General features: G+C 33.7%; 2 protein-coding genes across 7 annotated transcripts; both read right to left on the bottom strand.

Annotated features, from left to right (window-relative positions):
* Window positions 1-37,821: 37,821 nt before the first annotated feature.
* Window positions 37,822-46,589, bottom strand: LOC18442703 (TLD-domain containing nucleolar protein). 6 transcript variants are annotated; one of them, XR_016040484.1, is made up of 7 exons: window positions 46,354-46,589; window positions 42,147-42,773; window positions 40,553-40,764; window positions 39,243-39,475; window positions 38,957-39,156; window positions 38,672-38,808; window positions 37,822-38,215 (listed from the first exon to the last, which is right to left on the bottom strand). XR_016040484.1 is itself a non-coding variant. In XM_088846401.1 (7 exons), the coding sequence occupies exons 1-7, from the start codon at window positions 46,504-46,506 to the stop codon at window positions 38,117-38,119; spliced, it is 1,650 nt and encodes a 549-aa protein (XP_088702527.1). In that variant the 5' UTR covers window positions 46,507-46,589; the 3' UTR covers window positions 37,822-38,116. The 6 variants fall into 6 exon arrangements, 1 of the variants encoding a protein (XP_088702527.1); XR_016040485.1 differs by having other exon boundaries at window positions 38,672-38,784; XR_016040487.1 differs by having other exon boundaries at window positions 39,259-39,475.
* A 9,061-nt stretch (window positions 46,590-55,650) lies between these two features.
* Window positions 55,651-60,254, bottom strand: PIN1AT (peptidylprolyl cis/trans isomerase, NIMA-interacting 1). The gene is made up of 2 exons (XM_006852917.4): window positions 60,008-60,254; window positions 55,651-55,938 (listed from the first exon to the last, which is right to left on the bottom strand). The coding sequence occupies exons 1-2, from the start codon at window positions 60,234-60,236 to the stop codon at window positions 55,814-55,816; spliced, it is 354 nt and encodes a 117-aa protein (XP_006852979.2). The 5' UTR covers window positions 60,237-60,254; the 3' UTR covers window positions 55,651-55,813.
* Window positions 60,255-72,089: the final 11,835 nt, after the last annotated feature.

Below are 72,089 nucleotides of genomic sequence, written 5' to 3'. Positions count from 1 at the left end.
TTCTCTTTTCTCATTAGGGTCAGATATTTTTTCTATTAAATCTAAGATAAGATTGTCTTCTTTTGTTAATGTATGAATATCAGAGGATGTAATAGGGCATCTACATATTTCATCTTCTGTATCTGAACTATTATCTGACCAATAAAAATCATCATTATGTATTGTTCCTATGAAAGAAGTATCACTGCTTGAAGAAGTAGTATCAGTATCTGAGCTATCAGTCGAATCATATATTTGGATAATATCATAGATTTTATTTCTGATAGACTCATCCAACGTAATAGAGTCTAATTTTTGTTTGACTTTGCATTGACTTTTATAATGGCCTACTTTGCCACATTTATAACAAACAGGTAATTTCTTCTTATTTTGAGATGATTTAGAAGCAAAACGTTTTGTTAATTTCTTATATTTTTTCTGCTTGGTTGGAAAAGACTTATATGTTTTGTCTGGTTTATTTCGATGTTTTTTCTTTTTATATACTTTATGGATTTTATGCAGTTTTGTTTTATCTATATGACCTTGGTCCATATGATAGCCAAATTGTTGGCAAAAATCTCCTAATTCTTTTTTGCCACTTAGATTCTGTTTATCAAGTTGTTTTTTGAGTTTCAAATCTGTACATAGGGCTAGGCCTTCAGCACAGATTTCTAAGGATAATTCTCCTAGTGTATATTGGAAATAATTTATTACACCACTATTCTTATTTTTTAGACGTTCTTTGACCTTTTCAGCAAATAGGTAAGGTAGTCCGGCTACGAACTTTTCTTTCTAGTGGTCAAGATGACTATCTTCCCGTATAAGTAGTCGGGAGAAAAAGACGTCTTTATACCATTTATAGTGTAATACTATAGGACATAAAAGGTCAGCAGTTCTGGCTGCAAGTATCGAAGTATTTCCTATAAAATGAAGAGCAATTGTATATATTAAAGAGTTGACAGCATCACTTTCAGAATATACCATATCCTGGTTATGTTCATTTTTTGCTGTTCATTGTCGAGTATTAGTTAATATTTGTTGTTTTGTTTGTTCATTAAGATAGGAATCCCACCATCCTCTAAGCCATCCGGTGAATCCTGAAACTATGGCTTTAGCTATTTCTTGGTCATGACTACCAGCAGTTTTACATGCCGATGCATACATAGTCATGTGTTTCATTGTATCTAATATTCTATGATCAGAAATTCCATCTATATTCCAATCTATAATTGTTCGACCTGTGTATGTAGAAGTATGACTTGTTAGGTCTTCTTCTAATTGGATATCAACTGGGGTTGGTCTTTTATAATATGGTCGAGCATTTATGGGTTGCCAGTTTTTACTATAATTGATACGATTTATATTATCAGGAGTAAGTTGTATTTCAGAAAATGCTTCTTGCATATTTTGTATTGTATTGGCAATGGGTGGTTCTACAACTTTATTGGTTTGGACAAGTATCTCTTCTTGTAGAGTCATAGTATCATGTTCAGGAATTTTCTCTTTTCCTTTATCATTTGTTGACAAAATGATTGTTGGTTTAGGATCTTTTATTTCTAGTTTAGATAATTTCGAAATTAATTGGCCCATAAGGGTTGTATTATCATTGCCGATATGAAATTTGTCTTTATTTAATTCAGGAGGTGGTTTGAAAAAGAATTTTTTTTTCTCTTTGTGAGTGGGAGGTTGTAATAGATTTTCTAATCTATTTAGTTGTCCTAGTGTATGAAGACAAAGGTTTGTATAATTATTTTGTTCGATTATGTGTGGAAGTCATTCCACTCGGGCTATATTTGCATTATTGAGTTTATATGGTGTGGCTACTGTTTCACATAATACTATTTGGGTTGATGAAGATTCTACAGTTCTTTCTGGAGTTTTTGCAGTTGGTACTGTAGTAGCAACTCCTTGGAATTTCAGGCTTTGCTCATGAGGATGTATAGATTTGATAGTAGTCCCTTCTGTGGTATTAAATACTGTATATTGAGTTTCTAACGTATTTATTTCAAAGTTAGGAATAGGAATATTGTGCTGGTTTAAGGTGTCCCTTAACCAGTCAAAAAAGCATTTCCCTTTATTTCCTTTTTGTCTCCATTTATTAAATTGTGAGTGAAATAATTCTACTAGTCTAGGTTTAAATTCTTTCACGTACTATTCTCTAATATTTTTATTTTCTAGAGATAAAAAATCTTTGATAATATCATCTCGGGTGAATGTTTCTTCAATCTGTAATACTTGAACGAATTCTGCCTCAGCAGGTTCTTCTTCAGCTTTTCTATATTGGGGTATAATGATATTATCAGATGTTCGCAGAAGTCCATCAATCTGTGGTTTTGGTGTTGATGGAATACTTATTAATGGAGGAATTCTAGTATAAGTAGTAATGGATTTTCTTGGGGGTTCTGGATTTCGAAAAGAATGATTACTTGAAGTTTCTGAGATGGATGCATTATCCATAATTCTGTTATTTGTAGTAAATTGTATTTCAATGTTTCCGTCTGTATATTCAATAATCTTGACTGGAATATTTTGAATAGGATTTTGTGATGGTTGGTTTTCATTATGAATAGCCCATGTTTGGGGTAGAACAATATCTGACCATGATATTGTTTTTGGTATAATTGCATTAGATTTTTCCATATTAGTTTGAAAAAATATTGTTTGTCCCCTAGTATCCATTTGGAGTACATTTGGACATAGAGTAGTCATTACTTTATAATATATCCGATATACAATAGCAATATTTTGCGAACCTGTTACCATATCAAATCCTTGTGTCTTAAGGTTTAAGGATAAACATTTAGTATATTTGGATCTGTTAGTGATACAGAATAATTTGGAAAACAGTTGAAATATATTGGTCCACTACATAAACTAGATTCGACCATTCCTAATAGAGAATCTGAAAATCTATTATGCCTAGTATCTCGTAGACAAACTAGGATGGAGTTATTTAATCCTAAGCGAGTTAAAGGTTTAACTGCTATTTGTATTAATCCTATATGTAAATATTTATAATTTCTATTTTTATGAACTTATAATATTTTTTGAGATAATAACTGAGAATCTTCTTGGTTACTAGTAACAGAGAGAGTTTCTTCTACTGTTTTTATGGCATATCCGATTTTGAGGTCGAATGTACCTTTTTTGTAAATATCTGATATTGGAACCTTTGGTATGTTCCAATTCTGTATTTGGTTTTCAATATCATTAATAATGATTTCTTCTTTGTTTTTAATCATTAGAGTTCTATTAGTTTTACTAGTTGTGGTATCTGTCAGATTCTTAATAAATTTCTCCATTATTAGGTTGCGGATAATGACAACTCAGGACGACCAAAAGTCCAGCTTTTTCCCTAAGCGGCTCTTCCTCGGCCTTAGCGGTACTTTGCATAAGACTTTTTCGTCTCGTGCCTTAACTCTCGGACCAACTTTCTCTAATGGATTAATTTATTAAGTTTCTTAAGATAGCAGAACTTGTAACACTATGAGATCTCTAAAACAGGGTTGGCTCTGATACCATTTTACGCCTAAGATCTACCCTATGACTTTTGCTAGAATTACTGTACGTATTTCTAGAAGTTACAGAAGATATTGAAAAATTACAGAGTTAGCAGTTACTAATTTTTGTAAGATAGTGACATAATATAAAAACACGAAGATAATAATGAAAATAGGAAGCACATAAATATCAAATATAATCCATGAAGTATGAGTATACTCTTGGATTTTGAATGTAAATACAAATTTAAATTGCATCACTATTTATTACAGAACTGATTACAAAATGACTTACTAGTTACAGATACAAAGACTTGCAAACTTTCGCCATTCGTAAGGATAATAAGAAGATAAATCAGAAAGATGACAATCACACATGTATAATAAACAAAGTCAGAGGGACGTTACCGACTTTGACTGATGTACAAAAGGTTGAAGATAGAGAAAGCTTAATTGAGAAAGAAAGCTAAGAAGAGAAGAGAACTGAGAAGAGAAGAACTTTGATTGCTGCTGCTGCTGCTGGTCTTTCCTTGAAAAATGCTCTGCCTTCTTTGCTTGAATGAAGAGGTATTTATAAAGGGCTCTGTCTCAGACGAGTGGCTGAAATCAGTAGCTTGCTGATGAAGGAAAGTGTGGGATTGGTGGAAGGAAACTGTGGTCGAAAATGGATAGCTTGCTGGAGAAGGATTCTTCAGGATAAGAAGATAGTACGAAGAGGGGACATGTCATGTCGATGAGGGAGACGTGGCGAGCTCTGGTATGCTGGTGGCTGATGAAGTGATGGAGGAATCTTGCATAGTGGAGATTCGTGTGATCGTCGGTAGGTAAGTATCGTTTGTGCGGGAGAAGAAGGAAAGAGAGCCGTTGATATGCGCTGATGTGACCCCAAATTGGTCACGTCGGTGAGGAGCATCTTTGCAAAGAGGCGATGTTGCTTTATGATTTGTCCTTTATGCAACGTGGATTTGTCTTCATATGAAAAGGGAATCTTTCCTGTGCAATGTCGTGTCTCTATTTTGTCTTATTTGGAAAAGGGAATATTTTATCTTTCTCTATGCTGTAGCAGTCATATCGGTGCTGAAGAAGGGAATCGAACCATTGGGTCGGGTCATTCAGTCTGTAGGCCTCTAGCTGAAATCATCCAATAGGGGATTTCCTGATTGGACAGTTTCTTCTGAAGTTGCTGGCATAGTTGTATCGGGAGCAAAAACATGGAGTAGTGTTTGCTCTATTTCGTCAAAAGTAGCATTGGGATGTGATTGTTTCAGCTTTTTGAGGTAAGCTGAAAATGTAGGAAGACTGACTGTATTATTTGACACTGGATTGAAGGTTGCAGGTTGTGGAGGCATCCGTTTCAAAGGTAGTGTGGCAGGATTGGTAATGAAAATGTCCCACCATTTGACTTTCAAGGTTTTGCCTAATTGGGGAATATACTCATAGTTGTTAGCATTATTTTCAGAAATGGAGTATTCCTATTTGAGAATCCAAGGGATTTGATATATTGCCATGAAGTAGAGATGGTAATCATCTAAGTTAGTGCAAGTATTATGTTGAGCAAATTTTGTTTGTAGACTCTGAAATGCATCAGGCAATATTTGGGTTTGAGATCCCCATAACAAAAACCAATGGCGAAACCAACTAGGGAATCTTTCTAGGACAGGGAGTTTGAATTGGATATACCAGGAATGAGTATTATTTGGATTTTGGTAGGCAAATACTTTATGCCATGCTTCAATGTATTCAGAATATTTATAAGATTTATATTGGAATTCTGGATTTAATAACCTTTTTCCCTGGAGGGGATTACATCCCCAATCCTCGTAAGAAAGCAATTTTTTGATTTGGAATTTCGAGTATGCGTATAATTTAGTAGTACCTTGGTAGAAGTGAACAATAGAAGCTGAACCAGTTTCCATGAGAATGGCTTCATACTATTCACGGGTTTTAATGCCATAAGATGGATTCAAGTGATTTGCAAGGTAGAGGGGAGCTATTTTATATGGGTCGAGTTGTGCATGAGCATCAGAAATGGTTATATCTGGTAAAAAAGCAGTATCTATGTAAACGGATTTGGCAGAGGTTGAGGTTTGTTTATGTGGGTATGATGCCGGGGAAAACGCCGGACTTGGAGTAGATATTGGACTCTGTGGAGGAGTCTGTATTAAGTATTCTGGTACGTTCGAGGATCGAAGGGGTGACATGGGTGTTAGGTTAAGAGAGGAATGGGTGGGCATAAGTGGCCCATACCTATTACTTGGGACTAAGTCCATTGGATGTTTTCCTTTGGTCTCTGGAGATTGAGGATTCATATTGATATTTGTATTGATATTCTTATTTGAGAGAAAGAGTTGCAAACCGTAGGAGGAAAAACCGTAAGATGAGATGGTATCGTCCTTAGGTTGTAGTATATGGTCTCCCCTGCAAAAATTCACGGGTTAAGAAATCAGGCAGAGAATTAGAAGAACCGTGAAGATGTTCAATAGAGAAATCAAAAGCAGATAGAATAGCTTGCCATCGGGCAAATATTTGCTTTGACACAAGATTTTGGACATCCTTTTGCAGAATGTCTTTGGCTGCCTTACAATCAGTGCGAATTATAAAATGTTGATTAAGAATATCAGTTTGAAATTTGCAGACACACTGAATAATGGCTAGCAATTCTTTTTTGACAGTAGAGTAAGTCATAGGGTAGATCTTAGGCGTAAAATGGTATCAGAGCCAACCCTGTTTTAGAGATCTCATAGTGTTACAAGTTCTGCTATCTTAAGAAACTTAATAAATTAATCCATTAGAGAAAGTTGGTCCGAGAGTTAAGGCACGAGACGAAAAAGTCTTATGCAAAGTACCGCCAAGGCCGAGGAAGAGCCGCTTAGGGAAAACGCTGGACTTTTGGTGGTCCTGAGTTGTCATTATCCGCAACCTAATAATGGAGAAATTTATTAAGAATCTGACAGATACCACAACTAGTAAAACTAATAGAACTCTAAGGATTAAAAACAAAGAAGAAATCATTATTAATGATATTGAAAACCAAATACAGAATTGGAACATACCAAAAGTTCCAATATCAAATATTTACAAAAAAGGTGCATTCGACCTCAAAATCGGATATGCCATAAAAACAGTAGAAGAAACTCTCTCTGTTACTAGTAACCAAGAAGATTTTCAGTTATTATCTCAAAAAATATTACAAGTTCATAAAAATAGAAATTATAAATATTTACATATAGGACTAATACAAATAGCAGTTAAACCTTTAACTCGCTTAGGATTAAATAATTCTATCTTAGTCTGTCTACGAGATACTAGGCATAATAGATTTTCAGATTCCCTATTAGGAATGGTCGAATCTAGTTTATGTAGTGGACCAATATATTTCAATTGTTTTTCAAATTATTCTGTGTCACTAACAGATCCAAATATACTAAATGTTTTATCCTTAAACCTTAAAACACAAGGATTTGATATGGTAACAGGTTCACAAAATATTGCTATTGTCTATCGGATATATTATAAAGTAATGACTACTCTATGTCCAAATGTACTCCAAATGGATACTAAGGGACAAACAATATTTTTTCAAACTAATATCGAAAAATCAAATACAATTATACCAAAAACAATATCATGGTCAGATATTGTTCTACCCCAAACATGGGCTATTCATAATGAAAACCAACCATCACAAAATCCTATTCAAAATATTCCAGACAAGATTATTGAATATACAAACGGAAACATTGAAATACAAATTACTACAAATAACAGAATTATGGATAATGCATCCATTTCAGAAACTTCAAGTAATCATTCTTTTCGAGATCCAGAACCCCTAAGAAAATCCATTACTACTTATACTAGAATTCCTCCTATAATAAGTATTCCATCAACACCAAAACCACAGATTGATGGACTTCTGCGAACATCTGATAATATCATTATACCCCAATATAGAAAAGCTGAAGAAGAACCTGCTGAGGCAGAATTCGTTCAAGTATTACAGATTGAAGAAACATTCACCCGAGATGATATTATCAAAGATTTTTTATCTTCAGAAAATAAAAATATTAGAGAATGGTATGCGAAAGAATTTAAACCTAGACTAGTAGAATCATTTCACTCACAATTTAATAAATGGAGACAAAAAGGAAATAAAGGGAAATGCTTTTTTGACTGGTTAAGGGACACCTTAAACCAGCACAATATTCCTATTCCTAACTTTGAAATAAATACGTTAGAAACTCAATATACAGTATTTAATACCACAGAAGGGACTACTATCAAATCTATACATCCTCCTGAGCAAAGCCTGAAAATCCAAGGAGTTGCTACTACAGTACCAACTGCAAAAACTCCAGAACAAACTGTAGAATCTTCATCAACCCAAATAGTTGTATATGAAACAGTAGCCACACCATATAAACTCAATAATGCAAATATAGCCCGAGTGTAATTACTTCCACACATAATCGAACAAAATAATTATACAAACCTTTGTCTTCATACACTAGGACAACAAACAAATAGATTAGAAAATCTATTACAACCTCCCACTCACAAAGAGAAAATTCCTGAACATGATACTATGACTCTACAAGAAGAGATACTTGTCCAAACCAATGAAGTTGTAGAACCACCCATTGCCAATACAATACAAAATATGCAAGAAGCATTTTCTGAAATACAACTTACTCCTGATAATATAAATCGTATCAATTATAGTAAAAACTGGCAACCCATAAATGCCCGACCATATTATAAAAGACCAACCCCAGTTGATATCCAATTAGAAGAAGACCTAACAAGTCATACTTCTACATACGCAGGTCGAACAATTATAGATTGGAATATAGATGGAATTTCTGATCATAGAATATTAGATACAATGAAACACATGACTATATATGCATCGGCATGTAAAATGGCTGGTAGTCATGACCAAGAAATAGCTAAAGCCATAGTTTCAGGATTCATCGGATGGCTTAAAGGATGGTGGGATTCCTATCTTAATGAACAAACAAAACAACAAATATTAACTAATACTCGACAATGGATAGCAAAAAATGAACATAACCAGGATATGGTATATTCTGAAAGTGATGCTGTCAACTCTTTAATATATACAATTGCTCTTCATTTTATAGGAAATACTTCGATACTTGCAGCCAGAACTGCTGATCTTTTATCTAATCTACGATGTCCTACACTATCACACTATAAATGGTATAAAGACGTCTTTTTCTCCCGACTACTTATACGGGAAGATAGCCATCTTGACCACTAGAAAGAAAAGTTCGTAGCCGGACTACCTTACCTATTTGTTGAAAAGGTCAAAGAACGTCTAAAAAATAAGATTAGTGGGGTAATAAATTATTCCCAATATACACTAGGAGAATTATCCTCAGAAATTTGTGCTGAAGGCCTAGCCCTATGTACAGATCTGAAACTCAAAAACAACTTGATAAACAGAATCTAAGTGGCAAAAAAGAAATAGGAGATTTTTGCCAACAATTTGGCTATCATATGGACCAAGGTCATATAGATAAAACAAAACCGCATAAAATCCATAAAGTATATAAAAAGAAAAAACATCGAAATAAATCAGACAAAACATATAAGTCTTTTCCAACCAAGCAGAAAAAATATAAGAAATTTACAAAACGTTTTGCTTCTAAGTCATCCCAAAATAAGAAGAAATTACCTGTTTGTTATAAATGTGGCAAAGTAGGCCATTATAAAAGTCAATGCAAAGTCAAACAAAAATTAGACTCTATTACATTGGATGAGTCTATCAGAAATAAAATCTATGATATTATCCAAATATATGATTCGCCTGATAGCTCAGATACTGATACTACTTCTTCAAGCAGTGATACTTCTTTCATAGGAACAATACATAATGATGATTTTTATTGGTCAGATAATAGTTCAGATACAGAAGATGAAATATGTAGATGCCCTATTACATCCTCTGATATTCATACATTAACAAAAGAAGACAATCTTATCTTAGATTTAATAGAAAAAATATCTGACTCTAATGAGAAAAGAGAAATAATTACCCAATTTATCAATTTAACTAAAACAAAAATAAAACATACACCATTGGTTAAACCTCCTGATAATTATAATTTTTCTGATATCATGAAAAGAATCAGTCACCATGAAGCCACCCAAAAAGAACCTACTATTGCTGACCTCAAAGCCGAAGTCAATACAGTAAAACTAGAATTATCTCAATTAAAAACAAGGATTCAAATCCTTGAACTTCATGATAATACTTCCGAACTACATGCTGAAGAAGACATAGTAGAATTTAATCATTTACTCAAATCATATCATCCCAATGATTATTTAGAACAAATGGATCATGGCGAATCATCAAAAAGACATTCAGTAAATGTTTTAAATAGAGTAATAACACAAAAATGGTTTGTATTAATAACCATAGTAATAAATGATGAATATGAATTTCAATCCTTAGCATTAATAGATTCAGGTGCTGATCTGAATTGCCTTAATGAGGGATTAGTCCCTACAAAATATTTTGATAAAACCAATCAAATCTTCAATACTGCTGATGGTAGTAGACTATTCATCAAATACAAATTGTCAAATGCCAAAATTTGTACAGAAGGACATTGTTTTCCAACTCCATTCATAGTGGTCAAAGGACTCAGTCAAGCTGTGATCCTTGGCGTACCTTTTCTTACTTTGTTATACCCAGTTACAATTTCTCATACAGGTATTGAAACAAATACTCATGGTACTCCTATTAGATTTGAATTTCTTGATAAACCAAAAATTAATGAAATTAATACTGTTAAACAGAATATGAAATACAAAGAAAATTTCTTAGGATCTTTACAACTTGAAATCAAACATAAACTTATCAGCGAAAAGCTCCAAACTCATGAGATAATACAAAAAATACAACAACTCAAACATTTTATTGAAAAAGAGATATGCAATGAATTACCCAATGCTTTTTGGCATAGAAAACAACATATTGTTGGGTTACCATATGAACCAAGTTTTAGTGAAACAAAAATAGCAACAAAAGCTAGACCAATTCAGATGAATACAGAATTATTGCAAACATGTCAACTAGAAATAAACGATTTACTCCAAAAGAAATTAATACGTCCTAGTTCATCTCCTTGGAGTTGTTCCACTTTTTATGTAAATAAAAATGCTGAGCAGGAACGAGGAGTTCCTCGGTTAGTCATTAATTATAAACCTCTTAATAAAGTCTCAAAATGGATTCGATATCCCATTCCAAATAAAAAGGACTTACTTGATAGATTATTACATGCTGTAATCTTCTCCAAATTCGATTTAAAATCTGGATTTTGGCAAATCCAAATAAAAGAAGAAGATAAATATAAAACAGCTTTCAATGTCCCCTTCGGACAATATGAATGGAACGTTATGCCTTTCGGTCTTAAAAATGCTCCATCTTAATTTCAAAAAATAATGAATGATATCTTTAATCCCTTTTATAAATTTATGATTGTTTATATTGATGATGTTTTAGTCTTTTCTGAATCAATAGAACAACATTTTAAACATCTTCGTACTTTTATTCACACAGTAAAAACAGCTGGATTAGTTGTTTCTGCTAAAAAGATAAATCTGTTCCAAACAAAAATAAGATTCCTATGACATAATATCAATCAGGGAACAATCATTCCAATTGATAGATCAGTACTCTTTGCTGATAAATTTCCTGACAAAATCTTAGATAAATTTGAATTGCAACGATTTTTAGGGTGTCTCAATTATATAAGTGATTTTTACCAAAATCTAGCTTTAGATGCTAAACCTTTATATGATCGGTTAAAAAAGAATCCTCCACCCTGGACTAATATTCATACTTTAGCTGTACAGAAACTTAAACTCAAAGCCAAAGAACTTCCATGTTTAAATTTATCTGATCCAACAGCTTCTAAAATCATTGAATGCGATGCTTCTAAAATAGGATTAGGAAGTATATTAAAACAATCAATTGATTCTAAAGAACAATTAATACGTTTTACTTCTAAAGCTTGGAATCCTACCCAAAAGATACCCTATGACTTTTGCTAGCATTACTGTACGTATTTCTAGAAGTTACAGAAGATATTGAAAAATTACAGAGTTAGCAGTTATTAATTTTTGTAAGATAGTGACATAATATAAAAACACGAAGATAATAATGAAAATAGGAAGCACAGAAATTTCAAATTTAATCCACAAAGTATGAGTACACTCTTGGATTTTGAATGTAAATACAAATTTAAATTGCATCACTATTTATTACAAAACTGATTACAAAATGACTTACTGGTTACAGATACAAAGACTTGCAAACTTTCACCATTCGTAAAGAAAATAAGAAGATAAATCAGAAAGATGACAATCACACATGTATAATAAACAAAGTCAGAGGGACGCTACCGACTTTGACTGATGTACAAAAGGTTGAAGATAGAGAAAGCTTAATTGAGAAAGAAAGCTAAGAAGAGAAGAGAACTGAGAAGAGAAGAGAACTATTGAGAACTATTAAGAAGAGAAGAGAACTGAGAAGAGAAGAGAACTATTGAGAACTATTTGAGAAGAACTTTGGTTGCTGCTGCTGCTGCTGGTCTTTCCTTGAAAAATGCTCTGCCTTCTTTGCTTGAATGAAGAGGTATTTATAGAGGGCTCTGTCTCAGACGAGTGGCTGAAATCAATAGCTTGCTGATGAAGGAAAGTGTGGGATTGGTGGAAGGAAGTTGTGGTCGAAAATGGATAGCTTGCTGGAGAAGGATTCTTTAGGATAAGAAGATAGTACGAAGAGGGGACATGTCATGTCGATGAGGGAGACGTGGCGAGCTCTGGTATGCTGGTGGCTGATGAAGTGATGGAGGAATCTTGCATAGTGGATATTCGTGCGATCGTCGGTAGGTAAGTATCGTTTGTGCGGGAGAAGAAGGAAAGAGAGCAGTTGATATGCGCTGATGTGACCCCAAATTGGTCACGTCGGTGAGGAGCATCTTTGCAAAGGGGCGATGTTGCTTTATGATTTGTCCTTTATGCAACGTGGATTTGTCTTCATATGAAAAGGGAATCTTTCCTGTGCAATGTCGTGTCTCTATTTTGTCTTATTTGGAAAAGGGAATATTTTATCTTTCTTTATGCTGTAGCAGTCATATCGGTGCTGAAGAAGGGAATCGAACCATTGGGTCGGGTCATTCAGTCTGTAGGCCTCTGGCTGAAATCATCCAATAGGGGATTTCCTGATTGGACAGTTTCTTCTGAAGTTGCTGGCATAGTTGTATCGGGAGCAAAAACATGGAGTAGTGTTTGCTCTATTTCGTCAAAAGTAGCATTGGGATGTGATTGTTTCAGCTTTTTGAGGTAAGCTGAAAATGTAGGAAGACTGACTGTATTATTTGACACTGGATTGAAGGTTGCAGGTTGTGGAGGCATCCGTTTCAAAGGTCGTGTGGCAGGATTGGTACTGAAAATGTCCCACCATTTGACTTTCAAGGTTTTGCCTAATTGGGGAATATACTCATAGTTGTTAGTATTATTTTCAGAAATGGAGTATTCCCATTTGAGAATTCAAGGGATTTGATATATTGCCATGAAGTAAAGATGCTAATCATCTAGGTTAGTGCAAGTATTATGTTGAGCAAATTTTGTTCGTAGACTCTGAAATGCATTAGGCAATATTTGGGTTTGAGATCCCCATAACAAAAACCAATGGCGAAACCAACTAGGGAATCTTTCTAGGACAGGGAGTTTGAATTGGATATACCAGGAATGAGTATTATTTGGATTTTGGTAGGCAAATACTTTATGCCATGCTTCAATGTATTCAGAATATTTATAAGATTTATATTGGAATTCTGGATTTAATAACCTTTTTCCCTGGAGGGGATTACATCCCCAATCCTCGTAAGAAAGCAATTTTTTGATTTGGAATTTCGAGTATGCGTATAATTTAGTAGTACCTTGGTAGAAGTGAACAATAGAAGCTGAACCAGTTTCCATGAGAATGGCTTCATACCATTCACGGGTTTTAATGCCATAAGATGGATCCAAGTGATTTGCAAGGTAGAGGGGAGCTATTTTTTATGGGTCGAGTTGTGCATGAGCATCAGAAATGGTTATATCTGGTAAAAAAGCAGTATCTATGTAAACGGATTTGGCAGAGGTTGAGGTTTGTTTATGTGGGTATGATGCCGGGGAAAACGCCGGACTTGGAGTAGATATTGGACTCTGTGGAGGAGTCTGTATTAAGTATTCTGGTACGTTCGAAGATCGAAGGGGTGACATGGGTGTTAGGTTAAGAGAGGATTGGGTGGGTATAAGAGGCCCATACCTATTACTTGGGACTAAATCCATTGGATGTTTTCCTTTGGTATCTGGAGATTGAGGATTCATATTGATATTTGTATTGATATTCTTATTTGAGAGAAAGAGTTGCAAACTGTATTGATATTGATATTTGTATTGATATTCTTATTTGAGAGATAGAGTTTTTTACTTGATTTTTGTCTTTTTTCTAGCTTTCTATGTTTATGAGGTTTATTCTGGGAAAGATTAAAACTATATCCTAATTGTTCGCAACAGTCTCCTAGTTTCGTTTCGCCAGTCATTTTTTGTTTATCAAGTTGTTTTTTCAATTTTAAATAAGTGCAGAGAGATAACCCTTCTGCACATATTTCGGCTGATAATTCTCCTAAAGTAAAGAGAGAATAGGGAATAATACCCCATGTTTTGTTTTGAGGCGATTACAAACTTTTTCAGCAAATAAATAGGGAAGGCCAGAGATGAATTTTTCTTTCCAATGATCGGCACTACTATCTTCACGTATTAAGAGACGAGAAAAGAAAACATCTTTATACGATTTATAGTGGGAAAGAGTTGGACAACGAAGATTATTTAACAGATCTTCGAATCTGGCTTCTAGTAGGGCAGTACTTCCTACAAAGTGAAGAGTGATTGTATATATTAAAGTATTAACTGCATGACTTTCTGATTGTAAGATATCTTGATTAGCTTCATTTTTAATATAAGAATGTTTGGTGGTAGTTAAGATTTGTTGTTTTGATATATCATTAAGGTGGAAATCCCACCATCCTCTGAGCCAACTAGTAAAACCACAAATAATAGCTTTAGCTACATCTTGATCGTGAGCCCCAAAGACTTTGCATGCAGTGGCATACATAGTCATGTGTTTCATTGTTTCTAGAATTTGGTGGTCAGACATTCCATCTATATTCCAGTTAACAATTGTTTGTCCGGAATATGAAAGAGTGTGGAATACAAGATCTTCTTCAAACTGTATATCAACGGGAGTAGGTCTTGTATGGTACATTCTAGATAGGGATACTGGTCTCCATTTTTTACCGTAATCTATCCTATTGATATTAGTTTCTTGGGATGATTGTGTAAAAGCATCTTTAATATTTGTAATATTATTTGGTATTTCTGGTATTTCATGTAACATCATGGCTGATGGTTCTGTTATTTTTATTGCTGTTTTTTTTAGTTCAAGTTGTGCTAATTTATTAATTAATTGTTGCATTAAGTCAGAGGGTTCTTCTTTTATTTGAAATCTTTCTCTGTTAATTTGAGGAGGAGGTTTGAATAATATTGCTTTTTTCTTTTCCTTTAGTTTTTCTTGTGGTTGTCGTATACTATTTTCTATTCTTGTTGTTTGTTTTCCTATAGTCTGTAAGTATAAATTTGTACAATTATTTTGTTCAACCAAATGGGGTAATAATTTTATTTTAAGATAATTTTCTCCAGGAAGTGTTTTATATGGAGTAGCTAGATTTTCTAATTCCTGTTTTTTATCTATTATCTTTATACTTTCTTCGGGGGGATGAATATTGCGAATATGTTTTTGTTGACTCGTAATATAGGTTTCATATTGATTTTCAAGGGTATGTAGTTTGAATTCAGGGATTTTTATTCCTTTTAATAATTATGTTGTTTTAAGCCATTCAAAAAATCCTAAAGTTATTTTTTCTTTTTTCAAAAATTTATTATATCGTTTATGAGTTAAGTTAATTAATTCTTTTGAGAAAGTGGTTAAATACCAATCTCAAAAAATTTTCTTAGTTTCACTTACATAGTCTTGTTTTATATAATCTCTAATTACTTTATTTTCTTTTCGTAATATTAATAATTAAAAATCAGTATCTGGTGATTCATTGTAGATTGGTTGGTATACTGGTTTAAGTATATTTTCCTGAGTTCTTACTAGTCCTTGTATTTCAGGTTCTAAGGACGAAGAGGTTTCTGGTCTGGTGATGCTAGAAACAGATTTTCGTGAGGCTAAGAAGGTTGATGGTAAAGATTGTCTTGGTGAAGGAAGATAAGTATCATCCGTACTAATTACAGAAGAAGATCGTTTATTAAATTGTATTTCTATTTCGCCATCTATATGTTCAATGATTTGATTTTGAATATTATTTCTTGGAGTTTTTACTGAATGATTAGATGTTTGAATCTTTCATTCTTGTGGGAGTTTTATTTGAGACCATTGTATTGTTTTAGGAATTATAATATTTGATCTTTCAGAATTTGTTTGAAAGAAAGTCGTTTGTCCTTTAGTATCTATTTGTATAACATTCGAACATAAAGTAGTCATTACTTTATAATATATTTGAAAAATTATAGCTATATTTTGAGATCCTTGTAACATATCAAAACTTTGTGTGTATTTAAAGTTAACACTTTAAGTAAGTTAGGGTCTTGTAAAGAGATGGCATAATTTGGAAAACAATTAAAATAAATTGGTCCATTACATAGACTTGACTCAATTATCCCTAAAAGTGAATCAGAAAAATTATTGTGCCGTTCATCTCGTAGGCATAATAGGATAGAAGTATTTAATTCTAGTCTAGTTAACGGTTTTACCGCTACTTGTATTAACCTTATATGAAGATATTGATGTTCTTTATTTTTATGAGATTGTAATATTTTATTTGTTAATAATTATAGATTTTCTTGTTCCTCTTGAACAGGTAAACTTTGTTCTACTGTTTTAATAGCGTAGCCTATTTTTAAATTAAAATTTCCTTTTTTATAAACATCTGAAATTGGGACTTTTGGTATATTCCAATTTTGGATGTGGTGGTCAACATTGTCTATAACTACTTCTTCTTTATTTTTTACCCTTAGCGTATTTTTTGAGGATGATAGTGTTTTAGTAGATAAGGTTTTAATAAAATTTTCCATTTATCGGTACGGATAATGACTCTAGTCAACCTCTTACGTCTGAACGACCTGGACGGCTCTTCTTGGCCTAAATGGTCTTGAGGACTGGGCGACAATGAGTCTTAACTCTCAAACTACCGTATAAATAGCTAATTTTATTACAATCTTATCATCTAAAAGACTATCGGCCACAAAAAGTAGGCTAATTGTAATAGTTCAACGAAGTAGTACTGGCTCTGATACCAATAACACGCCAAGATCTAAATTCCACTTTTATCTTAACAATAACACGCCAAGATCTAAATTCCACTTTTAACTTAATAACATTGAAAATACCGTAGTATAGTCTAGTAATGACCGCAAAACTGTAGTATAGTCTAGTAGTGAACGTAAAATTGTAGTATAATATAAAAAGCAGCACAGAATGATGATAAGAGAAATTACAGAGATGTCTACCATAATCCAAGTAGTATGGATACTATTTCGAATCTTTATGCTAAAAGTTAATTTAAACTGCATATAAAGAAGCTTTATTTTACATAGTTCAAATAGGTACAGAAACAAAGGCAATAACAAATCACTTAAATGCAGTAACTTGAAAAGAGTGCCCATTCGTCCGGATAGAACGAAGGTACTTTATGTAAATTACAATTACACATCTGTGTACATCGTATAAACAAAAGAAGTATGAAAAGATCTTACGTACAATCATACATCTGTGTACATCGTATAAACAAAAGGAGTATGAAAAGATCTTACTCAATAAGGGCTTGCCTCAAGGAAGAGAAGTCGACAGAGCTTTCAGAAAGATGTGTTGAGCAAGTAGGGAAGAGAGAGTGCAGAGAAGAGATCGCAGAGATGGAGATTTCGACCTGCCTTCGAATGAAGGTTTTGATGGGCTTTTATATAGGAGCGGAGCAGCTAAGGTGGAAGATTCGATGAGGCTCAAAGAGACAGGGAGGTGACATAAAGTCGAGATAAACGCGGAGAGGCTGAGGTGGAAGATTCGCGAAGATAAAAAAAAAGGATAAAAAGAAGGGACGTGTCGAGAAAAAGAAGAGAAGACGTAAAAGAAAAGCTAGACTTGATATAAAGTAAAAAGTAAAGGTATCTTGCGCAATGTCTTTGTCGGTTAAAGGTATTTTGGACAGTGTCAGTGGCATCTTCAATAGTATTTCTTTTGTCATTTTCTTGTACGGCAGCATCTTCTTTTGAGGTGGCAGGAGCATCTTGCTTTTGAAAATCTTTGTACATGAATCTTTGTACTGGTTTTCTTCGTACAGGAAATCCTTGTACTAGTTTCTTTACAGAATCTTAGTGGCTTTATGCCGGCCTTTGGTTTATTCGGGCCGTTGGTTGAACTCATCTTCTATTGGTTCGGGCTGAGAGGTAGCATCTTAAGCTTGTTCTTCAATTATTCTTAACAGTTGGGTTTCAAGTTCTTCTTTCGTAGCTCTTGGGTTTTGCTTACGCATTTGTCTAATATATTCGGCGAATTTATTTGGGTCAAATTCAGGAGTATTATTAGTCTGATATTCGGTATGGGAAGGAAGTATCCGTTTCAGTCTAATTGAGTTTGGATCTATACTGAAAACATCCCACCATTTAATTGATATTCGTTTTCCCAATCGAGGGATATACTCATAATTATTGCTGGTATATTCAGAAATGCCATATTCCCACTTGAGAATCCAAGGTATTTGGTGTATTGCCATAAAATATAAATGATAATCTATATCTGTATATATACTATTTTATTCAACGAATTTAGCCTAAGCATTTTTAAATGCATCAGGTAATATTTGGGTTCCTGAACCCCATATTAAGAACCAATATCTAACTAACTCGGGAATCTTTCAAGAATAGGCATCTTAAATTGTATATACCATGTATGAGAATTATTCCTATTTTGATAGGCAAATATTTTGTGCCAAGCATCTACATATTCTGTATATCTATAAGATTTGTATTGAAATTCTTGTGCTTGCAGCTTTTTTCCTTGCGTTGGGGTACATCCCCAATCTTCATACGATAATATTTTCTTTATCTGTATCTTAGAGTACGAAATAACTTTTGTAGTAGGATTAAAGAAATGAACAAGGGATATAGAGCCTGTTTCCATGAGAACGGTTTCATACCATTCTCGGGTTTTGTTTCCATTAGAGGGATTATGATGATTTTGGAGATACAACGGTGCCAGCTTAGTTGGGTCTATTTGGATATGCTTATCGATAATAGTAATATCTATTAAAAAGGTTGTTTCTTCAAAAACTGCCTTTTGTGAGGTAGAACTGGTTGGTTTATTTTGGTTAAGTACAGTAGTAAATATTGGACTTGGAATTTGGGTAGACTGTTCAGGATAATTAAGAGATCTGGTTGGTGATAAAGGTGAGTGCATAGATATAGGTGAACCGGGTGTTACTATAGGGACAAGATCCATTAAAGTCTTTAGATTCTTTCCTGGTTATTGATTAGTATTAATATTCATATTGAACAATTGTATTGCTAATGAGGCTTCTTCAAACTCAAACGTTGGTGGTGGTAAATCTGGACCCCCCTGCAAAAATTCACGAGGAAATCAGGGAGAGCGTTAGCAGAACCGTGAAGATGTTCAATAGAAAAATCAAAGGCAGATAAAATAGCTTGCCAACGAGCAAAAATTTGTTTGGAAACAAGATTTTGAACATCTTTTTGCAAGATATCTTTAACAGATTTACAGTCTGTTCTAATAAGAAAAGAAGCATTAAGAATATCGCTTTGAAATTTATTCACACAATGAACGATATCTAAAATTTCTTTTTTAATAGTCGAATAATTTTGTTGTGTAGAATTCCATGCTTTAAATGTGTATCGTACTAATTGTTCTTTGTTGTCAATTCGTTGTTTAAGAATTCCTCCTAAACCAAGTTTTGAAGTATCACATTCAATAATCTTAAATGCAGTAGGGTCAGCTAAAACTAAACAAGGTATTTCTTTTGATTTGCTTTTCAGGATTCGAATAGCATTAGTATGTTGATCTGTCCATTTTGAAAGATTCTTTTTTAGTCGATCAAATAATGGTTTGGCAATAATAGCAAAGTTTTGAATAAAGTCTGCTATATAATTTAAACAACCTAAAAAGCGCAGTAATTTGACTTTTGTTAAGATTACGTTAGGAAATTTATTAGAAAATTCAATAGCTCTATCAATAGGAATGATCGTGCCTTGGAATATATTATGTCCTAAGAATCGAATTTTTGTTTGGCAAAGAGCTAATTTTTTAGCAGAGACTACAAGTCCCGCAGTTTTGACAGCATTAAGGAATATAGTTAAATGTTTAACATGATGTATGTCAATAGAAAAAATAAGAACATCGTCAATGTAGACTATCATAAATTTAAGATAGGGATTAAATACATCATTCATAATTTTCTGGAATTCAGATGGGGCATTTTTTAATCCAAATGGCATAACGTTCCATTCATATTGTCCGAAGGGAACATTAAATGCCGTTTTATATCGATCTTTTTCATTAATCTGTATTTGCCAATATCCCGATTTTAAATCAAATTTTGAAAAAATGCAGGCATTTAGAAGTCTACCTAATAAATCTTTTTTATTTGGAATTGGATATCGAATCCATTTTAAAACTTTGTTTAGTGATTTATAAGTGATGACTAGTCTGGGAACTCCTCGTTCCTTTTCGACATTATTTTCTACGTAGAGGGCGGCACCGCTCCATGGTGACGAGCTAGGCCTAATTAATCCTTTAGCTACGAAGAGAATCTATTTCATTTTTTCATATTTCTAACATTCTTGTATTCATTTGAATTGGTTGGGCTTTAGTTGGTATTTTAGATTCAGAAAAGCTTTCTTCATATGGTAGTGATACTATATGTTTATGTCGATTCCAAAAAGCAGTTGGTAAATCACTACAGATTTCTTTTTCAATTTGCTGTTGTATTTTACTTATCGTGTTTTGAATTTCAGGTAGTAACAGCTGTTCTTCAATTGTTTTATATTTTATTTCAGCTTTTAATTGATATAAGAAAGTTTCTTTGTTTTGTATGTTTTGTTTTACATTATTTATTTCTTTTATTTTTCGTTTATCAATAAATTCAAATTTAACTTTTATTCCTTCTATTGTTGATTCTAATCCAGTATGGTTTATAACAACAGGATATAACATACTGATAAATGGGGTTCCTAAAATAACAGCTTGGTTTAGTCTTTTTACCATAATAAATGGTAGTTCTAAGCAAATACCATTATTACATATAGCAGCATTAGATAATTTATAATTTATTTTTAATTTACTTCCATCGGTTGTATTTAATATTTGTGTTGTTTTATGAAAATATTTTGTGGGGACTAATCTTTCGTTTATACAATTTAAATCAGCACCTGAGTCTATTAAGGCTAAGGTTTGGAAATTACATTCGTTCTGGACTATTATTTTAACTAATGTATACCATTTTTGGTTTAGTATTTTGTTGATTAAATTCAATTGAGGTTTCTGTTTAATGTTAGAGGATTCAGGTTTATCTTCCATGTTGTGTAGAAGGTTAGCAAATTCTATTTCTTCTTCATCTGCAGAAGGATTATCTGTTAATTCAGTTAATTCTAATAATTTAATTCTGTTTTTTAACTTAGTTCAGATTTTACTTTATTAATTTCGTGTTTTAGTTCGGCAATAGTAGGTTCTTTTTAATACTGTTCTTTTGACTAACTCGTTTAAGTATGTCAGAGAAACTATATTCTTCAGGAGGTTTAATTAATGGTGTTGGTTTATTATGTGTTTTTGCTATTTGAATATATTGACTAATTATTGTTATTTTATCTTTAGGGTCAGAAATTTTATCTATAATTTCAAGAATTAAAGTATCTTCTTTGGTAAGAGTATTACAAGAACAGTTCATATCATTTTCGGATGAAGAAACGGTTTCATATAGAAAATCGTTATCTTTTAGTAGTTCTATATTTGATTCCTCATCATCAGAACTAGTAATATAGTCGTAAGACGTTGTACTGAATTCCTTTTCATTGAGCTGAATTATTTCATATAATTGATTTCGTATATTTTCATCTAATATAAGGGATTCTATCTTTTTCTTAATGAGGCTCTAAACAATCACATTTGAGCCTACTCAAAAATTTCGCTAGACGAGAGTGTTTTGATGCCCAAAAGTCCTCAAATTGATCATCTCGACATCAAGATGCATAGACATGAGAAAAAAAATTGATTTCAAGTTTTGGAAATAATGCTTTTTGTAATGCATTTTTTTTACCGTCAATTTTCAAGATTTTCAAGTTGTCATAGATCTGTCGATCTACACTATTTTTGAAGCTTTAAACTTTATAAATAAAGATGAAAATATATTTTAAGGCTATTACAAAGATTTCTGGTGTTGAAACTACATTTCTCGACACTATTTAAAGGTAGGCTCCAATTTGATTGTTTAGAGCTTAGGCTTTATACAAACTGCACCTATATATATATATATATATATATATATATATAACACTATTTTTTAAGTTTTAAACTTTATAAATAAAGATGAAAATATATTTTAAAGCTATTACAAAGATTTCTAGTGTTGAAACCACATTTCTCGACACTATTTAAAGGTAGGCTCCAATTTGATTGTTTGGAGCTTAGGCTCTATACAAACTGCACACACACACACACACACACACACACACACACATATATATATATATATATATGGGAAAGGATGGGATTAGCCCATTAGCTCATATGAACATACGAGCACAATGTCCCAGATTGAATCTAGGTCGATCTGACGATCACGGATGTCCAGTAGTGTTTGAATTTTATTTATTTTTCTACAAATTCAAATTATTTGTAATTTTAGTTGTGTGTTCACAAAAATAGGTGAATCTTCGAAAAATATCAAAAAAATATTTTACATGAAAAAATTGACCAAAATACTCCCAACATATTTTGAGGGTTATTTTAGTCAATATTGTTTGTAGATAATTTTTTTATATATTTTTATTAGATGCACCTTGATGAGAAGAATGCACACCTAAAATTTCAAGTGATTTGGATTTGTAGAAAAATAATTAAAATTCAAGCACTACCAGACATCCGTGATCGTCAGATCGACCCAGATTCAATCTGGGATATTGGGCTCATATGTTCATATGAGCTAGTGGGCTAATCCCATCTTTTCCCTACATATATATATATATATATATATATATATATATATATATATATATATATATAAAGTTTAAAGCTTCAAAAATAATGTAGATCGACAAATCTATGAAAACTTGAAAATTTTGAAAAATTGACGGTAAAAAAATGCATTATAAAATACATTATTTTCAAAACTTGAAATCAATTTTTTTTCTTATGTCTATGCATCTTGATGTCGAGATGATCAATTTGAGGATATTTGGGCATCAAAACAACCTTTTCTAGTGAAATTTTTGAGGTAGGCTCTTATTTGATTGTTTAGAGCCTCGGCTCTATATAAACTTTTTCATATATATATATATATATATATATATATATATATATATATATATATATATATATATATATATATATATATATATATATATATATATAATTCTTTCCAACGCTTATAAATGAAAATGAACAGTGATTTCGCCTACTCTCATCACTATCCAAACTTCATCGCATGGTCACAGTTGTCTAGTAATATTTCAATTTTTATTTTTTTTCTACAAATCTAAATTACTTGAAATTTGGAGCCTGTGTACATCTTAGCGAGGTGCACCTAATAAAAATATAAAACAAATAATTTGATAAATATAAATTGACCAAAATACCCTGGAAAATTTTTGGAGATATTTTGGTCATTTTATATTTTACGAATTATTGTTTTCATATTTTATTAGGTGTGCCTCACTAAGATGTACACACGCTCCAAATTTTAGATCATTCCAATTAGTAAAAAAATTTGAAAATTGATACACTACTAGACAACTGTGATCAAGCGATGAAGTTTAGTTGGTGATGAGGGTAGGCGAAATCACTGTTCATTTTCGCCTATAGGCGTTTTGTAATATATATGTGCGACACTATTGTGCTATGGATGAATTAAGTCAGTGGCATTATTGCTTGGTATCACTGGCATAATATAACCGTGATGTAATCTCTCCATGGTGCCACAAAGTACCATGGATATATTATGGTTGTGGCACATTTTTTTATGGATTATGCACTACAGATCTACTACATTCTCAATTATTATTATTATTATTATTATTATTTTAAAAAAAAGTAGAAATGGTTATGGTTGTCAAAAAAGAGAGGTTTTGATATATTGGTAACGTAAAAAAATTGAGAGATATTTTTTAGGGAATGTATCTCCATACCCCCCATTTTTACGCTTCATTTCTCCATAACCTAAGATTTCAAAACATATCTTCTAAACCCTCTAGACTAACTTTACCCACTTTAAACCTATCTTTTGGCCCAAACAAATATAAGAAAGACACACTTTATAAATCCCATCTTTCCTCTGTCTTCACATATATTCCCCAAACTCCTCTTTCTCTCTCTATTTTCCCCAATTCTCTCTCTTCCTGTGTCTCCCACACTCTCGCTTTCCCTCCGTGTTTCCCCAAACCCGTCTCTCTCTCTTCCAGTATTTCCTCAACCTCTCTCCCCCCTTATGTTTCCTACAAACACAAAAACAAGTTATAAAGCTGTCTCTCTCGGCTGATCAAGGGGGAGGACATACATTTAATCCCAAAAAACAACAAGAATAAAATCTTCTCTTCTTCTCTTGAAGAAGCTCAAAAAGCAAGCTTTTACAAGCTCTTGTAATTTGCAGACACCACCCACGTTCATAATTTTAGAACTACATTTAGAGCTACATGGATCAGACAACAAAGTTCAACTTCTTTTTGGCAAAAAAATGGTTATAAACCTTGCTTTCTCTCTCATTATCTCACTGTAGAGGCAACATTATGGGCCCAAAGTTTGAGATGCTCTTTCATATCCATGCCTTGACTCAATTCAGGCATTTTCCATTGAATCAACGTGCTCTCTGGTTTTCTCACTGACCATGCCTCTGATAAGTATGGCCTGGAAATGTTTTTATTTTCTTCTTCTTGCTTCTCATTCTCTCTCCTTCGTCTTAACCATCCTCTGGAGGCTTGGGATGATGGATTTCATTCTAGGACTCAATTCACTCTCCTCAAATATAAAACCCAAATCCATAAACCCTTTCAATTCCTCAAACTCAGTGTACTAGAGTTTTGCCTCCTTGGGGGAAATGAGTGTGTGCCTCCTAATATACACTGCACACCACCTGAACCGACCATGGCTAGTGCTCGAGCAGAGGCAGTCATGGGATACAGAAAGAGAGAGAAGTTTGGGGAAGAGAAAGAAAAGATGGTATCTTTTGAGAGACTCACAGGAGCGAGAGAAAGAGAGAGAAGTTCGCGGAAGAGCGACAAAATATGGAATTTAAAAAAGATATGTCTTTCTTAAATTTGTTTGAGCTAAAAAATAGGTTTAATGTGGGTACAAATTATTCTAGGGGGTTAGTTAGAAGATATAAAACCTAAGATTTCCATGCCCAAGATATATTTTGAAACCTTAAGTCTATTGAAAAATGAAATCTAAAAATAGGAGGTAAGGAGATATTTTCCCTATTTTTTATACTTTCCCTATAGAGAAATATTTATAAAATGGTTACACATCCTAAAAAAATAGGTTGTTTTAAAATATATTTTTATTTAGATCCTTTTTTAGGGATTTTGTTGATAAATGCTCAAATTGCTCTTCTTCAGGGTTTGTAACTTTGAAGAAAAAAACACATTTTGGTAACACTTAGCCCAAATGGTTTGAAAACTTCTGTAAGTTTCAAACTTAAAACATGTTTTTAATTAATAGATCTCATTTGACCTAGAACAAAACTTGGGTATTTAAGTTATTCGTCTTTAGTGGCTTCAGTGACCAAATTACCAATATGCTCCGTTTTGATTAATAAGGGAAATTTTAGCTTTTTTTAATGAGATAATTAAGGAGGTACCAAGTGAAATTATTCAAAAGTAATCATTTTATTGGTTAATTAGTTAGGTTAACCATCTTACTGATTTTTTAGATGGTATTCCATTTTATTAGTATTTTTCGTTATTTTTTGCATAGTAATACACATGATCAATATAAGGAGACTGTATAATTCTAGTGTAGTACACGAAGGTCACAATTGTTCTTAGCAGTACATAAATGTCAAATTTATTGAAATTGCAAAGATAAGGGTGTGCTATTAACTGCTCAAAACTCGAAAGAATTTATCAAAATTTTTAAACCTCCTAGCTGCTCTATCTTATATTTGATAGTTAGGAGTAATTGTGATTTTTTTGTACCACCTTAATTGAACTCTTTTAGGGCCAGGTCGTCTGGCCCATTGCCTGTTGGAACATGATGCCAAATCACCACCCCATGTAGTATTCTCCTTCTTCTTTTGGGCATTTTCATCACTTTGAATGGAGGCCTTTAAAAAGGGGCTATATCTATATATATATATATAGAGAGAGAGAGAGAGAGAGAGAGACGTGCAGATGAGTGAGGCAGAGAAACATGCGGGCCAGTAGTTAAAAAGGGAGCTCGAGGGCGTGAGAGAAAATGGGTGAAAACTTAGAGAGAGGTTTTGGGGGAGAAAATTTGGGGTTTTTATGACAGTACCCTAGCGCCACCATTTGGGCTCATCTTGGGCCATTTTTGTCGGTATTTCTTCGCGGTTGTTGTGAATCGAAGAAAAGAGTCGACTCTAGGCGGTTTTGTAGTAGGAAGTTCTTTGTTTTTTAACATTCATTGAGATTGTATGAGGTAACTCTATATAACCCCAATCTTATAAGCTTTCCTCTTGATAGTGAATATATCTTTGCCATCTTGCCCGTGGACATAGCCCATCTTGAGTGAACTACGTATATGTGTGTATTCCTCTCTAATTTCATTTGTGTTGTGCTTGGATGATTTCCCATATCTCTTGATTTATTATTCTTATATTTTTCTCAATTATATTGCACTTGTTATTGCATCTTGAAAATGTTATTTGAGTGTTGAAATCTTAGGGGTGTAGTGCTTACTACATCTAGTGGGATTTGAGATTTCTCGATTTGCTCAAAAGGAGTGATTAGGTTATCCCGATTTTACAACAAGTGGTATCAGAACTCAAGGAATTAGTAGTATTTTTAGAGAAATGGCATCTCACAAGTTTGAGGTGGAGAAGTTTAATGGAAAAGATAATTTTGAAATTTAAAAATTAAAAATGCAAGATTCATTGTACATCAAGGGCAACATAAGGAATTACTTAGAAAAGATAAGAAATAGGTAAATATGACTGATGATGATTGGGGCGAACTCGATATGAAGGCACGGGCCACTATTCGCTTGTGTTTAGCGAATGAAGCTTTATTTAATATTGTTGGCAAAAAGATGGCAAAAGTTTTCTGATAAAAATTAGAAAGTTTGTACCAAACAAAATCTCTCACAAACCAAATTTTCTTAAAAAGAAAATTGTATTCCTTGAGAAGGAAAGAAGGTGCAAATGTGTCGCAACACTTGAATGAGTTTAAGAACGTCATTTGTCAACTTGAGAGTATTACTGCGAGAATGGACGATGAAAATAAGGCGGTCATCTTACTTTGTTCATTGCCGGAATCCTATGATAACCTTGTTACTGTAACTAAAGAAGATTCTCTTAATTTGGGCTCGGTGTGTAGTGCCCTACTTGCCGATGAATTTCGAAAGAAAACATCTTTGGGAAGTTCGGTAGAATCGAAGACGGAAGCTCTTGTTGCAAGAGGTTGATCGAATGAACGGGGTAATTCATCGAGGAATCATTTAAGAAGTAATTCATGATTTTGATCAAAATCAAGAGGGCTCAATTACAAGAATGTGTGTTGTCATTGTGGGAAGCCCGATCATATAAGGAAGAATTGTTTTAAAAGAAATGGAGTGAACTCTCACAAAACTCCTAATGTGGGAGGTGAAAAGCTATATGAATCCAAGAATGAAGCAAATCAAGTTGAAGAATCTACATCTGGGTTCATTAAAGATGAAGTATTGATGCCGACATATAATTCAATATTTTATCAAAATTGGATACTTGATAGTGGAGCTACCCATCACATGTACCTCTCATAGATCATGGTTTGACCCATATGAGTCATGTGAAGGAGGATCGGTATCCATAGGTAATAATTCCACTAGCAAGGTGGTTGGAATGGGTTCAGTTTGCCTAATGATGTTTGATGGGATTATTCGAGCAATTAAGGATGTTAGGCATGTGCCGAAACTAAAAAAGAGCTTGATTTTCCTCTCTTCTCAAGATTCGAAAGGCTATGAGTTCACCGGTCAAGGTGGAGTAATCAAAATATCAAAAGGGGCTCTAATTGTGATGAAAAGAGTCCTAGTTGGGAGCTTGTACAAGTTATTGGGAAGCATAATAATAAATAATGAAGTGAATTCTGTGGTCGAAGGTGAGGAAGTTTCATTTCGCCTATGGCATAAAAGATTGGGGCATATGAGTGATAAGGGTATGGAGGTCTTGATGAAGAGGAATTTTATTCCTACATTTCAAATTGATGGATCCGAATTTTGTGAGCATGTGTCTATGAGAAACAACATATACAACCTTTCAAGGCCGGCAAGCATACAAGGAAGTGCAAACTTGATTACACTCACTCAGATGTATGGAGCCCTTCACCAACTACATATTATGGAGGTGCATTATATTGTCTTTCATTTCTTGATGACTTCTCAAGAAAGGTATGGATCAAAACTCTCAAGTCCAAAAGTGATGTGTTTTGTGCACTCAAGAATTTTAAAGCCGAAGTTAAAAAATCTATGGGGCATCACATCAAAGTTATTCGGACCGATAATGGTGGAGAGTTGTATCAAAGGAGTTCGAAAATGTTTGCAAGGCCGAGGGAATTACTAGGCATTATACAAATGCCTACAATCTTCAACAAAATGATATGGCCAAGAGGATGAATCGACTTTGATGGAGCTGCGAGGTGCATGTTAAGCAATGCCGGCTTATAACAAGAATTATGGCGGAAGCCGTATCAATAAGTCGTTATCTTATCAACCGATCACCTTCGGTAGCATTAGGAAGCAAAATTCCTAATGAGGTATGGTATGGAGCTCTGAGTGACTACTCCCATTTAAATTTTTTTGGTTGTGATGCATATGCACTTATTCCAATTTGCCAAATAAACAAATTGGATCCAAGGTCAAAGAAGTGCATCTTTGTAGGTTATAGTAAGGGTATGAAAGGGTATCGGTTATGAGATCCAAGTACCCGAAAAATAATCACTAGCCGTGATGTGCATTTTGATGAATCTAAGGTATTGGTAAAGGGGGTGATGATAAATGACAATGGTCAAAAGTGCAACAAGAGAGCTAAGAATTTCAAAGCAACCCTGAAACGATTCCACCAAGTACAAATATGCCTTATGAGAATATACTCATTGATCATGATGAAGAACATAAAGAACTAGGAAGTCAAGATGAAGAACCATATGGCCATCATGATGAACTGGTATCTTTGGCACATAGGCGCTTTACTAAAGAAACTCGTCTACTCGGGTGGCACAAAGATTATGTGAATGCAAATACTTGCATGCTTTGATAACTGAAAATGAAGAGCCAACATCATTCTGTGAAGCCATCGATAGCAATGGTACCAAGCATTGGAAAAGAGCTATGGAATAAGAGATATTGGCCCTTCAAATAAATAAGACTTGGGATTTGGTGGAATTACCAAAAGGTAGAAAGGTCGTTGGTTGTAAATGGGAGTTCAAGATAAAGAAATGGTTTGATGGCAAGCTTGAAAGATATAGGGCAAGATTGGTAGCAAAAGGTTTTTTGCAAAAAGAAGGGATTGACTTTGATGAAATTTTTTACACCAATAGTCAAGTTAGTCTCAATTCACTTGCTGCTTAGTTTAGTTGCTACGCGTGATTTAGAGCTTAAGCAAATGGATGTAAAGATAACTTTTTTGAATGGAAAACTTGAAGAGGAAATGCACATGCAACAATCGAAAGGCTTCATAGAGAAGGGCAAAGAAGGACTTGTGTGCAAATTAAAGAAGACCTTGTCTGTGCTCATGCAAGCATCAAGACAATGGTATAGAACATTTGATATCTTCATGATGGGCCTTGGGTACACATAAAGTAAGTATGACCATTGCATCTATTTAAAGTTCTTTGATGATGGTACATACTTGATTTTAGTATTATTTACGGATGACATGCTTTTGGTATGCAAAGATAAGACAAAAATTGATGAGCTCAAAACTTCTTTGAGCAAAAGATTTGAGATGAAAGATCTCAAGCCGGCAAGACAAATCCTTGGGAGTGAAATTGAAAGGGATATAGACAAAACGGAATATTGTAATTATCTCAAAAGGGTTACATAGAAATGGTGCTTGAAAAATTTGGCATGAAAGATGCAAAGCCGGTGAAGACACCCTTAGTGCCTCACTTCAAATTGTCTGCAATGTAAAGTCCGAAGATAAAAGAAGAAAGAAAAAACATGACTAAAGTTCCTTATGCAAATGCAATTGGAAGTTTAATGTTTGTCATGGTATGTACACGACCGGATATCGTGCATGCGGTTGGAGTTCTAAGTCGGCTTATGACAAACCTCAGAAAGGTTCGTTGGGAAGCAACAAAATGGGTGTTTTGGTACTTGAGAAGTTCAACTAATTATGCAATCACATTTAGCAAGGGCTCAATCCCAATACAAGGTTTTGTGGATACAAATTTTGTCGATGATCGTGATAGAGGTAGGTCAACTACCGCATTTGTTTTTCGGTTTGCAAATGGACCAGTTAGTTGGATGTCAAGACTCCAAGACACAGTAGCATTGTCTACTACCGAAGCCAAATACATGGTGGCAATGGAAGCATCAAACGAAGTTGCGTGGCTTCAAGGTTGATAGGTGTGATGGGCATTATGTACAAGCCCATGGAACTATTTTGTGACAATATGAGTGTTATCCATTTGGCCAAGAACCCGGCTCACCACAGGAGGTCAAGGCATGTATTAGTTCAATATTATTATATCCGGCAAGTTGTTGAAGATGGAAGAGTTCGATTGGTCAAAATCAAGACCGAAGACAACCTTGCGGATATGCTTACAAAGACCGTCCAAGTAGAGAAGTTATAATGAAGCCTAACTTCTCTAGGCTTCAAGAAAGAAATGAAGTGATGGATTGGCAAGACAAGGTTGTGATTTTACATCGAGGTGGAGATTGTTGAGGCTTGATGCCAAATCACTACCCCATGTGGTATTATCCCTCTTCTTTTGGGCATTTTCAACATTTTGAATGGAGGCCTTTAAAAAGGGGTTATATATATAGAGAGAGAGACGTGCGGATGAGTGAGGCAGAGAAACGCAGGGGTCAATACTAAAAAAGGGAGCACGGGCATGAGAGAAAAGGGTGAAAACTTAAAGAGAGGTTTTGGGGGATAAAATTTGGGGTTTTTGAGACAAAACCCTAGTGCCACCATTTGGGCTCATCTTGGGCCGTTTTTGTCGGCATTTCTTCACTGATGTTGTGAATCGAAGAAATGAGTCGACTGTAGGTGGTTTTGTGGTAGGAAGTTCTTTGTTTTTTAGCATTCCTTGATATTATATGAGGTAACTCTACATAACCCAAATCTTCTTGATAGTGACTACATCTTTGCCGTCTTTGCCTATGGACGTAGCCCATCTTAGGTGAACCACGTATATGTGTGTGTCCCTATTTATTTTCATTTGTGTTGTGCTTGGATGATTTCCCATATTACTTGATTTATTGTTCTTATATTTTTCCCAATTATATTGCACTAGTTATTGCATCTTGGACATGTTATTTGAGTGTTGAAATCATAGGGGTTTAGTGCTTGCTACATCTAGTGGGATTTGAGATATCCCGATTTGCTCAAAAAAGATGATTGTGTTATCCCGATTTTACAACATTGCCAACCCTACCTACAACCCGTCTAACCTCTTTTTACTAAAACATGACTCCCATGTGCCCCCGGCTTTCACTGGCCCAAACACACCATATACTTTTTACTAAAACATGACTCCCATGTGCCCCCGGCTTTCACTGCCCCAAACACACCATATATACATGTAGAAAAATATACAAAATAGCCCATTTACTTTTGATAAGTCACAATTACGTTTATCCATAGGATTTGAATAAGGTGATTGTGAATGCGTCACTGACTGGTTCAAAATTCACAAACAATTTCTCAAACTTCTTAATACACTCCAAGCTATCCATCTTGCCATCGCATAGTTATGATCTCCTTGTAACAAGTGTAAATAGTCATAATATATATATTCCCACTACATATATGCATGAATTGTTCTAGGCATACCATCTTTGTTAAAAATAAAAATCACAAAGTTGTGAAGCCATGGCGTTTGAAGTCCACCCAAGTTATATATGGATCAAAAGAAAGGCCTGAAGAAGGAGTTAGGGTTCGGCTTGATGAACACCATTCTTAGGTAATCCTCTAACATCAATAGGTTTATGGGCAACAAAGTTGGTACTAATTTGGTCTTGGTCTAGAAAACAGAGTGAATAAAAAAAAAAGCAAAAACGATGTGCAAATTTTTTAAGGAAAATGGTCTGATAGCCCTCGAACGCTATGAAAATAAGTAAATCCTCACCTCATAAATCATCAAAAATTACAAGCCAAGCATGATAAACTTTTACATCAATCATATCGACTTGAACATTATGGTTGTGAAAAAAAAAAAGGATTTCAAATTCGAAAAATATTGTGTATTATATAACAAATTATCTAGACCATCTATTTTGCTTTAAAAATAAGTGAACAAATTTGCAAGATCTGTACTATTTTTTTAGTCTCAATTTTTATTGTCGGTGTTGGAAATTGATTTTGGAGCCATCATAGAGATTTACGTCATCGAGAGCACTCTCCGGTGGATTTGAGGTGAGTTCATAAAGCCTACGCTTAATAGAAATCTCATCAATTGTTTAAAAAAGACGTGATTATTTTATATTCATCTTAAGAAATCAAAATTAAAATAACAAGCGCGCATGTATAATTAATTTTAAATAGAAAATATTCTTCAAGATATTCAATTTTGAGACAAATTGACATTTTTCTCAATTGTTTACTATAATTGGTTATTTTAATCAAACTTTAATGTTTTAATTTGTATTTCTTAAACATCATAGATTTTTTTAGTTCATTTCTTTGACATAAATTTTGTATTGAGTACTGTTGTTTTGATCAATGTCATCATGTTTGCTTTGGAGGCCTCTATATTATATACCTAAAAAGAGAAGTGCTTCAATGCTTCGATTTATATCAGGAAACTCTTCTGATGTACTTTACAAAAATTTCAAAAATAAAAATAATCTCAAATTGTTGGGGACCAAAGAAGGTTCGAGAAAGAAAGCCTCTTCAAGAAGGAAATCAAAAGAAGGAAGCAAAGAGAGAGATTTTTTGAAAGAGAAAAAGAGAAAAGAGTGACCGGTGATCTCGATCCATGGGGTGATTTGGGAGATCAATATTCTTTTACTATCAATTCTTGTCAAATATTAGCTTGAAAGCATGCCTCATCTATGGACAGATGTATTAACATTATGAACTATATTCATTCAGCATAGTAGAATGCAAGTATGTTTCTTTTTTGGGTAATTCAGTGCGGATGACAGGTGTCTATCCTTTTTTTAATTAATTTGTGGCTCTTGAAGCTATTAATGAGAATGAAAGCCACATCATGCAATTGAAGTATGGGGTGTACTAACACCACGGCCTCAGCCCTTTTCCTAGAGCATAAGTCATGATAGAGCAAAGATGTGGTTTTGGCTCAGTAAATGATGTGACAATATTCTTCTGAAGTCGTGCTTCTTGAGCTTCTTGGCAAAATACAGGAGTCAAAAGCCTCAATTTTGCAGGTGGTCTCAGGTTCTAGGAGACAGGCAGCGTGGGACATCAAATTGTGATCCAAGGCGAGAATGAAAATATAGCTTAGTATGCAGCTTTGCTAGAAATATTAAGTTCTTTCTACTGCCCAACCAAGGGTGGTGAATGTGTTTGGGAATTAATTCGAGAGGGAGTTTCCTCGGTGAAGCCTCTGTATAATTTAAGGGATTGTATACAATGAAGCCAATTATCTTTGTCGCAAAGAGGTCAGGCATTAGATATTAAACTGGATGGCTTAGGTGTGTCACAAAGTTCAATATTTTTTTTTTTTTCAACTTTGAGACTAGTCAATAACGCATTCACAAGCACCGGATCTGAAATCTAACAGATAGCTGGTGATTGTGACCTCCTTGTGTTAAAAGTAACTACTCTCTTTTCTATACCTGTCTATAATTTAGTATCAATAGACAGCCAAATCCAAATGGATCAAGCAGAAGCCTGGATATTGCTGACCCCTCAGATCTCAAGCGTTCGCATGGGTTGAATTCGCAGAAAAACTACAACCGTTGATCATCTGAGGAAAAGGGGAATGATCCTTTCATATATTTTTCTGTTGTTCAAGAGCGATGAAGAAACCTATGCATATAGTTGCTACATTGCCCTTTTGTTTACCCCTTCAGGAGCCTGCTGTTTAACACACTTGAATTTAGCTGGGCATCTCCTAAGTCTATAAAACTGCATATTCTTCAATGGAGTCGTTCCCATTTGCAAAGGGGGGAGGTTTGCTTGTGGAGAATTGCTTTGACCACCATAATTTGGGTTGTAAGGAAAGAAGGAATAATAGTGCTTTTGAAAGCAAAGTCAAAGCTATTTAGACTACCATGTTCTTTTGTGCCTTGCCTAGAAGGACTTCAAAGGGGTGTTAAAAACAAGTTATGAAAATAAACGTATTCAGTTATTTTTATTAAATATAAAATTACAAAAAAAAAATATGTTGCACTCCTAATATTATTATTTATACTAAATATATATTTAAGTAAATATCAATTTATTACTATTTGACTAGTTAGTACTTGTAGGAGGAGGTAGTAGTAGTATTACATATAAATATTATAATTGTATTAACATAGTGCAATACCACAGTATTAAGACTAATATAATATTATCATAAAAATAAAATATTATAATAAAATAGATAATATTTTAATATTAATATAATATACATTAAGATAACTAGCAAAATACACATACCATTATGTGTATTTTAGAAGGAAAATGCATTATTATTATTATTATTATTATTATTATCATTATTATTTTATTTTTTATGGTATAATAATAAAAATTATTAATTTTAAAGACATACCCTAACCCAAAAACTCTAATTTAAGAGAAAAGCCTATGTCTAGAAATCCTATTCCAATATAAATGCTAAATTCATAGATAAACCTAAATATTGTCCATCTCTCATAAACGGTAATTTTTGCAAGATTATGATGTCATTTAAAAGTTTTTGTAAAACTTCTATCTCATTAAAAACAGACTAAACATCCTATTAATTTGAAAATTATTTTTCATTAAAAACTCATTCTTAATTTGGCGATTATCTTTCAAAGCATTATTTCAAGCCTTTCAGAAAAATATTCACATTTAATAGCACAGTAAATATCATCATCATCAAAACCTTTTTCCAACTATTTGAGATTGACTACATGAATCTTGATCTACCATTCTGCTTTATCAAGAGCACTCTCTGTAAGACCATAAGTCTCCATATTTTTTCTCACTACTTCCAACTATGTCTTTTTGGGCCTACCTTTTACCATTTTCTAACCCTCCACTTGAATCAATTCGCACCTTCTAATAGGTGCTGCAAAGTAGAACCTATTAATTTTAATAATAACCATAAATCCTGTTAATTTCAACGTATATGCGTAAAAACATTCATAGAGAGAGTGAGAGAGAGAGAAGCCCAAAAATTGTAGTTTTTTAAAACAAAAATTATTAATTTCAAAAACATACCCTAAACCAAAAGCTCTAGTTTAAGAGAAAACCTTGTTTCAAATAATCATATTAAAAAATAAATGCTACATTTCGATATAAATATAAATATTGTAAACATCTCATAAGCTGTAATTTTTACAAGATTATGGCGCGGTTTAAAAGCTTTACTAAAGCCTTTACCTTATAGAAAAATATTAAATTGAACACCTTGTTGATTTCATGATTGTCTTCCCTTAAAAAACTACAACTTATAGTAAAAATAAAAAAATCTATATATGAGAAAAAAATACTTGATAATCACACAACACTACATCTAACAAAATAATTTCTATCTTTGATATCATCTCTTAAAAGACAAATATTATGTTGTAGTGTTTTCATAAAAATACCGCATGTTATACTAGGAAATTTGTAAATGATAAACAAATATTAAAAAGTACCTGATTGTATCAATTTTCTCTTTCCAATCTTCTTACCAATCTCTTTCAATTTGATTGATCTTTTTTGTTTCTCTCATTTTTATGATCCGTGTCATTGGATTTTTTCATCCAGTCTTCTTTCCAATCTCTTTCAATTTGATTGATCTTTTTTTATTTCTCTCATTTTTATGATCCGTGGCATTGGATTTTTTCAATAAACCTTTGGACTCTCTCACCCCTTCATTCTCTCTCTCGTATATTAGGGGCATGCTTCGTCTTCTTCCCCCATTCACCATGTCTAAAACCCCCCAATTGCAATTCCCTCTCTCTCTTAGATGTAGTTAATAGGCACGCAGTCTCTCTCTATCTCTCTCCATCTTGGGTGCTTTTTTACGTTTATCTTTAAAAAGATACACAGTGCCTAATGCAATCCCTCTCAAAAAAGAACATAATCCCTTTCTCAATGATACATTTAAAAGACATGTAACATATCTCTCTCTCTTTCTCTCTCTGATATTTATCTTTATCTTTTAAAACACAAAATTTCGCTCTCCTACAAACAATTTTGACGTATTTAAAAAAGAGACCTATGCATAAAATTATAACATTTCAAGGACACTATTTAAATACTGCTAAAATAAAAAGATAATTAACATTAATTTCATGTGACTAATTATTTAACTAAATAAGTTGCTCTGTTACAAATATTAACTTATAATTAATGATAAATTATATCATATTATCAATTAAATATTTAAAAATTTGATATTTTAAAATTGTCTTCATAAAATGAAATTATTCTAATTGTGATTTTTTCAAAAAATATAGCATTTTATAAGAAATTTTCTTTTTCAAAAAATATAGCATTTTATAAGAAATTTTCACCTTTAAATAAACTATTGATGCCTTTATCAAACCTTCAAAATAGGTGAAGTTGGTTTTGACCATTGAATGCAGTGCTCAAATTTAATATGCACATGTGGTTAGTCTAGGATTAAATTTAGGCAATTTTAGTAGGTTTATGGGGCTAAACTAAGGGAAACCAACAAGTTTATACGGCCAAACAACTCTATCTACATACCATGACCTTTCCTCGAGGTGTTCCCAACTCTATCTACATACCAAAACCCTTTCCTCGAGGTGTTCACAAAAGAGTTTATGTATTTGTCAAATAATTTCAAAGCCCGAGTTTCATTGCATAATCCTTGTATTTTGATTAATCCAATAACTCACAAATCCTAAGATCATATTTGTAATGTTCAAATTGAAAAAGATTGTGGGCTTAACAAAGAATTCATCTTAGCCTATTTCAAAACTCTATTTCAAAACTCGAGGACGAATTTTCTCTAATTAACAGAGACTAATGCAAAAAAAAGCTAGCTCTTATTTTAAATTCTTCTTATTTAATTTTAAGAAGGTACGTTTGGAATTTTTTTGGAGTATTTTTTGAAATTTTAAATTTTTTAAAAATATTTTAGGATTTTTAAATATTTTTTAGATTTTAGGAATTGTTTAGAAAAGTAGTTGAGATATTTATAAAATATTTTGTTTTATATCAAGGGCAAAAAATATCATTATAAACTTTGTTTTAATTAGGACCTCTATTTATACTAGAAGTAGAGTTTCTTGAGTTCTATGTAAGGTCTAAGAGAGATTTGAGTTACTATTTAGAAATTTCCTTGACATGTTGTGAATCCGGCAGAGCCATTGAAGCTAGGTATTGTTACCTTTCTTTAATTTTCTAATAAGTATATTTGATTTTCTTCCCCACAAAATTCTTTCCATATCGGTCTACTTTTTCATCTGAATGAAGCCCCCGAATTAACCACTAAAAATGATGCTATTATCAATTCACCAAGTACAATTGATGAACTTGGGAATCCATGTTTTACCATACTGGGTAAGCCAAGGATACGAACCTGAGAACTAAAGTACAAAGGCAAAAAGAATATGACGAATAGGTTTTGGCCCTCAGTCCCATGTACCTTGAAACCCTCGATCCGTGTTGGGAACTGCTCGATATCTTCACAAGTGATCTAGTTCCCTTTATCCAGTGTATAAGTTAGATCTGTTTTGGTCAATGAAACTATATAGGAACCAAGTATATGAACTTCATTTATCGATCTTCCCTTCGAACACGGTTGGGATCAGAAATCATGTCCATCATTATCTTTTCTGGCAAATCCTCCCAGCTTGTGAAATTTTTCAGGTCAACCTGCAAACAGCCCAAATTGCATTGAGTACATAAAAATATGAATATGGCTAATTAACAAACCCCACATAAAAATAGAATTATACATGCTAATTTTCTAAAACTCTTCCAAATTTGCGCCAACGATAATGATCAGAACAAGGTGCAAAAAGTTATCAAAAAAGGCCACACACCATCATTGTTGAATAACGCTATACTAGGAAAAGAGCTCAGGCTTAATTGGTTAGCGTTTGACGATTTGCCCAAAGCCACGTCCTAGGCTCAATTCCTACTAAGGGTAGGGGCCCTCTTCCCACTGACTCACCCAAAAAAAATAATGCTATACTGGGCATAATGCCCAGAGTCTAGAAAATAACATGTTACTTCTCATATAACAGCCCAAGCAATGGCTGGTAAATGAAAATAACGCATTCTTGAACCTCAGTTGTTTGGCAGAAAGATCAAATTGAGGATGCTAACCTTGCGCCTCTGTTCTGCAAAAAGTTGTTCCCTTTGCTTGTATGAATCCTGCACCTCTCTTGCAACTTCTCCGCCCAAGCCCCACACTTCCACCTCTAGAATAGATGCCTCAACTGGTAAAAACCCCTATATGATGACTACATTAGAGACCCAAAATGAACCCATGAGTTAAGAACTAACAAAAAACAGCTCACACTTTCATCCCTTATTGAAACATCAGCTGTTTGGAGATTAAACTGTTCTTTTCTAAGATGTTCTGTTCAATGCCAAGTTCCAAAGCCTTACCTGATTAGCAATGAGAGAACCTGGCTTATAAGTTTTGTCCAATGCATGATGCCGCACGGTAATTCTGGAGAAATCCTCATCAAGCACAACTCTCTCATTTCCAATACTCCCCCCAAATGCAATCCCAACTGGCTTTGGATGGGCTTCATATACTTTTCTAGTGGGACGCAAATGGCTGTATACAAAGTTCTTCTCTTTTCCTGTTACATTAATATGCGGGTCCATGTCATTGGATATTCATCGAGAAAATGTCACAAGTCAATATGGTTGTATATGGAGTATGTACCGGAAGGAGCAAATACACGAAAAATTGGGCTGATAGCATAGAGACATCCATTACTTCCATAGTAAACATCTTTATTTTCAAAACCCTGATAAATGAGGACCCCAATGATCCATTGTCCAACACCATGATGACTTTGGGAGCCTGAACTTGCAGATATCAGCATCAAAAGTGGTCCATGGTAACCTTCTACTTTAGCCCAGAATCTGTTCATTCCCTTACCATCCAAACAAGACCTGCAAGAACATGGCAAACATTGCAACTTGCAGTGAGAAAGTATAAACTCACCCATATAAAGATATGCAGACTAATAGCAATAACTTAAATATGGCAGCACAAACTCAATGATAATCATGTTAAAATCAGACTCATGCTTCTGCTTCTTCAGCATCTCCCTCCCTCCATCCACCCCTCCCACACTAAATGATGCTATCATTACAGTATAAGATGTTTGCATAAGCAATAGTACACTCCATTTCAAACTACCATTGAGTTCAACAAGCAGCCATTTGCAAACATGGAATGATGGTGGTCTTTGTCAACTCCATTTGTAAGGAAATTAGAACATGCGGAGAAGGAGGCGGTTGAAGAGAAATGCCTCAGGAATTACTCTAAATAATTGTTAATTCACTTCTTGCATTCAATGTGCTTATGAAACACAAAATTGGTCTTTTTCAACAGCATTTATATTGTTGGAGATTCGAAACAATCCTCAAGTCATGTGCTAAACTTTGAAAGCACCATGCGAAGTTACATCAGATCAGTTTGAAAGTGCCTGAAATGAAGGTTACTCTAGGTGGCTCAGATTTTACAAATTCCATATGAGGCCAACAAATTTTCACCCTTCAACCCTATCAACAAAGACCTCATTTCTTTTAACTGAGCGATCAGATTCCTCCTTAATATTGTGTATTTGTTCTGAAGGGAGCCAGTTTTCCATATTGTTTTATAATGCTTTTTTTCCCCCTAATACTTCGCAGCAATTACTAGAAAAGCTTAAAAAATAGAAAAATAGTGTGCACATATAAAAATATGGTATTTTGATGTCTCCAATCCATTCATTCCCTGGACACTCTGTCTTTATCTTATTGGGTTTCTCATTAACTGGCCCCTCATGGGACAGGATGAATGTAGATGACATGATGGTATCCAGCACATTGTTGATCACCTAGGTTCTGGACCTTCCTCAGGCCATGAAGTAACATTAAAGCAGCATCCCTTAACTACAATTTTCAAACGCCTCAACTTATTGTATAGACCCTGTTCATTATAGAAATACAATGTTCAACAAATTAAAAAATGAGAAAGCGAACCTGTAAAGGAGTTGCTGACATGTTCCAACACCCCTTTCAGGAAAACAGCATATCTTTAGAAGCTCCTCAATCGAAAAGTCTCTCAAGGAAAGAGAAATAGCCCAGGCCCTTCCACATGTCAAAAGATGTCTATTTCGTGTATTGGCAGAGGATAAATCACCAACTGATCGAGAAGAAGGCTCAGAAACATCCTGTTCACATTTATTGGACTCCTGTTTGTGTGTATCAATCACAGTCATCACAAATTATTTGCTAGAATATGTTGAACCACTACATCTTAAATGTATGAAACAACTAATTTATGAAACAACTAATTTATAGAAGGTCAATAACATACAGATGTCATTCGACATGATTGCTAAAGAAGAAAATTTACACAACTTAAACATGCACAGATAGAGTGAAAAAAGGAAACAAAACCTGCTCTTACATATGTATTTATAGGTGTGCAGGTGTGCTTATGTATGTTTTCGAAGACAGAGACCCTAATGGTGAATTCTGCACAAATAATCAACATTTTTAAGTGAACCTATCATTCTGGCGCAAAACATTTTGGGTCAGGCCAATTTCTGTCTTGTCCCTGAAAATGACCAAACAATTACACAGCAAGTAATGACATTCAGCTTATATGTTGAATGTCAGCCCCATCTACAGAAGATATTTTGTCATTGTGCCTGATAATCATGGAGATTTTCTTACCCAAATACTTTTAGGGAACAAGAAATAGAGATTTGGAGTTTTTTAGAGAGAACTTTTTAGGAAGTTCTCTCTAAAAAAGTGGAGAACATTTGCAAAGTCCACTGTTAGACATCTGTAGGTTAGAAAACCTGAATATATGTACAGATGCACATGAAATAAGGTCAAAAAAAGAGTTAACAAAATATTGCAAACATAAGTAATCATGCAATTAATATCACATGAAATAGAGATTTGGAGTTTCCCATCAGTATCAGAAAATATCAACCATATCCATGTAACCTCAGAAAAAGCGGACAACACAAAAGTACAACTTATATATTCATTTTCTGTGCAGTCTATTTATTCCAATTGAATCTTAGGATGTCGATATTATATCCAGCTCACATTTTTCTATGGCAAATAACTGATATATACTTTCCCAGAAAGCTTTTTGTTCCCATTGTGAAGTATAGATCTCCTGAATCTACTTTCAACTAAAAGCCTTACAAAACAAGTACTCAACCATAGATTGCGAACAAGACCAAAAGCCAGTTATTTCATGAGATCGAAGGCTATATATCCATGGTGTATACATTTATTAATATTCCAATATGATCAAGAACGGGAGAAGGAACTAAGGCCTCCTGGTATTGTGATTCAAATACCCATCAAAGGTATTTGACGTATAAAGAGTATTCTTGCCTATTTTGACAATCCCCGACACAGAAGAAGCAGTTCAGGAATTGCCAAATATAGGACTATAGAAGTCGATTCAATAATAAAAAAATAAGATTTAATTCAATATCGAAAGACGAGAGTTTGGACCAAAATACCAAATCCAAATCAAAGTAAATCGATTTTTTTTCATTCCTGAAGAAGTGCATATGAACATTCAGCAAAAGAATGAGAATTGTACCTCATGGATAGAACTCAATCTTTGAAGCCTGTCATGGACATACCGACCAAGGCAGTTTGCAAGACCAGGAACTGTTGCCAGAGCCCACAAATGAAACTTTCCAATGGAAATCTGATCAGTACAAACTGAGACATCTTTACCCAAGATGTCCATATCACTGCCAATCTCACTGCATGACACCATGACTGAGAACACCAAATGGTTTATCTCTGGTAGAACCAAAGCAGCTTTGCCATTTTGTTCATCGCAAAACCTCAAAATCCATGGGCTATGTGCCATTATCCAACACATCCAAAGAAGCATATGCATATCAGCAGTTGTGAGAGACCCACTTACTTTACCATCAATGGAATCATCAAATAAAATTTCTGGCTTTGGAAGCATGTCAACCTTTGCACAAGTTTTGGAATACAGCTTGCACAACATGTTCAAAGAAACAGATGCAGGGTTTCTTCCACAACACCTAACAAAACCTCTCAAAAACTCAAACGATGAAATTTCTTCATTCTCTGTCTTGAAAAACTGGTCAATGACAGATGCACCCAGATTCTCCAATAACTTTGGAAAAGATTCAGGTATCGCAGATTCCTCTGATTCTAGTTTTGTACTCTGAATATAGAAGCACTCCTGGAACAAAACCAAACCAATATGAAGACCGAGATTAACAAAAAAAATCTATTGGTAAGAACAGAGATAAATTTTTCCAATTACCAAATGTTATAGTGTATTTATCAATAATACTAACATCATAAAAATAATCAGATCACTTTGTTTCGTCTTTTATCAATAGAAACACAATATGAAAACAAATGCATACTAACGTACAGTTCAGCTGCATCCCAAGTGATCCACCAAGGTGGACTACACATGCAACAGATCCACCAGCATGCCAATATCATACGTAAGTCATAAGATTTTGAATGATCTAAAAAGACACCTTTTTTTATCTTAATCGGATATCTAGAGGACAAATTGACCTAACATAGACATGTCTAGAGAATAGTGACTGCCAATCCAAGTCTTATTACCGCTCCTACAACCATCTTCAAGTCTAGAGTATAAAAACATATACATTGGGACTGATAAACAAAAAAAGATATCATAAAGCATGAAATAGGCAATGGAAAGTTCTGGCTATCCTTAAGATATAATGCTAACTAAAAATCTGTATATTCTCCCCATCAATTAGTGATTAAACTTAAAACTCAGTGACTTGGACTCAGACTTGCCCAAGTCAATTGGACCTGGAAGGGTGCTTGATCTGGCTCCAAAACTTTGGGACTCGTTCGGGTCTCACTGAGTCAGGGTTCCTTTTATGTAAGTACCACAGAGACTTGAGGCTGAGCAGGACTGCTGACTCGGGATGGGGACACGGGCAAGTCCGAACCCGAGTACATGTTTTAAATCACTTGATGATACACAGTGATAAGAAAATTAAGAAGGCAGTACTAATGGAAATTGGAAATCCCAAAGACATTGAACTTGAGAACATTGGGTATGTAAAATTACTATGGTGTTAAAATGAACACTCTGGGCAGATAACCCATTCTTTTGTCTTTTCTTTTTCTTTTTTTTTTTTGGTAATCGAGTGTATTGTATTAATATCATACATATTGCATTTAGTTTTAATGTTTACAAAGTGGTGACTCGCAGAACCTTTTTACTCCAACAGTGCCTGACAAAATTTTAGGAACTGGGGACAGAAAGGAAGTCAGATCAGAGAAGGAGAGAGAGCAAGCTTGTGAGACTACAGCACGAGATGAAGAGAAAGGGTAGGAGGAGGGGGAGGACAAAAACGATAGGGAAGGGGTAAGGTATGGGAGCTCTAGGAAGAGCTTCTCAAAGTAGCCAATGCTTCAATGTGTGATTCTGCACCTGGCTTAGCTAGATTATCAGCAGACTGATTTGCTTTTCTCCCAATAAGCCTGAAAACAACTTTGAGGGCCCGATGATAGTGAAACTTTGTTCGAAAAGTAGTTAAGCCTCATAGGGCAGGGGATGCTTTGGAGGCCCACCTACTAACATTTTCTGAATGCCCTTCCACTGTAGGGTTAGGACCCCAATAGTTGTTCTGGAGCTTCAGTACGTCCTGGGGCTATTGCTTCAGTGGTCATTAAGCATGCTTCCCCTCTCGGCATTAAGCACGTCTCCCCTCTCGGCATTAAGCCTACCTCCCCTCTCAAACTAGAATAACAAAGAAGTGATTGAGCCAAGCTGTCTCAAAAGACATCCCTGTTACCGGCATGCCCTGGTTTGCAGAGAGAAGAACTGTCAAAATTTAATCTAATCATTCGGTTTGTGGAGGGAACCACAAGCACGCTCTGGAGAGCACCATCGCAGGTTGAGCTAATAATGGCTTTCCAGTTGGTGATGAAGTCCACTTGAGACCATGAACAGAAATCTTTCCTACTTCGGGCCCAAAGAAATTCCACAAATTTCCTGATACGATCCTTAACTCTTGCTACCGTGCAGATTTTACCCATGAACGTACTATCATTTTGCTCCAGCCATATTTGTTGAAAGAAAATTGTGGAGTAAAACCCTCACAGCATTCAAATAAATGGAAATACAGTCACGGGAGTCTAGATACAGGAATTAGAATCGATAAAAAGATACCTCCATTTAAATTACAAATATTCTACATAAATGACTGCCATATTTACATATTGGTTCTTAAAAGATACCTCCATTTAAATTACAAATATTCTACATAAATGGGTTCCATATTTACATATTGCTTCTGAACAGGAGGTTATGTTGCTTCCAATTTTAAAAACAATATTATGGTTAATGTGGGAGTTTAGCGCAGGTTGATATTTCCAACAAGTCATCTACCTCTTATATAAGAATGTATGCATAACTGGTGCTAATGGAAAGATCAACTTTCATTTTGTGGATTAATGGTAGAGAAAATTGGCAGTTATTGATGATGGGCATTTACTCGGGTATGGTTAATCTTCACTGTTCATCATCAAAAATAAAAAGCGAATATTGCTGTGGTGTTTCTTACTATATGGTATGCTAATGAAACAGAGCAGTATCTCCATATTAGCCTCCGTTCTCATATTAATGAAGTGCCAACTTACACAATCACCGGACCTTGCTCAACTGTCATAGAATTTTGAGATGCGACCAGAAATATTACTCTCTTTTTTTGCTAAAGGGAGCAAAACCTAAAGTTATATCGTATTGACGCTGATTTCAGCTTACTTCACCCGCAATTCAACTATAATTCACACTAAAACAAACTAAGAAAGACGAAAATCTACATGAGCATAAGGCTGAAATTGGAACAAGATTTTGGTTTGCATAACCAAAATTTTGGTCTCAGATTCATCCTATAATTCAATCATCTCAAAAGAGATATTGGGAGAGAGATATTGGGCGTGATAAGAGTTACAGCCTTACAGGTTTATCCTGTGTCCCATACTGTCATAGACATTTTTTTCAATACCAGAAACCTTAACCTCTGTTTTTTCTTTTCAAATGAACATGAACCTCTGTTTTAAGTTATCCTATATTTATTCTTCCAAAAACACCCAACTGTCTTCTTAGTCATAATTCCAAAAGCCTAAAGGGAAACTGCAGGATAAAAGCACTCCTTCAATTATAAAATATATAAAAGAAGCAGGAACACATGTTAAAGAATGCCAAATCGCCTACAGCTGAAAGAGCATCATGGATCTGAACTTACTACCGGTAATCACATTCCCTTTTAGTGAATGGAAGATAAAAACCAGTAACATTTTAATGGTGGACACAGGTATACAACAATGTGATCTAACACCAAAGAAACACCGTGAAACCAGGAATATAACACCATGGATTACCCAGATAAGACAGTTTAAAAAAAAAAACAAAACAAAAAGAACAAAATTCACTAAAATCACATTTCTCATATCTTATTAGTCTGAAAGACTTACTAGATCATCCAAAATACACCAAAAGAGATTGGATAATCAAGGCTACTGGTGTGAGCTTTTCCTGCTACTATCACGTTCAAATTCCCATAGTCTCCCAACACAAAACAAATAAATAAATAAAGCAAAATGATCATCTCCTAACTGTTTGAATATACTCTTGATTTCACTGTGAAAAAAATGTAAGGGACAACTAGGCATGATAATTCAACTTTCGAAGACATGAGGCAATTCAGTGGCAAATTTACGGAATCTGATAAAATAGCCATAACAATTAGGGCTTTTACCCGGAGGGTTTTGATGGGAATGGTGTTAGTCTGAGGATTGGAAAGCTTGGTAAAGGCTTTCTGAAGCATGGGAAGGCAGCCGGTGGCCATGGCTAGGGTTTCTGCCTCCTTTTCTTCTTGTGAAACCTGGTGTGAAGACGAAGAAGCTCCCATTTTCGCTTTCCTGAAAATGCGATGAAAACTGCAGAGAACAAACTTGGCGTCTGAACTAGGGAGAAATGTGCTTACTGCATGCCTTCTGTAGTTCCGGAACCAGACACATGTAAGAGAAAAAGAGACAGTTAGGAGGTTCTACTTTCACCGACGTTTAAAAAACTGATCGGTGATCCAGATCCCCTATCAGGTAAACTAATGTGCATCCGTGGACCGGCGGTCCGGATCAACGAGTGAATAGGCCAATAATAAATAAATAATAAAATAAAAATTGAAAATATGTTCGGGGTAAGAATCAATATATTTTTACTAATTTTTGTTCTGGATTGAACGATTCTGATCCAAATCAATATTTTTCTAATTTTCAATAAAAACTACGAACCCCAACAAATATACTAGGTGTTAACCTTGAATTACATTTGGGATGTGCATATTGTTAGGCAATGACCATTACAAAGATGTTTGAAATAAATTGTAGGCGTGTTATTTACGATTTTATCTTCTTTGAATGTTATTTTTATTACTTCGAATATTTATTGAAAATCACTTGTTTATAACTGGAAACAGCTAAAATTAACAAAAAATTGTTACCAAAATTAAATAATTAAATAATATATTTTTTATAATACAAGGTGTGAACTAAGCAGCCAACCATATAATATTATCCTGACTATAAAAGTGAGGTGCATCTTGAAAATTCATCAAAATAGTTGTTTTGATGTTTGAAAACATTATAATTCATCACCTCAATTTTGACATGTATGGATATTAGTGCATCTTGTAATATATTTTTTAAACAATTTATTTTCAAGATTTTTAAGTGTTTATAAATCTATTAAATCACGCACAATTTTTTAAACTTTAAATTTTATAATTAATAAGGGAGACAGATTTTCAGACCAAAATAAAAGCTTTGTACATTAGAACTCATCTTCTAGATGGGTTTAGAGGTGTACTTTAATTTCTTAAGGTATACATCTTATATAAACCACACCAGATCTTGGGACTGTATGATAGATTTTTTCTAAACAGACTGTCTGCCCTCACAAGAGCACTTTATCAGGATTTTTTTTTTGTTCTCGTAGTATTGTCATGACTCATGATATTGTAGCTCTTTTAATCTAGTAGTCAAGCAATATAGAAGTAACCAAAAAAAACAGTTAAATTTAGAGGTGCATTTTGATTATTTAATGTTGCAACTTTATATAAACCATATCCATTTTCTTTCACTAAAAACACATATTTAAGAAGATTTTTTTAGTTCACAATTTTGGGAACCATATAAGATTTACAGTATGATTATTTTTACAATACAAAATTTTTAATTTTGATTTTTGTGACACTTATATCTAGCCCTGCAAAATACTACCTCTATTCAATATTGAGGCATTAATTTTTTTAAGTGCTTTATTTCAAAAAATCTTTTTGCTAATCTCAAAATTTGAGGTCCAAACAATATCCCTAGAGTAATAGTATACTCCCACATAAAAGAATATTTTGGGAAAGAGAATAATGTAGTGGAGACCCTTTTTGGATTTTTTAACAGGGGAAAAAGTTTAAATAGAGCTGAGGCTCTAAACAGTCAAATTAGCGCATACTGAAAAACTTTTATCAGAAAAGATTGTTTTGATGCTTAAATATCTTCAAATTGATCATCTCGACATCAAGATACATGGACATGAGAAAAAAATGGATTTCAAGTTTTAAAAATAGTGTATTTTGTAATACAATTTTGGACCATCAATTTTCAAGATTTTCAAGTTTTCATAGACCTGTCGATCTACATTATTTTTAAGCTTTCAACTTCACAAATAAAGATGAAAATATATTTTAGGGCTATCACTAAGATTTCTAGTATTGAAATCTTATTTCTTGATACTATTTGAAAGTAGGCTCTAATTTGATTGTTTAGAGTAGGGCTCTATACAAATCACCCCCTTTTCGAAAATGACAGTACTACGAGATAATTAAGCCTTAAAAAAACTATTTATATATTATTTTTCAAAGTTTGTTGTCCTTTGGCTAGATGAAGAGACAGCGTCTGTTCATTCAAACAGTAGACACGCTGGAAACGAAAAGTATGGTCCCTAGCGACTCATAGCGTGTCCATTTTTTTAAAACCAATTGCTTGCCTTTGGAACTGGAAAAATAATTATGCTTGCGGCCAATGACTGGAAACACGGATATCCGTGGTTTAGAGTGCTTATCCCACGGATTTATGTGTGGTATAGTTCTTAAAAATGTTAGAAAATTATTTATTTTTAATACGAGAAGGTCATGTTGGATAGATTTTAAACCTACTTCTCATAAGAGTATTATTGACTAAATTCAAAATTTGAAAAAATGAAGTTTAAACTTTATGAGATCCCATGCCATCAAATTGACAAACAGTAATTGAAATATCCTTATAACAACTATAAATGGTCTAATAGTATATAATTCTATATAAAATAAAATAAAAGAAAGTAATTGGGGGCTCTTAGGGACCTAAAAAAATATTATACATTTAAAAAATAAAAAGTATTCAGTTCATCGGCCGACTCACCTATTGATGCGCATCCCCCTTCATAATCCATGTAAAATATAGGTTTTGGATCTAAAAGTTCAGGGTTTGCTAATCTCAATTGTGGTGATAATCTTTAATCTTGAATTTTCTTTTTGAAAAATAAAAATAATATTTTTTATTCTTTTTTTTCAACCATGAATTTTAGAGGAGGCACCTTTTTTTTTTTTTTTTTAATGTCCATCTTAGAGATGGATCGTTTGATGCACAAATGGACTCACAGATCTCAATGAGTTGTTGTCATAATAACAAATGGACCCACAGATCTTAATGAGTTGTTGTCATAATAACCGTGTCAATGAAAAACTCGGGTTTTAGGGGGAGATTGGGCCAATTTTTTCCCGGGACTCGTTGTGATTTTTAGTCTGAATGGCGATTTTCTATCCACATCATGGAGTTTTCAAATTTTACTTCGGACAAAAACAAAGAACAAATGCATCTGGTCGATCGCCATGCACCACTCTTAATGTGGAAAGCACAACACATATGTCCTCTAAACATTCTTTCTTTTCTTCTTTGTTTTTTAACGACCGGGTGACTCTTGTTAAGTTATCTCAAATATATTTATTTCAAATCATTTTTTTTTTTATTTTGCCACTCATCCATCTCAACATCTTCATCTAAGTTACATTCATCCTATGGATATATTGTTTCTTGGCCACCCAACATTCTGCCTCATAAAGTAACATTGATCTCATAGTTGTCCTATAGAACTTCCCCTTCAACTTTATTGGTATGCCGCGATCAAATAAAAATCTAGTTGCACATTTGCAAAAAACAATATAATACATTGTAATTTCAAGTTTCGATATTCTCCAAAGTGAATTTTAATTGCCAATTTGAACAAGTAGATTTCAAATTTTATTTAGAGAAGCCACTTCGAACACAATCTATTCAAGGGGAAACGAGAAAAAATAAATAAATAAATAAAAATAAATATATATATATATATATATATATATATATATATATTGTTAGGGGGAGAAGAAAAAAAGATAAACATAATCCTCATGTCACTTACACACATGAACCAATACTATGTCGTGTCCAAATGGATGAATTAAGAGTCTTCTTAAAGGGTATGGTTTGTATAAGGTGTCAATCTTAAATAATCAAAATAAGACTCACACCTAGGTCTTGCTAAACGATGCAATTTTGATGCCAAAAAATCTTAGGATAGACCGAAATTCTACCATTTTAACCCTAGTCATAAAATTTAAAGCTTCAAAAATATATAGGTCGAGCAGATCTATAAACACTATTTTTTATAAAAAGTAGAGATGCACTATTTTTAAGACTTGATAAAATTTTTTTTTTTCATATTTATATATCTCAAGGGCAAGGTGATAAATTGCAGGGCTTTTCAACGTCAAAACAACTTTTTCGAGTGGACTTTTTATGTGCACATTACTTTTGCAATATAAGATGGACACCCAATATAAACTTTTTTCCTTCTTAAATAGGTTGAATCAAGAACTAAGTCAATCAGTGTCTTTGCCACTTTTGTGGAATTCTGCTTCAACTTGGGAAAAGTATACAATAATATTATTACCTTTGTACAAGGAGGTGACGTTTATCTTTGGCCATTGGATTCAAAATCTGATGGATAGGGTTGTTTTGTTAGCCAATATCAAAATTCAAATGCAAATTTGATGAATTTTGTGGTACTACCTAATTTCCATATTGCTAGAATTGACATCCAATCACTACATTGATTATGACCTCTTTATATCAAAAATAAGTAATCTTTTATGACAATGTACCACAATGGTGAAAGATGTGATTAGCAACTAATGTCCATACGTACATCTTTTACAACTTCTAAGCGCCATCTTATTTTGTATGCGAAATTATCTACATGTTCAGAAAATCAGTAAAAGAACTTTAAAGGTATATTTGGTATCTGAGGAAGTTGTTTTCTTGAAGACTCTTTGAGAAATTGGAAACCTGATAAAAAGATCCAATTAGAAAACTTTGGCTGAAAGCTGAGAACCCTTATTTGGTAATCTCTAAAAAAAACTCAGGCTAGAGCTTAGGCAAAGAGAGATTGAGAGGGGAGAAAGATCGTAAGGTTAGAAAAATAAAATAGGGACGATGAAGGTCTTGTGTTTCCCCATTTTCCTGAGAAATCGGCAACACAACCTTTGGCGTGCGTTGTTGTTTTCCCCAATAATAGGGAAAGCGTGGAAATGCAGGGCTCTCTGTATTTCTATTCTTTTCTCCATTCCCCAATAACAGAAATAACAGAAAATGTGATAACTAAGAAAATATGTTATTTTCTCATGTTTTCTTCGTTACCAAACATGGCCTAAGTTAATGTTCACAAAACAATAAAGTTGTATATGTCTTTTATAAAACGATTAAAAGCATGGGGCATAAGTAAGGTATACCAAGCAAATAATGTTCCATCGGATGCTATCTTAAGAGCTTTAGTCAGTGTTTCTAGACTAGGCCTGGTCCACTCGGACTTACCCTCTTAGGAAGCCAAGTTGCACCCTCTTAGGAAGCCAAGTTGCTCCAAGTACACATGTACAAGTTCGGTATATAAGAAAAATCAAAAAAATGTAAATAAATAAATAAATAAATATATATATATATATATATATATATATATATATATATATATATAATATTTTTAGCAATGATTGGTGATTTTTTTTTTTTTTGCCATATGCCATATGTTTATATTTTCTTCTTTTTTTTTGAAAATTTGAAATTATAAATTAATTTTTAAATCTATATTTTATAAGTTCCTAACTTTAAATAAATTTATCAAAATAACCATTATAGATGAAGTAACTCTACTATAGCTGGTCCCAAGTCCAGATGACAAAGGAGGGTTGTGATAGATTGGTTGCTAGCATAAAACTTTTGCCATATGTCTTTATGATTATGATATAATGTTATATGCTCGTGTTAGGGTGTTCCCTGTAAGCGACACATTATTTTACTACCTAGGAAATTTATTGAGAAGTTTAGGGAGAAGAGAAAAGACCTCCACATAGGTTTTATTTATTTAGAAAAAGCATATGATATGGTACTTACAAGAGTTTAATTTCGTTGGTGTTAATAAAACAAGTCTAGAGAATATATAAACATAGTGAGGGATATGTATAAAGGAGCATTAATTACTAGAAGAGAGACAAGTGAGTTTTAAGTGATAATAGGCCTACATCAGGAGTCAGTATTGAACCCACATCTCTTTACTTAAGTTATGGATGAGTTAACTAGGCATCTACAGGATGATGCACCATGATGTATGTTGTTTAAGGATGACATAACATCGATTAATTAGACTAGAGATGGCATCAATGCAATTTTAGAACTTCAAAAAAATGCTCTAGAATATAAAAGTTTTAAAATTAGATAGATTAAGTGTAGTAATAATCGGAAAGAAACAAGAAATTAGTGAAGATTTATGGTCAAGAAGTACCTAAAAGAACTTACATTCGATGTCATCGGTTGATAATCCAAGATAATAAATAGATTGAGGAAAATATCGCACATTGAATTAGAGGTGGGTGGACAAAGTGGAGATGTTATGTGATTGTCGCATACCAATAAAACTAAAGGAGATATTCTCTAAGACAATTATAAGAATACTCATGCTTTTTGGGACAAAATGTTGGGCGAATAAGAAACAATATATCCATAGTATGAGTGTAGTTGAGATAAGGATGTTGAGATGAATGAATAGCTAGATAAGAAAATATAAAAGTTAGAATGAATACATCTTGGAACTAAAGCATAGCTTCAGTAGGTGAAAAGATGAGGGAAAGTAGACTTAAAGGGTCTGGCCATATGCAGTATCGACTTAGTATATCACCGGTTATGATTTGGTTCAAGTAGAAGGTTCTAAAAGGCGAAGGGGAAGGCATAAAAAGGGCATGGATAGAAGTAATAAAAACAGATATGGTAACTTATGTTCTGACTGAGGGATGAACCTTATTAGAGCGGAATGACAGATCAGTATTTGTGGAACCAACTCCAAATAGTTGGATAAAGTTCAAATGATAATGATGATGAGCTGCCCATTTGCAACTATTCGAACTCAAAACCATATGATTTCCTATTTTTATTTTAAATTGAATAAAAAATATAAGTATAGTGTTAAATTACTCATGCATCATGTAACATGAATTAGCTAACACTCGGGTGTTGAACCAACATTATTATAGAAAAGTTATTCTGGTGCCACAAGTGCTAGATCAACTCAAAACAAATTTCATTTTGGCACTTGAGATACCAGATAGGGGTATATCGTTAAGAAATATGATGGAAAAAAGGAACACGACATATCTACATAATAGGATTATTTTTAATTATGATGAAAATGTTATTTACGTCAAATTTCACTTTATTTTAAAGAAATATTAATATATTAACCATATTTTAATTATTTCTATGATATGAGTTTCTCATGTTTAGTTATTATTAGTTTAACGAATAAATTCATGTCTTAAATTTCTAGTTTCTTGCTAACATGGATATCTATTTTGTTGAGAGAAAAGTACTTAGTTATTTCCTATTTTGAAATCTTTTTTTTTTTAGATACAATACAGAATTCTTTTCTAAACACCTTCAACTTTGTTTTGTACCTTTCCTATTTCTCCTTTCTTGTTCATTTTCCTTGAAATTTAAATTTGTGTAATATTCAAGTTTTTATCAAAAATTAAAATTTGTATTATGTAATAAGAACGGGATCATTCTCTTCAAATCCCAGGGCAACATGCATTTAAAAAGAAAAAAAACTATATATGAGAAAATTAAGTGGCTATAGCTAACTCGTATTAAATTTACACAATGAGTGAAAATTTTTCTGGTAATAGAGCAAAATCTATAGAGCCCTTCTAAGAAAACCATATTCAAAAGGGTTTACATATAGATACTAGAGACCGTTGGATCCACCAAAGGGCGGCCACAACAGTATCCCCCATCTCCCACCAATCGATAGATTGCCTCATCGTTACTAAATAAATGAATAATTAAACATAAAAATTTAATGTTGCTTTCTAGCTGCCATGGTGGCTTATGCTCACCAAGTTAAAAAAAAAAACATTTTCATAGGCTCTTTTGAATTATTCATAGGCCTCTTTGTCCAAGAAATTTTGTGCTAAATTTGATGTGAAACAAATGCCCGCAGAATATTCAATAGCAGACCAATGTCGCAGTCCACCTTAAGTGGACCAAATGTTTTTCCTATGAAAATTTTGAAAGGACAAGGAGATGGACATGTAACCTCCATGTCACAAGTTCTTTGTTTTCATCATGCATATAACCGCTTAAGAAAAATTGTTTCATGCGGGCTGGACGACATTTCTAATTGTGCAGTCCAGAAAGTGTAAAGTATCCATCTTAAAGATAGATGTAAGTAGGTGTTCCATCTAAAATCAATGGAAACTAATGGAAATTATCGGTCCAAATGTTTTCTTACAAGAATTATTATTTTTAGTTTTTTAAATAAAAAATTTTTTCATGCGGGCTGGACTGCATTTCTACACATGCAGTCCAAAACTAGCAAATAATTCATTTTAAAGATGGATGCAAGTAGGTGTTCTATTTAAAACCAATGGAAATCAATGGTCCAAATGTTTTCTTACTGGAATTGTTATTTCTAGTTTTAAAATTTAATTTATTTTTTCATATTCATGATTTACATGTTAGAGATTACATGTCCTTAAAAAGTAAGTCCTAAAATCCATCTCAAAAATAGATTTATTAAGAGGCCTGCATTTCTATATATATTGGCTTGGTAGCATAGAAACTAAGTCATTTTTTAATTTATTTATTTGTTCATATTCATGATCTCCATGTTAGAGATTACATGTCCTTAAAAATGGCATCTTAAAATCCATCTCAAAAATGGATTTATTAAAAGGCCCGCATTTCTACATATGCGGGCTTGGCCGCATAGAAACCACATCCAACCACTTAAATACGCCTCCAGCCTAGTAAAATTAGGAAGAATTAACTGAAAACATACGAGTTTGTAAAAGGAAAAAATCCCATCCATATCGCCAATCATGTTGGGAACCAGGCTGCCGAACTAGCTTTCGGATAGTAGGTCCCGGCCCGATTACTTCCCAAAACACCCCCCCAACTCAACAACACACACAAAAACCTTTTTATATTTTATTTCTTATTTTTTCTGGCCTATCTAATGTTCTTAGATCCCCTTGAATCCCCACTTCATAAATTTCTGTTTTTTTCTTTAAGTTTGTTGTTTAAATATTATTTGGATTACATATTCAAACCGATCCAGACTGGATCCAAATCGCCAGTCCAGTGATCCGACAAAGATCTGTAGGTGAACAACCAGCCCCACTGGTCCGATTTTTAACACACCACTGTCCGGCCTCAGCACCTGATGTTACCTGGGTGAATACCCATTTACAGAATCGATATTGGTCTTTAATATGCTTAGTGGGGTAAAAAAGCAAAAAGAGTCCTAAAACTTGTGAACGATGGACGCCCCAACTACTCTTCATTATAGAAGAATAAGCAATCATGGTTTAGTCCTAGGCAAGGCAAAGCTAATACTCAGTAAAGTCAGGATCATTGGCAATCCTCAGCAAACCGTAGGAGCAATACTCGTGAAAATTATTATTAAGGTACAATAGCGAAGTATATCGTCAAGCCATAGTATATTGTAGCTCAGGCAGCATATCAGTAGTTAAAAAGTAGAGCTCAAATGGGGAGAAATACATCAAACAATTCGAGGCAACAAAACCGTCCATCATGTGATCAAGCGGTTCTTAGGATGATGTGGACCCCACTATCAGTATCCACGATGTCGCTTATTTCACCAACTTGCAGGGAGAATGTAGCTTCTTCAAAAGGCTTTTGCATCTGGCCGCGGCGAAATGGACCTGGAAACGCATAATTACATACAAAAACACCATTAAAGACTAGATCAAATATTCTCATAAAGCAAAAATAGATTACAAGGAATTGGCCCCAAGAAATAGTCAAGGTAGCAGATCCATGACATTAAGGGTCCTATTCCTACCTGTTGAGATGTCAGGAAAAAAAGGTAATAAAGGGAAAAGAATTCTGATGAAATGAAACCAAAATGAAATCAAGCCCATCAGTAGTACCACACCAAAATGTGTCACGAACCTAGTTCAGGCCACAATGTTGAAATTATTGTAAGATGTAAACCTTGATTGCATTCAACTTCCATGTTTATATATGCCACTACATTGCGGTATTTCCACAGTATAATGACCCAACAATGGGCAGCCAATGCAGGGCAAGAAAACCCTTTATGGTGGACACATATACTATAAGATCTACAGGCAAAAGACTGTCTATTTTGTGAATGAGGTGAAACAGCTCCAAGCCATTTCTAAGTCCACTGAAGTATGGTAGATATTACAATATGATGATTGTAACACGAGTTATCATACAAAATAAGATTACGAGAAATCCAAATATAAACCATCACTGTATATAGTAAACTTACCAAGAGGACACTCTACAAAACACAAGATGAGATGCATGCACCTCCTATTCTAAATTACATTGCACTATATAATGACTGGATTCAATAACAAGGTGTGACATTCTTTTTTTCCTTTGGTAGAGTACAAAAAGTGTGACATGAAAGGATATAGTTCAAGCTAAATCAACTGCCTGTGAGGTGGTAATTATTCAGGCCTACAACATATCATGGACGTGTCAAATGTGGAACACATAAGGACACTGAGAAATCATGGTCATCTCAAAGACAGCAGAAATTTGACGATGTCATGATTAGGAATTGAACTTTACCACCTGCATGTAATCAGCTTACGTACTTACATTTTCTTATTAAGGGAACAAAGAGGTGTTTAAAGTTTAAACCCAACAAAAGGAGGAAAAAAAAAAGGAAAGGAAGAAGAACAAGGCGGAAACCTAAACAATGAAGTAGACTAAGAGAATTTCTGTACAAATCAAACTCTACAAAAAATGACTTCAAGGAGAAAGAACATAATAGTACTTTTAAAAATCAATTGAAACAATTCAATAACATTAAAGCTGGACCAAGCCAGTCCAGTTTCAGTCGAACCAGTTGACTTCAGGTTCAACAATCAACCTGAAACTGCAAATATAGCATCACTATGCCTAAGGTCCTAACTAATCTAGATAAAGATAAACCAGTTAAGTCTTGAAAGGAAAATATGAAAAACCTAAAAAAGAGCCTTTTTTTTTTCATATAAAAGAATATCACCAGTTATATGATGACCTATCAATGTTGGTTGTATTATATGATTTAATTAGCAAGCAATTTTCTGTCAACATTCTCCTGTCTGGGTCACGATTTATCTCATTAGTATATGCCTAAAGGCTAAAAAAGAATTTATTCCATGAGAAAATACAATATTATGACAATCCGTCATGCAGATCTATCTAAGCACCTTTCATACTAACCACAAAAATAGTCACAACCAGCCCCCCACATATCCGCCCCCCTTACCCTCCCCCCCCCCCCCCCCTCCCACCCGACCACAACAACCTTCCACAGCTAATTGTTTCCATAATGGACCCGGATGTTCTATGTAGTGAAAGGGAAGGACCATACCTCAGACACATATACCCAAGCCCAAAACTTGATTTCCTCCCCACCATGGACAAAACAACTAAAGAATTTATATATGGTTCTTGATTCAGTTAACTAACACCACACAGTAACTAGACTCGGTGATTATTTATAGAGGAAAAGAACAAACTAATTGATTACTTAAAAATATTAATATTAAATGCTTATTTGTCTCAAATCTTGTTGCACACTTTCCTTCCCAATCATGTGGAACTACTCTTAAAAAAGACTAGATTTACCTTCCCAATCATATGAAGAAAATTCCAGAAGTGAAAAATATTGACTAGATTTGTAAATTGATATTTGACATGGAAAGATAATTAACTAGAAGAAAACAACGACATGAATCTTTAAAATATGGGCCTAGAGACTAATATAAAAAGACAACAGTGAAAAAATGATCCGTATTCCTTGTATTATAGAAACAAAAGCATTTTGAGAGCATGTCTTAACTAGTTAAGTTCAAAGAAATGAACAAACTGTCAGTTCCTTGATTAATATGAACAAAAAAGAATGTAGTTTTCCAAGAGTAGATAAAGAGTTTACGAGGTTTGTAATTTGCATGCTTCCAATGATAAGCTTAGTGATAAATCTAACAAAAGTGGGGAAGCACAATAATTTTTATTCCTTTTTTTTATTGGAGAAGAGAAGCAGGATAATATTTACCATCGAAGCGTATTCATGAGATATCCTAACATGTCCAGAGCAACAAGCACAAAGTCAAGCAATTAATTCCCAAAATAACCACCTAGAACAAAAGTAAATGCATGGTATAATAGATTTGCCCTTAAAAGTTTGAAGTCCATCCAATGTTTAAAAAAAAGCTCAGATATACGACCAAGACTTGATCTAATTGGGCAGCTCTCAGTCTTAAACCACAAAACTTACTGGGAGTAAAAAAAACAGGTAAGTTTTTACAAAGACCTGCCAAATTTCTACAACATTTGAATAAAGCCTGATTCCTATGCCCGAGGATTTAAAGAACATAATATTCTATTGCACATTAAAGCTTTCACTTTTTAGCCAGATAAGAATAATTGATTCACAGTTCTTAAACCACATTTAGAAGTTAGGTATAGGCCTCTTGGCCTGGGCAATCAAGGTGGCAAAGCCATAATGTGACGTAAGGGGTTCCATTACTACCCATTAACAAGTCCCCAAAAAAAAACCTAAGAAGGTCAAATGTCACAAGCTCAAGACTGCTCCAACATGGCAATAACAAAAAGACCAATAGAATCCGTTTATTGATCAATTACAACAAACAGTCGCCTATCTTTAAGAAATACAAAGGTAAAATGCCACAGAGTACCACAAAATTGATATTAATTAAAAACTCAGAGGATATCTTTTAAATAAACTTCTGCCTGTTTTAAATAACCTCACATCATTAATCAACCAAATAACCTCACAATATACGCCAAATAACCTCACAATATAAGAAAAAGTACAAAAATATAAATTAGACAACACAAATTTCCCTTAATAGTGGACAATCATGCACTGAAACCACACATCACAATGAATTCCAGATTCTCCATTTGAGAGATAAGAAAGTTGAATTCTAGATTCTCCATTTGAGAGATAAGAAAGTTACTAGCGCAAGAATAAATATATGTATGGCATCAAGCCACATGACACCCACCAAATCATTAACGAGAAAACAGACCCAAAGACCAAAATGGTACGAAATAAATATTCCAAGATACCATAAAGCAGCAATAGTGGAAGTGACCAGAGAAATATCAACCAGAAATCCTGAAACTCCTAAAAAATATTTAAATTATTCAACTCCATATAAATTATCCACCTCAAAATGAAAATACCAGCACATCAACCATCAAATTAAACTCCAAAATCCGATGGAGTTAAATAAAGAAAGAAATAACTCCAAAATCTAATGAAGTGAAACAAAGGAAGAAATGAATTCTCAACAGAAAAGTAAAAAGAAACTAGAAATGGTAACCAATAAATCAAATGGCCAGAAAACAGAATCCTTCCTGTATCATTTGATATCATTCCATCAAAACCAAACCTAAAAATATCTTCACAAACAAGACAATTGCAGACAATACCAAAAATATCACTAAAATGAGCAATAAAGAATGGCCCAAATCACCACTGCCACTTTATCAACCACCAAAACAAGCTTCAAATCTCTAAAGAAGAACGAGATAAATTCATACATTGTACAAAAAAGCATTACGCACGCAAAAGAATCTCATAACGACGCCATCACCAGCGCATCAGATATATATAAAAAAAAAAAACCCTAGATCCCCAATTTGAAACATACGCCTTAGAGAAATAAGACATCACCGTAACTTCTCTCTCTTCAAACACAAAAGGAAAGAACTGACCTAGATCACCACCACGCTTTGCGGAGCTGCAGTCCGAGTAACGAGAAGCAATATCGGAGAACTTGGAGCAGCCGCTTACAATCTCTTCACGCAAAGCTTTGAGCTGAGCTATGGCAGCCTCTCTGGTAGTGTTCTGGATCACCTTGCCTTCTGGGTCTTTCCATGAAGCTGTTCTCCTCGATCCTTGGTGCTTTATCAGAACATGCGAAGCTTTCACCTCTTGAGACATGCTCGCTCACTGTAGGTCTCTCTGTGTATCTAACTGCAGCTTTTTGCAACTACGGAAGAAGGGATTTAAGGGGAGAATCGTGGAATATTTATAGGAGATACAGAGATGTAATGCTGTCCTCTTTTTTCTGGTTTTACCGGTTGCGTGACAAATAGGCTTTCATGATGGTCCATAAATTGCTTTTTCGAAGTCAAAATGATGAGAGGGAGCGCCCTTTCATGATCGTCCATAGTCCTTTTTCCAAGTAAAAAATTATGAGAGAGAGAGAGAGAGGAGAGAGGGCTTTGAGTGCTCGTTGTTTGCTCAAGCGGGACCACATTGTAGAGAAACTCCCAGAAGACCACCTTATGGAAGTAGCTTGATCTAAATTTTGGGATCCACTCCATAGAAGCACTTTAAGGGCGTGTGCTGGGAGATTGTGGAAGTGGGAGTGGAACATTCTACTTCTAGATTTGGCAGCGGGGCATTCTTTTTTTGGGTAAGGTAATGGGGGGAGAAGGCCCTAACTGATTTTTATTAATTAAAAATAAGAACGTGAATTACATATTATTTCATAACTTTATAATAAGGTGGTTGAGCCAAATCATGACATAACATAAACGTGTCACTCGAACGACAGCACCAAATAGTAGCACCAAAGTACTACACATTATTTCACAACCTCATAATAGCATCTTATAATAGGGCGGTCGAGCCAAATCATGAAGTAATATAGTGGAAATAAAAATTTGGCACAAACGATAGCACCAAAAGTACTACACATTATTTCACAATCTTCTAATAGGGCAGTTAAGCCAATTCATGAAATAACATAGTGGAAATAAAGTCTGGCGAACGAAAAACCAAATAGTAGCACAAAAACTACAACGTTAGGGTAGTTGAGCCAAATCATGAAGTAACATAGTGGAAATAAAGTCTAACGAACGACACCACCAAATAGTAGCACCAGAGAGATTGCTCCGACAATTTTCTGCAACTTTTTGTAACTGCTGTGGGACACGACATCGATTATGTATAACATTTACAAGCACAACATTCTACACCGTTCTACACGCCTCTTATTTAATGTTAAAGCAAGTCTATTTTTAGAAGGCTGCAATCTTCTAAACTAAATAGGAGAGGGGTTAGGGTCGAGGTGGTAGAACCCCGTAACCTAGTCATCACGTTGTGATTTCTATTCCCACCACTAACACCACCTTTACTTGAAATTCCCACCATTAACACCACCCCTCTAACACCTTAAAAAATCTAACTCATAATTTACTTGAAAAAACACCCCTCTAACACCTTAAAAAAATCTAACTCATAATTTACTTGAAATTCCCACCACTAAACACCTCCCCTCTAACACCTTAAAAAATCTAACTCATAATTTACGTAAAAAAACAGATTGGGACTTGTCTTCCCCATTGAATTACCCAAAAAACAAAATAGAGACTCTTTTCTCTCCCACAAATTGGTGTGTCAAACACGCCCTAAAGAAAAAATTAGAAGTTAATTTTTGACGACTTAGGTGTAACTTATGAGAAAATTAGATAGACAGTCCATTCAATTTTTTAAGACATCTTTCTCTGACACGTATATTTTGAACTTGCAAAGTGGTTTATGTGATTTGCATCCTCAAGGCATCCACCTCCATCTTAAAGATGGAGGTAGAGTTGCGGTCTCTAAAAAAAGGGTAAAATCAACTGTTTAATTTTTTTTTATAATAATTATTGTTTTAAGTTTTTTAATTTTATTTTTTGAGAAATGACACTATGAAACCGTCTCACACCCATGTGAGTAGGATTTCAAAGGATCACTATTAACTTTGGCACATATATCTAGAAAAGTTATCACATAGATGTGGGACTTGACTTTTTTAGAAATTTGTGCCAAATTCGATGGTGATCATTTGGGGTTCTACTCACTTGAGTGTGGGAGGGTTTCATAGGATCATTATTCTTATTGTTTTTACTTATTCATGTTCTCTATGTTAAAAATTATTTACACCTAAAAAAATTTAGTACTATATTATCTCTCAAAGTGGATCATAAAGAGGCGACGCATATATACATATGAGCCCTTGGACTCATAAAAACCATGTCCTTCGGAATTTAGTCATTAGGTAACGTCGACCAGACATGAGCATGGACCCACGGACTTGAAGGGCTGGGGCCTAGGTATGGATCCATATTAGTTCTTGTGGGTTGAATTTAGGGTAAGGTTGTCCTAACCCAACACAACCCAATATATATATTTTTATCATTAGGATGCATCCGTAGGTGTAGAGGTAAAGCGCACCTTCAAATTTTATCATAGTATCTAATTTTAATGTAAAATGTTTTTAAGATTATCTCAAAATCTATTTTTATATATAATTAAAAAATTTAAATTTAAAAAATGGTTAAAGTCAAGTAGATCTATAAACATATGAAAATCTTAAAAATGGATGGTGTCGATAATATGTTGTCAAATACACTATTTCTGAAACTTAAAATCTTTTTATTTTTCATAGTCATACATCTCAATGTCGAGATGATCAATCAAAGGGTTTTTCAACATTAAAACTATCTTTTCCGGTGGATTGTTTAGGGGCATCCGTAGTTCTACATTATAAGGTAGCATCCTTATATGAACTTTTATATATATATATAGATATATATATATCATATATTATAAAATATTTAGAATAAAATTTGTTCTTCTTTTATGGTGGGTGGTCCAATGACCTAGACCCGACACCAGTATGGGTTGGATCGCAGTCCACCGAGGACCTAGTTAGGATCGACCGGAATATAACCTGACCGGAACCATGAATAGACCTACTTGAGGATCAACATAGAATTTTTTGCAAATTTATGGATTTTGAAATTTTCAACGGTTAAACGTAGAGTTTTGCCCAAGCGTGTGCGTTTCCAATATTTTGGGAGAGTTTTATCAAGGGAGCAACCGAAAATTTTGATACGAGGGAACATAAAGGTTTTGCCTCTTGTTGTACTTTGCGAGATTTCCCATTGATGAAGGATATATGGAAGGTAGTTCCTTTCTTGTCGATTATTGGTGTGGCATGTTTTGCATCTTATGCTTGCATAATTTTATTGGAGTGAGTTTGATTATTGCTTCTCGGCTTATTTGTTAAAAAAAATATCAACAAACTGATCAAAATTAATTCAAAAAATCAATAAGCCTGTTACTCATCTAAATTATTAGTAAGGTGGTAATCTTTTAGGGGCCGTTTGGATAGGTGAAAATGTATTACGTGACAATAAATTTCAAGGAAATATGGAATTTATATTGTTTGGGTACAGTTTGATAATAAAGAAATGGAAAGACATTATCCGAGATTTCCCCAAAAATCACGAAATCCATTATAGATAGTGAGGGGTGAAAAATCTATTATAACGTTGACCAGTAATCTTTGAAAATGTTTCGCATGCATCTCTCTGCCATATCCCCGTTTAAAAAAACATTTCCTTCTCTGCTTAAAAAAACATTTCCCTCTCTCAAATGTACGTTGTATTGTATAATTATCAAGGTAACTAGAAAGTGAAAGTAAGGGATATGAAAAGGGGAATCTAAATTGATTTTAACCGATGTACGATGACAATTTTCTACTGCAATCATAATAAAATATTTCTACATCCCTTTATCCCCAATTTGAGCTGTCATCTGACTCTCATATAAAAACAAATTTTCTACTGAAATCATAATAAAAAAAATTCCAATGCTTCAAAATTTTCTAATACAATTACTAAACCTTCTAGTTTACTAATCAAACTTCTTCCCATTTTTTAACTTATACCATAAAGATTTTGATTTTGGTATCATAAATTTATTGCTTATTTGAAATTATATATAGAGAGAAATTTAAAAGATTTTTATAAAAAATAAATAAAAATAAGGCTTATCACAATAAAATCATGTTATTCCAATGACTTATCATGATGAAACCCACGTCTAATCATGTTAGCCAAACATAGCCATATTTTTCATATCAGGATGGTAATGTATTTCTCTTATTCCTTCCAGATATAGCCAAACAATAGCAATGTATTTCCCAAATTGCATCTAAATATTACCCAAACAGTGAAAATCCATTTGCAGGTAATGTATTATACATTAATGTATTACGTCGTAGCAGACAATATATTTTCAGGTATCCAAACTGCCCCTTAGGAAAAATTCACTTGCCTCCTTTTCACTATTGTTTTGCTTGAAAAATGCTCAAATTCCACCATTTTGTTAGAAAATGCTCATATTTACCATATTCTGGAACTCTGAACAAGTGAGGTTATATTAGTAATTTAGTGACATGAGTTATACAAGATAAATGATTTAAGTACTTGGGTTTGTTTTGGATTCCAAAGCCAAAACATACTTTTTATTATTAAAAATCTTATTTTGGGTTTAAAATTAGAGAACAATCAAGGGTATTTGTGTCTTTTAAGTTGGTAACTGACTAAAGTGACATCAAATTACCTATATTTATCTTCTTGTTCCAAGTTTTAAATCTATAACAAAATTATTTTAGTAAAAGATATGTTTGGGGTTCGAAACATGAAACAAGTAGGAGTATTTTGGTCATTTGGCTCTAGTGATCTGGTGGGTCAAAATTATCAAAATGAGATCTCATGTTCAAGGCCATTAATTTGACACATGGGTTAAAGACACAATTTCTTCTAATTGTCTAACCTGTGAATGGGCTAAGGGGACCTTTACATTGACTTGAGTATGAGAAGTATAAAAACTATATCTCAAGAGCACGCACATGTGCGTGTGAGTGTTGTTAGTATTTTTTGTTTGAAAAATGCTTAAGTGTATTTCAAAACAACTTTGGTTTTATTGTTCTTTCTTAAATTGTTTTTGTAAAGAGAGAAGGATGTGAGTTTGAGTCTCACATTGAAGAGGAGAGAGTTTCTTAAGCTGTATTTAAGAGTACATATTCCCTTATAATATACTATAAGTACAAAAGAGAGAAAATGTGCATGTACTGAGCATGCGAAGCATACGATGTACACATGCATGTGAGCCCCCCTCATAGGGGGATCCGGTTCTCTAGTCGTTGATGAGATGTAGAGGCTTGTAACAACAACCATAAAGTGCATGTAGTTGTTGGGTGATGCATGTAACTTTGGTGCATGTGAGCCCGCGGCTCGTAGGGGGATCCAACGGTTCTCTAGCCCTTGATGCGAGTGGGATATCCAACGGTCATCTAGCTGTTGATGAGATGTGGAGGCTTGTAACAACAGCCATAAAATGCATGTAGCTTGTAGCTGTTGGGTGATGTATGTAACTTGGGCGCATGTGAGCCCGCGGTTCGTACGGGGATCCAACGTTTCTCTAGTCATTGATGCATATAGGATATCCAATGGTCATCTAGCCGTTGATGAGATGTGGAGGCTTGTAACATCAGCCATCAAGTACATGTAGCTTGTAGTTGTTGGGTGATGCGTGTAACTTAGGTGCATGTAGCTTGTAGCTATTGGGGTGCATGTAGCTTGTAGATGTTGGGTGATGTATGTAACTTGAGGTACATGTAGCTTGTAGCTGTTGGGTAATGCATATAACTTGGGTGCATATAGCTTGTAGCAATTGGGTGATGCATGTAACCACCACAACACTAAATGAGCAGTCTCTTTGTGCTTTATAATAAGGGCCCTCCTACCCATACGATTTTAAGGACTTAGAACAATTTTTTAGCCTCTCTCAATAGACCATTCTCTACAATTCTAGCATGGAAACCAGTGGGCTAACTCTTGCTCTCTCTCTACTCAATTTTGTCTCTTTCTCTATCTAAACTATTAAGACTCTGGTGTCTCATGTGTGGGTTCCTAGCTCAGGTGTATAGAGCTTAGGAAAATTGTAAAAGACCTATTTGTTTTCCTGTATCCCGATGACGAATTGTCCTTTTTATGCACATCAAATACTATATCGAAGGGGCACAAATATCATCTTGAGATAACACTACTGCGTGCTCGAAAACAATAAGAATTCGAGCTTTCATTTTTACAAATGGTATCATTTTCTGCCCCCATTTCACCCACCCAAACTTCAACATGTGCCACAACATAAATATGTACATGAGTATCAAGGGCATTTGAGACACCCTTTGCACTAAAGCTTGCGGTTTGTTATCTTTTTGCAAGTCACACTGAACAATGTGCAGATATGTGATACTTTGTGCGTCAATAGGTATTTTGAATCATTGTAACTATTGGCTAACTAATTACAAACTATTACAACTTATGAATGGTTAGAACCATTTGAAACTGTAAATAGGCATATAACATGAAAAGGCGAAACTGTAAATAGGTATATAATATGAAAAGTCACTTTCTCTTTATATAAATGAGATTCGATTTCATAAATACAACATTTTTTAACGTATATTATATTTTCTTTTCTAAATTAGTCCCTCTCTCTAAACGAAAGGCAATTCTAATATTACGAGATCTTGTTATTCACGTGCATTGAACAAACAATACAATTGTTTAATCTTTTATTTTCAGGTATCCCAAGGATAAATTTGGCCGATGAATTTTGTGCACACTGATTACTGAAATATTGTCTTAAGACAACACATTAATGTACCTGAAAAATGCAAAGATGTATCTTCAATTTGTGTTCAAATACCTCCATAAAGTAGAAAAACTACAACCCCCATTTTACCCACACCCAAAATGCAACATTTGTACATAATATATCTTTATCTAAGTTATTTTCTATTTATGAAATAAAGCAACTCTACTGCCTTGAGATATTGTTGTTCCCATTCATTTAACAAGCAATATAAATATTCGATCTTCTATTTTCAGGGATTCTATGAATAAATTTGCTTGTCGAACTTTATGTATACTTATTGGTACTAGTAAGGGTAAATATTGTCTTGAGATAGTGCATCGGCGTACCTATAAATGTGAAGATCTCTCTTTGATTTGAGTTCTAAGACTCCATCAAAGAGAAAATTACCTTCGTTGTCTCACCCACACCTACTATTCCTAACATATATGCTCTATTTATTGGTTGTTTTTATCTTTTGTTTGTAATTCTTTGAAGGATGATGTTTTGGTAAGCTTGTGGGTATACATTGTTGCACCTCAAAACCCCATTGGAAGACTCCGATATGATGCTAAGGAATAGGGTAATAGCATGATGAATCCATTCCCACTCCTGATCGTAGAACTTGGAGCTCTAAAGATGGAACAAAAAGATCTATAAAGCTTTGAAATGCATGGTTCAATGAAAGTGTTGTAAGATGAACTATTTTTTAGGGCTTGAAATTAGCTATTTTACCTTTTCTTGAAGATACGAAGGATTTGCAAAGTTTTTTGTAGTGAGACTAGTCTTTTTGACAAGTTTTAAATGGGTTTCAAGAGCTGTAACTAGATCTTCTGACGAGATTTGGGTTGTAGCTATCTATTGTTGCCACCTTGTGAAATGCTTTCTCTTTCTTTAAAATTTATTTTTCATAGTTTGGGATAAGGAAAACTTTGTATTATACTATGAGACCATTTACTTTTAGTACAAGGAGATTACAATCACTTTTAATCATTTTAAGTGAAATTCAATATATTGAAATGTCACAATATTCGAAAATTTTATTTTGGATTTTGTACCCAATCAATGATACATATCGAACCTTCTGATTTCACATAGTCAATGGTGATTGTAACCTCCTTGTATCAAAAAAATATGGTCTTATTGTATGCATTTTCTTATAAATATCTTATATATTTTGTAGTATTTAAAAAGTATCCCCCCGTTTTTCATATTCTATGCTCAAATCCCCTTTTTTCGTGATATCTTTATTATATCTAATGGTTTTAAACTTCACGCTCTAAACTGACTATTTTTTTAAGTAACATATCGGCTTAAAAGTCTTGAACCAACATTTGAAATCTAGCCGTTTGGGCGATGCTCTAAACAACTTATTCACTTAACAAATAGACAAGTGTCTCCGTATTGGAACTTGAAGATTTGAACTAAATTTTTTGAAATCAGGGGGGTTGACACTAGGAGTTCTAAACCGCTTACTGTCACACCCCAAGAATTTATGATACTATATTTGTCACACCCCAAGAATTTATGATACTGATATTCCTGAGATGTGACTGACAAAACATATATACATTGCTTGATAGGACAAATATACTGTGGCGAATGCTTACAAGGTAACAAAAGAAGGTTTAGGCACAACTACAAAATCTTCCCAAGTTGATCCTGACGACCACTCAAAATGAAACCGTAGTTATCCTGAAAAATGTTTACCATAGTTTGATGAGTTTGGCTACTCAGTAAGTGATCATCATAATCCTAAAAATAATCATGGTTGAAAGATATCAATATTTTTAAGAAGGAGATCTATTAAAAGAAATGCATCAACAGTTTCACTTTCACTAAATGCATAATTAAGTATAATCCAAATAATTGAAATGCATATAACACTTTAACGGCAGTGTATAATTCAAAGGATTTCACAAAATACCCTACTGGCGTCCCAAGTAAGTCACCTATATACCCCATCAGCATCCTGATGGGTCTACTTAATCCCTATCGGCGTCCCAGATAGGTCCACTTAATCCCTGCAGGTCCACTTATACTTCACCGGCGCACCGGATGAGTCCACTTAATCCCTACCAGCGTTCTAGATAGGTCCACTTATACCTCACCGGTGAACCGGAAGAGTCCACTTGCATACTTAAATTATTTCTAAATCTCTTTAAACATTTGAAAGCAGCAAAATCATGTACTCAACATATCACTGAAATCATTAATGTGAATTTCACTTAAACCATTAATAACAGTCACTCTCTATAACATTTCTAAAATAACCAATCAAATATTTTGGGCTCAAATTCAGAAAGGTAGCAGTTTGTAAAGGCATTCTAGCTTAATTGCCAATTTAATATGTATAGAAAAACTCTTATAGAAATTCAAGAATACAGAATTATCACAATTTATGGGATATCAATCCACAAATAAACATTTCACAACAATACTATAATCAATTGCAAAAATGTCAATTTTTAAATAATAAGGCAGTCATTTGCACATGAATTTTACAATGTCTAAATATTCAAAACAGTAGAAACAAATATCACAATTTTACTAAAAGCAGAAATATCACATTTATTTCTAACAATAGACAAGAAAAATAAATAAATTTATTTTTCTAATTTACAGCATTCAAAATTTCTAACATAGATAAAATATCACTATTTATTAAAAACAGACTATATTTTCAGGAAGATGATGTCACTTACACACAAAACTTATAAAATAAAGATCCTGAACAGAAATATCACTATTTATTAAAAACAGACTATTTTTCAGGAAGATGATGTCACTTACACACAAAACTTATAAAATAAAGATCCTGGACGGAAATATCACTATTTATTAAAAACAAACTATTTTTTAGGAAGATGATGTCACTTACACACAAAACTTATAAAATAAAGATCCTGGGCGAAAATATCACTATTTATTAAAAACAGACTATTTTTCAGGAAGATGATGTCACTTACACACAAAACTTATAAAATAAAGATCTTGGACGGAAATATCACTATTTAGTAAAAACAGACTAATTTTCAGGAAGACGATGTCACTTACACACAAAACTTATAAAATAAAGATCCTGGACGGAAATATCACTATTTATTAAAAACAGACTATTTTTCAGGAAGAAGATGTCACTTACACACAATATTTGAGAGGGAGCTTCCGATAAAAATTCGGCTAGAGAGAGGAGTACACTGTGTTTCTACCAGAGAGAGAAAAATCTCATAAGTTTTCTAGGGTAGGAGTCATCACCTCACCGAATTTAAATTCTAACTAACATATTATTTTATTCTTTTATTACGTTACAGGTGTGAGCGTTAGCTTACGCTTTAAACGCTTAAAGTCCATGTCCTTTAGTGGACGTGGCAAGAGCAAGGAAGCAACAAAGCTTTTAAACGAAAAGCTTTGAAAAGTAGCGATGGTCCCTAAGGACCATCATGTTCAAACGAATCATCATGTATTAAAAGTTTATTTTCTTCTTTTTTTTTTTTTTTTGAAAGTTTAGGATTGTTACACTTACTTACTTGAAAAACGCACAAGTTAAACAATTCAGAACTTCAAGTTGCAAATTACATAATTTTCAAAATTTTGGTTTAAAACATCAATTTACGAATTGATGTCACTCAGGAAAGAAGTCATCGGTTTGAAACATATAGTTCTGAACTTGGGATATTTTAGAAAAAACTCAAAAAAGGAGGACGTAAACATGAAAACTGGAGTACATATCCTATATGCCACAAATATAAGGGATATTTATTAAAATTTCCCTTGGAATAATGAACAACTATGTGTGTGAATCTATTTGACCTTGTCACTAGTCAATCTCCTTGCGTTCAAAATTTTCCTTTTGCATCATAGTTAGTCAGTCTTTGATTAAAAAATAATTTTTTTAAAAAAAATTCACTTTTTAAATCCATTAAAAACTTTGATTTTCAAAATATTCTCAACAAATCATATTTTTGTTATGGAATTTATACAAATGCGCACTTTAACCTTTTTCAAGAAACTTTTAAAGGAAACCTCTTCTATATTTTGATGTCCTCATTTACAAATTTTCTTGAAACTTCCCTTTCCTTAAAGTAAATTGGACCCCAAATAACTACATTTCCCAAAAAGGTCGTAGAGTTAGCAATAAAGTAGCTCAAGGAAAAGCCTTATTTCTTTCCAAACTAAAAGCATTGTAGCAAGAGTAAGAGATATAGTATAATTCAATTATAACTAGAGATTTAGGCAACTAGGAATTAGGTTTGAGGTTCATATATTTGGGTTTGTTTATTCCTATTGCACGGTGGAAGTCATTATTTTGCTACTGTCTCTTTGAATATATAAAATTTGATTAATTTTACCTTTTAGAGTTTTTGTTATTTCATTTGTGTAAATAACACAACAATTTGTATGTACTATTATTCCATATTTTTTGAATTTTAGGATTTTGGTAATTGCAATACTATACATTGGGTTTTGTTATTGTTATTGTTAGTAAGTTTTGTTGTTATTGTTGTTTTATTGTATATTGAATAAAATCATTATACGTTTTGCGTTATGAAAACGGATAAAGCATACCTATTGTTGTGTTTAATGAGAATGTAGAAAAATAATTAGTCAAGTAGAAGCTTAACGTTGCTGAGTCCTGTCACAAAAGTATTGTTCAATGACTTTAGTGCATGCTCGCAATAACCACAAGTTGTAATTTTATTTTATGCCATTTATACATATCTAATTTTTTTCACCCTACTTATATTCACAGGTTTTTAAACTTATATAACTGTTGGATATTCACATTTTTGTGACAACTTTTTGCGTCCAAATTTTTGTTTCAAAATTAATATAATCCCCATTTTTTGTTTTGCTAAAATATTATTATTTTTGGCTAAGTATATTGTAGACCACTGTTCCACCATATGGTATGTTGAACCCTAAAACATCATGTTTGCATTCATTAAAAATTACTCAACATTCAAGCCTCGTTGATTCAGGCTACTTTTTAACTCAAAATGAGTTGTTTTCACTGATGAGGGGATTCTAAGCCCAAAAGTGACAAAATTTTATTGGGTGGGTGAATTACATTTGGGCGATTCCCTTTTTTGAGATAATTCAAACATTTTTTTATTTATATCATCCCCATGTAGTAATGGAATTACAAAATGTTGGATTCTGTGTAATAGGATTTGAACTGAGTCGATGATGAACTAAGCCTTGCAATATAACATCCAAGTGTTTGATCCACACAAGCTGTCCACCAAGAGAAAATATCACAACTTTTGCTTTGTGATATATGAATGCTGACATGTGTGGGTTTCCAATAAG

This window comes from Amborella trichopoda, chromosome 9 (genome assembly GCF_054954075.1).
Source record: "Amborella trichopoda isolate Santa Cruz 75 chromosome 9, AtrichopodaSantaCruz75HAP2 v2.0, whole genome shotgun sequence".
Taxonomy (NCBI): domain Eukaryota; kingdom Viridiplantae; phylum Streptophyta; class Magnoliopsida; order Amborellales; family Amborellaceae; genus Amborella; species Amborella trichopoda.
The sequence above is the reverse complement of the archived record's forward strand: the minus strand, read 5'-3'. Positions and strand labels throughout refer to the sequence as shown.

Bases quoted from the DNA above. Each gene is read 5' to 3' on its own strand.
- LOC18442703 (XM_088846401.1), bottom strand. From the start codon at position 46,506: ATGGGAGCTTCTTCGTCTTCACACCAGGTTTCACAAGAAGAAAAGGAG. The intron at 42,774-46,353 runs GTAAAAGCCCTA...GTTTTGTTCCAG, and splicing joins TTCCCATCAAAACCCTCCGG to GAGTGCTTCTATATTCAGAG. The intron at 40,765-42,146 runs GTACAATTCTCA...ACACACAAACAG, and splicing joins GATTGAGTTCTATCCATGAG to GAGTCCAATAAATGTGAACA.
- PIN1AT (XM_006852917.4), bottom strand. From the start codon at position 60,236: ATGTCTCAAGAGGTGAAAGCTTCGCATGTTCTGATAAAGCACCAAGGA. The intron at 55,939-60,007 runs GTCAGTTCTTTC...ATGCGTTTCCAG, and splicing joins AAAGCGTGGTGGTGATCTAG to GTCCATTTCGCCGCGGCCAG.